The sequence below is a fragment of the Gossypium hirsutum genome, chromosome A02 (genome assembly GCF_007990345.1).
Source record: "Gossypium hirsutum isolate 1008001.06 chromosome A02, Gossypium_hirsutum_v2.1, whole genome shotgun sequence".
Lineage (NCBI taxonomy): Eukaryota > Viridiplantae > Streptophyta > Magnoliopsida > Malvales > Malvaceae > Gossypium > Gossypium hirsutum.
This window is the reverse complement of record NC_053425.1, coordinates 4,132,428-4,187,772: the sequence shown is the minus strand read 5'-3', so window position 1 is coordinate 4,187,772 and position 55,345 is coordinate 4,132,428. Positions and strand designations below refer to the sequence as shown.

At 35.9% G+C, this 55,345-nt stretch overlaps 6 protein-coding genes across 7 annotated transcripts; 3 read left to right on the top strand and 3 right to left on the bottom strand.

The window, feature by feature from the left end:
- The first annotated feature begins 15,175 nt into the window (after positions 1 to 15,175).
- LOC107941609 (meiotic recombination protein DMC1 homolog) lies at positions 15,176 to 19,304 on the top strand. Its single transcript, XM_041089100.1, has 15 exons — positions 15,176 to 15,327; positions 15,420 to 15,502; positions 16,059 to 16,150; positions 16,242 to 16,313; positions 16,403 to 16,441; positions 16,550 to 16,607; positions 16,711 to 16,756; positions 16,873 to 16,918; positions 17,116 to 17,177; positions 17,935 to 18,001; positions 18,085 to 18,177; positions 18,259 to 18,327; positions 18,417 to 18,495; positions 18,599 to 18,765; positions 19,053 to 19,304. The coding sequence occupies exons 1-15, from the start codon at positions 15,311 to 15,313 to the stop codon at positions 19,095 to 19,097; spliced, it is 1,035 nt and encodes a 344-aa protein (XP_040945034.1). The 5' UTR covers positions 15,176 to 15,310; the 3' UTR covers positions 19,098 to 19,304.
- Positions 19,305 to 25,240: 5,936 nt separating this feature from the next.
- Positions 25,241 to 26,254, top strand: LOC107941608 (perakine reductase). Its single transcript, XM_041091913.1, has 4 exons — positions 25,241 to 25,300; positions 25,470 to 25,640; positions 25,741 to 25,953; positions 26,036 to 26,254. The coding sequence occupies exons 1-4, from the start codon at positions 25,241 to 25,243 to the stop codon at positions 26,252 to 26,254; spliced, it is 663 nt and encodes a 220-aa protein (XP_040947847.1).
- A 5,835-nt stretch (positions 26,255 to 32,089) lies between these two features.
- Positions 32,090 to 36,334, top strand: LOC107941617 (perakine reductase). The gene is made up of 7 exons (XM_016875186.2): positions 32,090 to 33,374; positions 33,860 to 34,030; positions 34,112 to 34,324; positions 35,339 to 35,511; positions 35,585 to 35,681; positions 35,781 to 35,934; positions 36,012 to 36,334. The coding sequence occupies exons 1-7, from the start codon at positions 33,315 to 33,317 to the stop codon at positions 36,185 to 36,187; spliced, it is 1,044 nt and encodes a 347-aa protein (XP_016730675.1). The 5' UTR covers positions 32,090 to 33,314; the 3' UTR covers positions 36,188 to 36,334.
- Positions 36,335 to 36,772: 438 nt separating this feature from the next.
- Positions 36,773 to 39,471, bottom strand: LOC107941618 (1,2-dihydroxy-3-keto-5-methylthiopentene dioxygenase 2). Its single transcript, XM_016875187.2, has 7 exons — positions 39,199 to 39,471; positions 38,336 to 38,441; positions 38,163 to 38,257; positions 37,877 to 37,991; positions 37,662 to 37,786; positions 37,236 to 37,306; positions 36,773 to 37,126 (listed from the first exon to the last, which is right to left on the bottom strand). The coding sequence occupies exons 1-7, from the start codon at positions 39,220 to 39,222 to the stop codon at positions 37,060 to 37,062; spliced, it is 603 nt and encodes a 200-aa protein (XP_016730676.1). The 5' UTR covers positions 39,223 to 39,471; the 3' UTR covers positions 36,773 to 37,059.
- A 1,170-nt stretch (positions 39,472 to 40,641) lies between these two features.
- Positions 40,642 to 43,537, bottom strand: LOC107941606 (DNA-directed RNA polymerase III subunit RPC9). 2 transcript variants are annotated; one of them, XM_016875170.2, is made up of 5 exons: positions 43,328 to 43,537; positions 43,136 to 43,219; positions 42,940 to 43,057; positions 42,694 to 42,846; positions 40,642 to 41,198 (listed from the first exon to the last, which is right to left on the bottom strand). In XM_016875170.2, the coding sequence occupies exons 2-5, from the start codon at positions 43,141 to 43,143 to the stop codon at positions 40,956 to 40,958; spliced, it is 522 nt and encodes a 173-aa protein (XP_016730659.1). In that variant the 5' UTR covers positions 43,144 to 43,219; positions 43,328 to 43,537; the 3' UTR covers positions 40,642 to 40,955. The 2 variants fall into 2 exon arrangements, with proteins under 2 accessions (XP_016730659.1, XP_016730660.1); XM_016875171.2 differs by having other exon boundaries at positions 43,311 to 43,476.
- Positions 43,538 to 51,239: 7,702 nt separating this feature from the next.
- Positions 51,240 to 54,650, bottom strand: LOC107941610 (VAN3-binding protein). The gene is made up of 7 exons (XM_016875175.2): positions 54,197 to 54,650; positions 53,965 to 54,063; positions 52,827 to 53,268; positions 52,520 to 52,741; positions 52,386 to 52,435; positions 52,183 to 52,240; positions 51,240 to 52,015 (listed from the first exon to the last, which is right to left on the bottom strand). Exons 1-7 carry the CDS (start codon positions 54,539 to 54,541, stop codon positions 51,801 to 51,803), a joined length of 1,431 nt encoding a protein of 476 aa, XP_016730664.1. The 5' UTR covers positions 54,542 to 54,650; the 3' UTR covers positions 51,240 to 51,800.
- Positions 54,651 to 55,345: the final 695 nt, after the last annotated feature.

The following is a 55,345-nucleotide window of genomic DNA, read 5'->3' as shown; positions in this document are numbered from 1 at the left end:
ATTAAAAGGCTAACTCACCTCCTCGCAATATGAGTCATTTAAAACATACAATAAAAATCTTCTCGCAATATGAGTGAACTTCTTTTTAAAAACATTTAACAATACTCATTTCTCGCAAATGAATTTTGAAAACAAAAATTAAAAGGCTTAACTCACCTCTCGCACATGAGTCAATTTAAAAAAACTAAATACTCGGCGTGCCCGAGGCTCAACTCACTTCTCGCAATATGAGTTGATTTTTTTAAAAAATTTAAAATACTCAACGTGTCTTGAGGCTCAACTCATTTCTCGCAATATGAGTTGATTTTGAAAACAAAAATTAAAAGGCTTAACTCACCTCTCGCAATATGAGTCAATTTAAACAAAACTAAATACTCGGCGTGCCCCGAGGCTCAACTCACTTCTCGCAATATGAGTTTGATTTTTTTAAAATTTAAATACCTCAACGTGTCTTGAGGCTCAACTCATTCTCGCATAGGTTGATTTTGAAAACAAAATTAAAAGGCTTAACTCACCTCTCGCAATATGAGTCAATTTAAAACATAACTAAAATACCTCGGCGTGCCCCGAGGCTCAACTCACTTCTCGCAATATGAGTTGATTTTTTTTAAAAAATTTAAAAATACCTCAACGTGTCTTGAGGCTCAACTCATTTCTCGCAATATGAGTTGATTTTCCTTGGAAAGCATGAATATAAACATCAAAATACCAAACCAGTCCTTTGGTAGAACTCGGGTATCTTTTCCTTTGATTCAGTGCGACTCTCATTCAAGATTTCTTGCTTTACTGGATTACCTGTATATGCATGCATGATGTCATCATGATATGCACATGTTTGTCTTAAATGCCTTTATGCCTACATGATTATGCAGTGCTCCTTAAGCATATTGGTCGTATGTCATTTTCGCCATGATTGTTGAGGATCTGCGTTCATTGCTTTGATTCTCGACCTTCTCTTCAGGCCTCATACCTGTCTTCGAGCTTTACGAGTAATCGACGTTTCTCAGATATCACCCTTTTTGCCCTTGGTTAAACTTTGTTCTTGCTTTGAAGATCTTGCACTTATCAAATTCTTATCCGGGTAATGCTTGACATTTCTTTTGTTTAGGTATGTCATTTCACTATTTATCATTAAATAAACACATAATGAGATGCATGAAAATGGTCAGGTAGGACACAAAGGATATCTCATATTCCTTTATTTCAAGTGTGGCAAACAAAGAAAGTTAACCAATGAGAGTAAAAATGTCAAAAGAAAGAAAAGTCGTATTCAACGGATACAAATGCTCTAGATATTCAACACATGAACTCTTCCACGTTCCTCAATCAATAATCTTTTCGAGCATGGCTTCTTGCATAGAAAATTTGAGCTTTCAGAAGTGCTTCAAATACTGTAGTCTCACTACTTGACCTATCGTTCGACCGCCAGGTTTGTTTCATTAGGACGCCCTCTCGGGTTTTCATCCTAATCTTTTTGTACTAATCAAGACGCCCTTTTCGGGTTTTCGCCCTTTTTTTTAGATGCCCTTTTCGGGTTTTCATCTTAAGCATAATATTTCTTCACCGCATCCGAATTCACCGGATTCGGTAACTCCTTCCCATCCATCTCGGTAAGGATTAAAGCTCCTCCTGAGAATGCCTTTTTTACAACGTATGGTCCTTCCCAATTTGGTACCATTTTCCTCGCAGGTCTTTTGTATTGAGAATCTTTCTCAGAACGAGTTCTCCTTATGGAACTCTCTTGGTCGTACCTTCTTGTCATGGGCTGCGATCATTCTCTTTTGGTACATTTGCCCATGACAAATTGCCCTTAGACGTTTTTCTTCAATGAGGTTCAACTGATCATATCGAGCTCGAACCCATTCTGCTTCTTCTAACTTTATTCCATCAATACTTGCAGAGAGGGGATCTCAACCTCGATAGGTAGCACAGCTTCCATTCCATAGACTAGAGAGAAAGGAGTTGCTCCCGTAGATGTTCGCACAGATGTGCGATATGCAAACAAAGCAAATGGAAGTTTCTCGTGCCAATCTTTATATGTCTCAGTCATTTTCCCAATGATCCTCTTAATGTTCTTGTTAGCTGCTTCAACAGCCCCGTTCATCTTTGGGAGATAGGGCGAGGAATTATGATGCTTTATTTGGAACTGCTCGCACACTTCTTTCATCATCTTATTGTTCAGATTCGTGGCATTATCTGAGATGATTCTTTCAGGCAAACCATATCGGCAAATGATTTCCTTTTTCAAAACTTGCACACTGCATCTTCGTCACATTGGCAAACGAAGCGGCTTCAATCCATTTTGTGAAGTAATCGATAACCACAAAAATGAATCGATGTCCATTTGAAGCTTTTGGAGAAATTGGCCCTATGACATCCATGCCCCACATAGAAAAAGGCCACGGAGAAGTCATGACATGAAGGGGTGAAGGGGCTACATGAATTTTATCGCCGTAGATTTGACATTTGTGGCATTTTCTGGCAAAATTGATGCAGTCACTTTCCATTGTCAGCCAATAATAACCGAGTCTCATGATCTTTCTGGCCATATTGAAACCATTGGCATGCGTTCCGCAAATTCCCTCATGGACATTTTCAAGTATTTTTCTGGTTTCAACATCATCCACACATCTCAAAAGCATCTGATCCTTTCCTCTTTTATACAGGATATCCCCATCAAGAACAAATCCCGCTGCCATTCTTCTAATTGTTCTTTTATCGTTCTCATTCGCTTGTTCGGGATACCTTTGATTCTTGATATATTCTAAGATATCATAGAACCAAGGCCGTCCGTCTACTTCTTTCTCAATGCTACAACAGTGTGCCGGGACCTCGTATATGCTCATTTTGAGGGGCATTATTTCTGCTTCTCTACTTGCTTTGAACATTGAAGCCAAAGTGGCTAGGGCATCAGCCAGTTGGTTCTCTTCTCGTGGGAAGTAATGAAAAGTTATTTCTTTGAATTCCTTGATCAATCCAGCCACTAAATCGCTGTACTTAATCAATTTTGAGTCCATCACTTCCCATTCTCCACGGATTTGGTAAATCACTAGGGCTGAGTCCCCGTACACCTCCAAGATCTCGATGTTTCGTTCGATAGCTGCACGAAGCCCCATGATACAGGCCTCATATTCTGCGATATTATGGTACAGAAGAAGTTCAGTCTTGCAGTGAACGGATAATGATTCCCGTCTGGTGATACCAGGATTGCTCCAATTCCATGCCCTAAAGCATTTGACGCACCATCAAAGCACATCTTCCATGACTTCTCTTTTGATGACTCGGATTCTATTTCTGTGATGTACATTAAGTCTTCGTCTGGGAAATCGAATCTTAAAGGCTCATATTCCTCTGTCATTCGAGTTGCTAAGAAGTCAGCTATTGCGCTCCATTTTATTGACTTCTGATTTACATAGGCAATGTCATATTCCGAAGGAGGAGTTGCCATCGTGCCATTCTTCCTGATAGTGCCGGCGATTCCATCATGTATTTTATTGGGTCCAGCTTTGAAATTAGCCATGTCGTGTGATACAACATATATTGTCTGAGTCTCCGAGCTACCCAAACCAGAGCGCAACAATATTTCTCAACGGACGAATATTTTGCCTCATATTCAGTGAACTTTTTGCTGAGGTAGTAGATCGCCTTTTCTTTCTTTCCTGACTCGTCATGTTGTCCCAGTACGCAACCCATTGAACTTTCGAACACTGTCAGATACAAAATTAATGGTCTTCCCGGAGTTGGCGGTACTAGCACTGGAGGACTGGACAAATATTGTTTTATCTTATCAAAGGTCACTTGGCATTCCTCGTTCCATTCTCCCGGGTTATGTTTTCGAAGAAGCCGAAAGATTGGGTCGCATTGGTTGGTAAGTTGAGCGATAAATCGGGCGATGTAATTTAATCTCCCTAAAAATCCTCTAACTTCCTTTTGCGTGCGCGGAGGTGGTAATTCTTGGATGGCTTTTATTTTATCTGGATCAACTTCGATACCTCTTTCACTGACAATGAAGCCTAGCAACTTTCCCGAGGTAGCCCCGAATGTACATTTGGCTGGATTAAGCTTTAGCTGAAACTTTCTCAGCCTTTCGAACAATTTCTTGAGGTTCATTACATGCTCTTCTTCTCCTCGAGATTTAGCAATCATATCATCGACGTAGACCTCTATTTCTTTATGCATCATGTCATGGAATAACGTCACCATAGCCCTCTGATATGTTGCCTCAGCATTCTTTAACCCGAATGGCATCACCTTGTAGCAGAACGTTCCCCACATTGTTATGAAGGTAGTTTTCTCCATATCCTCAGAAGCCATCTTGATCTGATTATACCCCGAGAATCCATCCATGAAAGAAAACAATGAATGTTTTGCTGTGTTGTCCACCAACGTGTCAATATGTGGTAAGGGAAAATTATCTTTTGGGCTTGCTCGATTCAGGTCACGATAATCCACGCACATTCGTACTTTTCCATCTTTCTTTGGTACCGGGACTATGTTAGCCACCCATTCTGGATATTTGGAGGCTTGTAGGAAGCCAGCGTCAAATTGCTTCTTGACTTCCTCTTTTATTTTCAACAGCATTTCGGGCCTCATCCGTCTTAATTTTTGCTGGATGGGCTTACATTCTGGCCTTAATGGGAGCTTATGGACTACTAAATCTTCATCTAGCCCTGGCATGTCCTGGTATGACCACGCAAAAACATCTTTGTATTCGCGGAGTAAAGTGATCAAACTACGCCTGGTACTTTCTGAAATAGAAGTCCCAATCTTCACTTCTTGTTTCCTCTCTTCAGTGCTCAAATTCATTGTTTCTACAGATTCTTCATGAGGCAGAACCTGTTTATCCTCTTGTTCCACCATTCTTAACAATTCAGGAGACGAGACATAATCTTCAGCATTTTCTTCAGCTTCAAATTCTCCTAAGCAAACAGCCTTCTCAACATCAATTTCAAGATTCGTAACGGGCTTATTCATGTCGTCAATATCTGAGCACCTGAAAGTTGAATGGAAAAGGAAGCTATCGGGGGACATCCAAGTATTGGAAACAACAAACAAAATGTTATGTCATGGCAATGAGGCAAATGTAAGGATAGGCTATGAAATGAGAAAATGATTATGAAATTAGTGATAATGCGAAAAATCATGACAAAATACATCTTCATTGAAATTCATTTAAATGATAAAGAGCGAATGCAAACTCTTACAAAAGAACTCTATTATATCTAAGGACACAATAGAAGGTTGATGTTTGGTATTACTCTGAAGGCTTATAGACTACAAGAAGCTCCTCAGCAATCCAATTGTTCAACATGAAACCAGGAGGGCAAGGGCGTATCCTCGAGACATCTTTACTTGCACCAGCTTCTTTGTCAATGACATTTATACTAGCATTTTGAAAATCCTTTTCAATTAATCCCAGCATGTTTCGTGGATCCTCTTGTCCAGGGTACATCATTCCCGCAGATGTAAATGTTTTTGACAAAGGAGGGTACTCTATTGGTTCCCATTCTGGTTCTCGGCCCAAAGTTCTTGCAATTCTTCTCTCTTGATCCTTCTTCCACTGTCTTCTTCTTTGGCGCATGTCAGGCTGGAACCCCAAACCGTATCGGGCCTTGTGGTGCACTGGCTTTAAAGCCCTCACTATTCCTTGCAGATGTCTCCCTAAACCTCTTCTCGCACGAGCTCCCCTTCCTACGGTCAACTTGACACCCATTCTGGTATTTCTCGATAGTTTTGGCATCGGAATTCTATTTCCTTCAGCGACGAAAGTGGCATTGATGAATTCAACGGATCGAAAGGAACATTCCACTACATCCTTGCTTACTTCCAGGTATGGCGCATCAGTAGAGATAGATGCGATGATGTCTTCTTCGCCCTCGACTGTGACCAAACAGCCATCCATGATAAATTTCACTTTTTGATGGAGGGATGATGGGACTGCTCCAGCAGAATGAATCCAAGGTCTTCCCAAAAGGCAGTTATAAGAGGGTGTAATGTCTATGACCTGGAATTTGACCTCATAGATGTAGGGGCCCACTTCCAAAAGGATTTCGATCTTTCCCATGACTTCACGCCTCGTCCCGTCGAATGCCCTTACCGTGGAATGACAGGGCTTTAAGTAGGACAAATCTATCGGTATTCTGGAAAGTGTAGCCAATGGCATAACATTTAATGCTGACCCATTATCGATGAGTACGTTCGGTATTATGTAGCCCTTGCAGTAGGTTGTGATATGCAGCGCTTTCACCGAACCTCTACCATTTAGCGGTATCTCATCATCACTAAAAGAGATGAAGTTGTCCGCATTCAGATTGTTTACCCACCTATCAAGCTTTTCGACAAATATGTTGTTGGCCACGTAAGCTTGATTTAACACCTTCAATGAAGCGTTCCGGTGTGGCTCTGAATTTAACAGTAGAGATAGAACTGAGATTCGTGCTGGCTGCTTGCTCAGTTGTTCCACCACACTATATTCGCTGTGCTTAATAAATTTCAAGAATTCTTGAGCTTCTTCCTCATTCACAAGCTTTTTAGTTTCTTGCACGGGTGGAATTTCTTGCTCGACTTCGACCTCGTGCATCACTGCTTTCCCTTTTTGCTTCGAGTCGCTACTTTTCTTTACCGGTTCAACTTCTTTAGAATAGCATCGTCCACTTCGAGTAAAATGACCTACCTCCCCAACATCTTCAATTATGGCTTTGGACTTTTCAACTTCCGGTGTAACGATATTAACATCATATCTCCACGGTACTGTTTTGTTGTCCTTATACGGGAAAGGAGATGGTACTTCAATTACCATCTGTGGTTTCAATGGCTCTCTCATCGCGTCGTAATAAATTACCAACGGTCGATCAGCACTATAAGGGGCCCTGATGATTGGCTATCAGAGACGCATACTTCTCTTTCGTTGGCATCTTCACTCTTGTTAAGGACCTTGATCTCCTTATTATTCATCCGGTCTTGAAGTAACCTTTTAAAGTCCTCGCACGACTGAATGTCGTGCCCAACAATCCCATGAAAATTGCAAAAACTTTGACCTTCTTCTCCAAAAACTCTATCAGAGTGACAGAGCAATCCTTTCTTAACTAATACCTCCCAGATTTTCTGCAGAGGCGTCCTTATTTCTGCCACACATCTTCTGACCTTCCATTCATCCTCTTTCCCCACTGTGCTCACATTCCCTTCGGTATGGTTAGGGAACGGGTTCTCCGTGGCGTTACTAGCACTATCGAATCGTAGGATACCCGCGTCAATGAGTCCTTGAACTCTCCTTTTGAAAGCGAGACAGTTCTCAGTAGAGTGCCCTTGATTCCCTGCGTGATATGCACAACTAGCGTTTGGATCGTACCACTTTGGGTATGGAGGTTTAAGGGGTGCCATGTAATGGGGAGAAATTAGCTGTTTTTCTAAAAGTTTTGGGTACAATTCGCCATACGACACAGGGATGGGGGTAAATTGTGATCTCTCGGGATTATGCCTTGATGGTCTTGGTTCGTTTCTGGGTTGGCTTTGGGCAGGTACCGTATTTTGTGGGAAAGTGGTGACGGGTTTTTGGTTGTTCGTGGCGTATACGGGGCAGGACGGATGTGGTGCTTGGTAGTAAGGGGTTTGAGGGGGATAATGGAAATTCGAGGGTGGATAATCTCCAGGTCGGGGTTGATTAGGATACGAATTGGGAATGTAACGACTCCCAGTTCCCACCATGAGGGCTTCTGGCTCTTTCTTCCTTAAGGGTGCTGCTTTTCTTGAGCCTTCTGATCCTTCCATTCTACCGCTCTTGACGGCATTCTCTATGAGTTCACCGGATATTACAATATCCGCGAAATATTTCGTGGCACTTCCCACTAATTTGTCATAAAACGGTGCCTTTAAAGTATTGATAAAGAGAACGGTTATCTCCGTTTTTATTAGTGGGGGTTCCACTTGAGTTGAGACGTCTCTCCATCTCTGCGCATACTGTCTAAAGGTCTCTGATGGCTTTTTCTCCATCATTTGCAAGGTCATACGGTCTGGCACCATATCCGATACATGCTTGTACTGCTCGCAAAATGCTGACGCCAAGTCCTTCCAGGATCGAATCTTTTCTCTACTAAGTTGATTGTACCACCGAAGAGCTGACCCTATTAGACTATCTTGAAAGCAATGTATGAGTAGTTTATCTCCATTCACATAACCGATCATCTTTCGACAGAACATAATGAGATGTGCTTTTGGGCACCTTGTCCCATCATACTTCTCAAAGTCAGGCACTTTCAACTTCGGAGGCAAAATTAGATCAGGTACCAAACTGAGTTCCTTGGCACCTAGTGCGGAGAAGACTTCAGTGCCTTCTATTGCTTTGAGTCTTTCCTCTAGACTCCTATATTTTGCGTCATGGTTATCCAATTTCAACTTGGCTACCTCTGCTGGGTCATCCAGATTTGGAACTAGTGGATTAGCAGGACTAGCCCTGGGTTCGACGCTAACATTCCTTGCCCCAAATTAGTGGGTGGAGCAGGTGGCATAGGTCGATGTTCCAAGCCAGTGGGTTCCTCTTGAGTATACCCCCTTTGTATTGTATATGCGGGCGGTGGAGTGAATCCCGGGGGATAGAATGGATCCTGATCATGGTGAATTCTTGACCGAGGTTCCATAACATCGGAGTTCTGCATGGGTCCCTTTCCTTTGACCAAAGTTGTCATCATCTCCATCATTTTAGCCATCTGATCTCTTTGCTCGAGCGATTCCTCTCGAGATCTCACCATTAGGTCTCTCGTCTCTTGTTGCGATTTGGCCAGTTGCTCTTGTAATTCCTTTTGAGCCCTTTCCGTCCTTTCAATTCTCTCATTGAATTCATTCTCCATTACTCTAGCTTGTCGGCGCATTTTATACGGATGACGTGGTTCCAGTCTTGAAGTCTGGCAACTGCGAATTGTACGTTTTAATCTCAGCGAACGAGTATGGGATATGCAATGAATGAATTGATGCATGAATGAATGCATGAATGTAAGTTATGAATGAAATGCAAGAAATTGGTGTTGATTTCAAGATAGCCCCATAATTAGGCATTTCATTTATCAACATAGTCTATTACACAAAGTTCTCATTTTTCCAACAGTTACACAAATTTCCTAGCCATATTGCCTTGTTTCTTCACTTGCTCTAAAAACTCTGATATGCTCGATCTTTGGCTCGGAGGGAATTGGCAACTGAGAACTTCGGCTTCATCTAATAATTGAACAACTTGCATAGCCGCTTTACGAATTTCATTGATCAAGAAGTCAAGTTGCATTTCTTTTTCTTTGAGAGTTCCTTCATACGCGTGAATGTCCCTATCGTACTGCTCACTCTTTTCTTCTAGAGCCTTCAAGAGGTTATCTAATTGTTGTTGACGAGATTGCAGCATATTTTCTAGATCTCGTGTTTTCCTTTTTAATTCTTGATGTTCAGACTGACTATTCGCCAATTTTGCAGTCACTATTTCATACTTGGCGTTCTTCCTTCTTAACTCTATCACAGCGCGCGCAGCCTTTTCCTCCTCTTTCTTTGCTTTTCCCTTCCAAAACTCCATTCCTCCCTTGATATTGCTAATTTCTTCCTTCCATTCTGCTGTCGACTTGCCCAACCCGCTATTCTTTATAGTGTTTCTTAATTTCTTGTTTTCCAAATGAAGGTCCCTTAAGTCGTTTCTCACAATCTCGGCTTCTCTTTGTACTTTTTCAGTCCTGGACCTTTCAATCTGAACTTCAATCTTCAGTTGATAGTTTTCTTCTTGAAGGGCACTAAGGTCCCGAGACATCTTGGCCTTTTCTCGTTCGAATTCTTGTATTGTCATTTCTAGCTCAGACGGCGTTTCCTCTGAGAAAGGATTCTGGATGGTGTAGTTTGTTGATGAGATTTGCTGACTATTTACCCGTTGTTTCCTCCATATGTCGTAATCTTGGGTAAGGGTATCAACATACAAAGCTAATTCCATGAAATGAATTTCCTTCCAATACTTTGCAGTGTATCGGACTCTCTTCATATATCCTTCACCCGCGAAAGCGAACTCGAACTGTGCTAATCCTCCAGTTGCGAGGAGGAATTGTCGCGAAGAAAATTACCTTTGGACTAATAGCGGAGCATATCCAACTCCTTCCCATAACCCGAGTAAAGGTACCCAATCTTGGCTTCCACATTTGTATAGCAGAACTGAAGGACGGATCCAGGGTGCTCTCCATGTTATATTCTCGGCGCGAAGATTCTGAAAAACTGATACCCAATGTTGCTCGGTGACTTCCTTCGGCCATTATTTATTGAGGTAAGCTTCTAGCGGGGAGAATGTTTTAGAAAACATATGGAAGAGAGTGCGCTCTACCTTCCAGAAGTGACTCAAAATCCAAACATTGAGCAACTGCGCGTATCCGATAAATCGTCCCTCCCCTTTTCTTCGACAACTACTCAGGGACCTGAAGGTCTCGGCTAGGATGGTCGGGACAGGGTTGATTCCTTGTTTTAACCTTTCGAAGAAATCAATTACTGCAACTTCGAGATGTCCAAGAACTTTTGGGAAAATGACCAAACCGTAAATGGCCAAAGCGAATAGATTTACCCTTTTCAGCATGTTGGGATGGTTCAGAGCCAAATCTCGTAGGGAGGACCATGGAATGCAAATGGTTTCATTCTTCTTCTTTATCTGTTTTTCGGCCCATGCATCAGTCATGTCTGTCAGTCTCACTAACTTTTTCTTGAAGGTCATCGGCTTAGGCTCCTTCACATATATTTTGCCAAATTGTACATTGTCGATGCGGAGTAAAGCAGTATACTCTTCTATGGTTGGAGTCATGTCTTCTTGATTGAAGGTGAAACACTGATAAGCTGGGTCCCAGAACCGAACCATGGCTTGAATCAACTGTTCGTCTACACGGATGGTGATCAGGTGAGCTATATCTCCATACCTCTCAATGAAAATGTCTCTAGTGTCTGAATCCCACTGATTCCAAATTCGAACCAAATCCTCAAAGTTATTTTGGCGAACATTTACAGTTATATGTTCGGGCAAATTAGCGACACACCCTTCCACTAGACTATCCCCCTTTTCTCTCTGAATTTTTAGAGACCAGTCCCGAACCACGGGATTCTTCTCGGTTATTTGTGTAATTGACTCCTCCATCAGAAACCCGTTTTTTTGGCAACCAACTTTTAATCAACACCTTCCTAATATGATGCCTATGATGCATGATGAAAATAAAAGTAAAAACAAACAAACTTGGTTAGTAAACACAACAAATATAATTTGAAAAACAAATTAAACTACCCAATCCAATTATTTTGCATAAACAGTGTAAATGAAAGGCAAAAGGCATTTTCCCCGTGTACTTATTTTGATGACTATAAGCGGACAGAGGTTCGGCATGGCTCTAATTGGATAGCTCGTATGGTTCACTATATGCGGTTTTGGTTCTAGGTGGGTACTCGAATCGTCTGCACTGTCATCTACTAAGATTAGTACAGAGCCTCGGTCATGGCCCATCATAGGCTTACGAGATCAATTCGAGGGATTACATTTACTTATGCCTATGCGGAAGGACAAGTTAACTCACGAAAGCATAAGTCATATGTAACCCGAAAGTATTCACTAGCCTGTGCGGAGGAACGAGTTAACTCACGAAGGTGTAACGTTTACTTTCTCTTAACAGGGACGGAGCCCGGGTATAGAGCTCATGTTATGCAACATAAATGCACGTGCACGGTGTGTGGGGAGAAACTTGTAAACCTTTACGTTTTATTTAGAAAAACTAAACCAAAACTAAAACCGCAAAAATTTAAAGCTGAAAAATAACCTGATAAAACAAGTTAGAATATATACAACACGATGCAAATGCATGATTTTTTTTGAAAATAAAAAATTTAAGAATCACGACTAAATGTTAATTTGAACAAGAAATTTTGAAAATTTTGACAACACGCGTTTAACATTAGACTCGACTCTCGAAAAAAGGTCCCCAGCGGAGTCGCCAGCTGTAGCGACCTAAAAATTGGGCGCTAGTCGAAGTAATTATTGAAAATTTGAAAACTGAATCTCGATTTTATTTGAAAAAGGAGTCGCCACCGATCTTTTTTTTTTCTTGGTGTGATCGGACACCTAATAAATTCTCTTTTTAGAAGAAAATTTTATTTTTAAATTTTCTAAAAAAGAGGTAATTTTAGGTCTACGTAAGAATCCAGAGAAAATTCGAGTTCGGGAGTCGGTTACGCGCGAGGAAGGTATTAGCATCCTCGCGACGCCCAAAATTGGTATCTTGTTAAACGCGTGTTATCTTAATTTTCAAAAATACGAGTTCAATTTAATATTTAATCGTGATCCGATTGAAACACGAGAATTTCTTGTTTTGAAAACATGAGAATTTTAAGACATAATATTTTTTTTAAAACCAAAATTTATGAAACACAAGATTTTTTTTTGAAAACACGAAAATTTTCAAAACACCGAAATTTTTGAAAACAAGAGGATTTTTGAAATACGAAAAATTTTGAAAACACGAAAATTTTTGAAACACGGAAATTTTTGAAAACGAAAATTTTTGAAACAAAAAAATTTTTAGAAGACACTAAAAATTTTGGAAAATGGATTTTTTTTTTGAAAACACTGGATTTTTTTACACAAAATTTTTGATTTTTTATTAAACACGTATCGTATTTAACACGAATCGGTGATATTCACTCAACATAGCAATGAAATCAACGAATTAGTGTCAAATCGATTCATTGTCTTATTTTTAAAAACACGAATATATATTTTTGAAACACGAGAAAAATTTTTGAAGGCACGAAAAGTTTTGAAAAATAGAATTTTTTTTTTTGTAAATATGAGACTTTTTTTTAATATTTTTTATTTTAAAAAGGGCGTATCGATTTTAACGCGAATCGGTGATATTCACCCAACGTAGCGATGAAATCAACGATTTTATGTTAAATCGATTCGTTGCCTTATTTATTAAAATTATCTAAAATAAAATAAAATTAAAATTGAATTAAAAATATAAATACCAAAATATAAAATATAAAGATGCATAAAATGTTAATAATATTATAAGGAAACAACATAAAAATACGATGGTTAAATTTAAAATAAAATAAACGAAATTACTGAAAAACTCCCGAAACGCGAGCTTCGTCGAACAGGTTACACGAATTGAAACTCTTTTTTTTTTCTTTTTTTCTTCTTTCTTTTTTTCTTTTTTCTTTCTCTCTTTTTTTCCTGGCCTGCTTCAGATTGGGCTGGGACTGCTGGGCCTGCTGGGATTGGGCCGCGCGGGCTGCTGATGCTGGTGGGCTGCTGTGGCCTGCTTCTTTTTTCTGGGCTGTTTTTTTCTTCTTCTTTTTTTGGGCCTTTTCTTTTTGGGCTACTTTTTTTTTGCTTTGGTTTTTTTTGGGCTGATTTGTTTTTTTTTGTGTTGTTTTTTTTAATTATTTTTTTTTGGGCTGTTGGGTTTGGGTTTGGGTTGCTGCTGGGTCTTCTTGGGTCACTGGTCGGGTCGGTTTGACCTGATTGTTAAATTTTTTTTCTTTTTTTTTCTTTCTTCTTCTTTCTTCTTCTTCTTCTTCTTCTCCTCCTACACGAACCCTAGCCGCCACCATCGCTTGCGCCGCCGCTACCTCCTCCGACGCCGGTACTCTTTCTTTTCTTCTCCTCTTTCTCTTTTCTTCTCTTTTCTTCTTTTTCCTTCGAAAAAATCTCTCTTTTTGCAAGTTTTTTTATTTTTTTCGTGGGTGTGGGGGTTTGATTTTGGGGTTTTAAACCCATTTTATAGTTGATATTTGCTTCCTTTTTGCAGGTGGTAGGTGAAGAAGGAGCAGCCACCCATGTTTGTGGCCTGAAAATCTGGGAAGTGGGTGCCCCAAATCACGTAACCTGTCTGAAGGACTAAATCACAAATGCAGCAAAACTTCTGGGGCTAAATGTAATTTTTAGAAAATTTAGAATTAAAATGAAATTTAATGAAAGTTTAGGGGTCTAAGTGAAATTTAAAGAAAGTTTAAGGGTCAAAATGAAATTTAGGAAAAGTTTAGGGGTCAAAATGTAATTTTTATTTTAATTTTTTTTTTGAAATTTTAAAAATTAAACACAAATTCTAGTCGGACAAAAATTTAGTGCTTACATAAAGCAATGTTAATTTATTAAATATTAATAAAACAACAATTTTTTAATAAGGTTTACTTAAAGTAATTTAAATGTACACTTATTTTATATATAAAATTATCTTAAATATTTTTAAACTATATATTTATCATTACTTTTAAGCTAACATGATATTAATAAAATTAAAGTAAATTAAGAAAAAAGATTTTATTTTTAAAGAAAATATTTCGTGCATTGTTATTGGAGTTTTTGAACTCCACAAGCATGATTAGGGGATTAACAAGTATTTCTAAGGATATAATAAATGATTACATGTCAATATTTTAAAGCAGTTTATAAAAAAAAATACGCAGTTTATAAAAAAATACATTACCAGTGTATTAAATATTCACTATTATTTTTACAACATTACTTGAATGTCTTATTATATGAAGTATTTAAACATTGTAATTTCATTGTAGTTAAATTATTTTTTAAATATTAATATTTTTAATATTATAGAAAATTACATTTAGAAATAATTGTAAATATTGTAATTATAGTTAGATCTAGTCATGAGTCGAGCTATCTGTCCAAGCCTAAAGGGTCGTCCAAAAAGTGAAAGAGTTTAGAATAAAATATAAGCCCGAAAATAAACTTAGGCAAAAAAAAAACATATTTTCTAAACGGATCAGACATTGGATAAGAGTTTTTTGACCTAGCTCGAATCTACCTAAATTTCTCTGATACTGTTTTGTTGGCATTTTACTATTATATTACTATTATTTTGTTATTATTGTTTAGATATTTTCTAAACATTTTTTATTTGAGTTGGACTTGAATAAAATTTTAGACTATTTTTTAGACCAAGCTCGAGCCTAAAAAATAGATTTAAAATTTTAGTTCTAATTATAGTAAATATTAATCATATTAAACAAAATGAACTCTCTTCCTCTCAAGTGGACCCCATTTACTATGCTGACCTGGCAACATTATACCCGCTTCATTTATCTACCGTATTGATTAAACTTCCCTACTCTCTTGAGCACTCTCCTACACGTCCAAACGCGGATCTCAAGCGTCGTTTAACGGAATTTAACAGTCTTACTCTTCTCGCTCCCTCTTCCCGCCCTATTATAAAATTCTCAGGTTCTTCGTTAATTCACATCCCCATTTCAAATCTCACGCCAAAAAAGAAAAAACGAACAGATATTCTCTACCGCAACGAAGATGATCGGTACTCTAAAGTAAGTTCAATTTCAACATTTCCTTTTCCAAATTCTAGTTCTTACATTTTCCTTTCTTTTAAATCGTATGTTGAAATTTGCACGTAAAGCAGAGCCGAAGAAGCGAGTCAGCTGCAGCTGGTGGAGCGAGAAGATATCGACGATGAAGAGGATTTGTTTGAAGCCATTGACAAATGTAAACTATTTTTGAATCTCCAGATTGTCTCTTTGTTTCTGTTTTAAGTTTGTGATTCCATCTTGATCTGCTATTCCTATTTGAAATTAGCATTTAATTTGTTGTGAAATTTTTTGAATAATTTCTGCTGTTTATGCTTTCTCGATCTTCTCGTATCAGCTTGTACGCTTTCTTAAATCTTCATTATAGTCTTATGCTTGCGATTTGAACGACTACGTAGATCGCTTGTTGCTCTTTTTCGAGATTTTTAAGTTGTCAATGTCTAGATTTTTAGATTTTAAGTGAACTAGCTTGATCTAGTATGCTATTCTAGAAGTTTTATTTTCATTGTTTTGAGATTCAGATCTGCGGTATTCTCTGTTTCAACTCGGTTGTAAATTGCAATATATAAGCATTTGTTCGTTGATGTCGTTTGCAAATCGTTCGCTGGAAATATATGAATTAGAACATTTCTCTTTGTTCCGTCATCAGATATTTCATTTTCTAACGGGGAAAATAGTTTTTTAGTAATTTTATGTACATTAGATTTGAATTGCAATAAATTTTTTTGGTGCAGTGATAACTGCAGGAATCAATGCCGGAGACGTGAAAAAGCTTCAAGATGCAGGGATCTACACTTGTAACGGATTGATGATGCATACTAAGAAGGTAAATTCAAATTTAATTAACACATTTGGACTTTTTAGTATTATGGCGGGAACTATTTTTTTTAATTGTTGTATTCATTTTCTTTTTCCAGAACTTGACTGGAATCAAAGGTTTATCTGAAGCTAAGGTCGATAAGATCTGTGAAGCAGCAGAGAAGATAGTGGTTAGTTGAATTCATCTCATTGATTTGGTCCTTTTTTCCTTTCGTCAATTTTCTGATTTCCTTTTATTGTTCATGTTTTATTTACTCAGAACTTTGGTTATATCACTGGAAGCGATGCTCTACTAAAAGTAAGTTCAAATTTCATGTTTTAATTTTATTTTCTCATTTCACGTTTTTAGTTCATGTTTATGTTAAAACTCAACGCTTTTTGGGCATTCTTGTTTTTGGTTTTGTAGAGAAAATCTGTGATTCGCATCACAACTGGAAGCCAAGCCCTTGATGAACTGTTAGGCGGTAAGTGCTTTTATTCTTACGGGAGACAAGTTATATATTAATACATGTACATATATTTTGATTAAAGTTCTCTTTAAATGATTTTAATAACTAACTTTTAAAGGAGGGATAGAAACTTCAGCTATTACAGAAGCTTTTGGAGAATTTAGGTAAGAACAATAGCATATAGTTTGTCATTTTCTTCTTTATAGATATCATTTACCTGCTGGTTCATCCCTACCCTAAGCATGATTAACTTGTATGCTAATCTACAATGTTGATTTAGGTCCGGCAAAACTCAGCTAGCACATACTCTATGCGTTTCCACACAGGTTTTTAATCTCACCTTTGTGATCCATGATTTAATGTGAGTCTTTATTAATTCTTAGAAACTGGGGATAAAAGAAAGAAAATAGGTAATAGAGCTAACCTGCTTTTAATATAATCGAAGCGTCTTTTATTAATGGGTTTGATTTGAAGGGGTTTTAATTTGTTCAAATTGGCTCTTGGAATATTATTGCCTTTACAGCTTCCTACAAACATGCGTGGAGGGAGTGGAAAAGTTGCTTACATTGATACTGAAGGAACTTTGTATCCTTTTTGTTCTTATTTAGGACAATGCTAAATGCGCATATATACGAATAATTGGTTTGTTCTGCGGCGACATTTTTGAAAAATCAAGGAATAAGATGATTTCTTTTATATATTTTTTTCCCATTTTAGTTTCTCTTCTTTGAGAAGTGGCTAAGAATAGGATATTATCAAAGTATTTCCAACTAGATTCACTTTAGATAAACTAAACTATAGCTATTGTCACTATAAAATAGTCTTTGTTCTATTTTGGTTACTTTAAAATATTTTTTTTAAGTTAGCCACTTTAAATAAAATACTTGTTTGAATTAGTCATTTCTGTTAAAATTTTTATTTTTTTAAATAGATTACTGATGTGACACATTAGCCCGTTGAGTGATTGACATGTGGTATTTTTTTTGTTGATTTTTAACTAAAGTTTAGGACTTTCTAAAAAGTTTGTGGGGAAAAAGTTTTGGATTAATTATAGGGAGGTCCCTAAACTTTAGTCAAAAGTTAACAAAAAATAACACGTGTCAGTCACTCAATGTACTAACGCGTTGTATTAGTAATTCGTTAAAAGAAAACAAAAAATTTAACATAGTGACTACTTCGCACAATTATTTTATTTAGAGTGATTAAATTAAAAAAATATTTTAGAGTCACCAAAATAGAACAAATCCTATTTTAGAGTCATCATTAACTAGTTTACTCTATTTTTTTTAGTATCCAACTAAATTCACTTTATTTGTTCTCTTTTAACTGCGTACACTTGTAGCCGGCCGGATCGAGTTATACCAATAGCAGAAAGATTTGGGATGGATCCAGGAGCTGTTCTTGACAATGTAGGCTTCAATATCCATATATAATCAATTGAATTTATAAATAGATTTTTAAGCATATTCCTTGTTTTCTATTTATGTCAAAGATCGTTTATGCTCGAGCCTACACATATGAGCATCAGTACAATCTGCTTCTGGGTTTGGCAGCAAAAATGTCTGAAGAACCATTCAGACTTCTGGTGAGCTTTGTCGACATCATTCAATAATACTTGATTCCATGGAATCTGTTTAATGATGTTCTTTTACGCTCGTATTTTCAGATTGTGGATTCTGTTATTGCTCTTTTTCGAGTAGATTTCACCGGGAGAGGAGAACTTGCCGAGCGCCAGGTATTATCTTGAAAAAACCTTATTACAACTTAAATATGTATGTTTGAGATTACACCCTCTTTAATCAAATGAACCTTTTTCATTCGCAGCAAAAATTGGCTCAGATGCTTTCTCGATTGACAAAAATAGCTGAAGAATTCAATGTTGCGGTTTACATGACCAACCAAGGTACGTACTCGAATCAGTCTCGTTAACCTATTTACTTATATTTTCCATTGGCAGAATTACAACTGCGGAACAAGGGATCTTTAAGACAGCGAATTTGTTGCAGTTATTGCCGACCCTGGGGGTGGAGTGTTTATATCAGACCCAAAGAAACCAGCCGGAGGGCATGTGCTAGCACATGCAGCCACGATAAGGTTGATGTTCAGAAAAGGCAAAGGTGAACAGCGCGTGTGCAAGGTGTTTGATGCTCCAAATTTGCCAGAAGCTGAAGCAATATCCTTTCATTGTCACTATTTTTATTTTTATTTTAGAATTTTTTGATTGCCTCAAATCACTTAATCCCCGGTCGTCAGATCATGATAGCAGGGATTTAAATAGTGGCAGCAATTTGATGTTGCAGCCATTATTTTACAATTTGGGTTGTTTCAGTTTTCATATTAGCATTCGTTATGTCCTCCATTACAATAAAAAAATGCATTTAGGATCGCGATTTAAATCCTCGTGTCAGAGTACAACAGCTTTTGTCGCTTTTGTTTCAGTTATCACCTTGACAAAAGTACGTCTTTCAGATAACACCAGGAGGAATTGCAGATGCAAAGGACTAGTAGCTCAGGGGTGAGAGACCAAGATTGGCAGCTACACCAGACAGGTCAAAGTAATATACCAACATTTTTTCTATAACTATGGAACAACATGCAGTCTTTTTTTTTTTTAATTGATTGTTTATATTACTTCCCCTTAGAACTTAAGTTGCAGGAAAAGGATTTGCCTTCCCTTTGTATATTTTCTTACCTATAAGATAAGTTCTTTTATATGGGCAGACAAGATACGTAATTAGCACTCAAAGACTAAGAAAGATTTATGACACCGGGAGTCATTAAACGAAAGGCATTATCTAATTAAGCTCAGTTGTTTGAGGACCGGTTTGCAGCATTTCCAACTTTTTTACATTCAAATTAATTCAGATTGAAGAAAATATTAGATAATCGGCAATGAAGCTTACATAAGAGGATTTGAAAGAAATTTGCAATACAATGTCTATTGATGATGTAAACAGGTTTTAGAAACGAATCGAGTCGTCAACATGATATTTTTTTAACTATGCTCAGCTTGACTCAATCAGATATATTATTACTACTTTCATTATTATTAGGATTTAACCTTCACCCAATTCAAGGTATGAAGATATCTAATCAGTAATTGAAAAACGTACCTTTTAATGTCTTATCACAATGAAGGATGATATTATGGCCAAGCGTTCACAAAAAAAGGGAAATGATCTTGGTTGTCCTATATACAAATTAAATGGAAACGAATCCTGCAGCATCATCTGCATCAAGACGGTGTGGACCATGCTGATAGTTTAAAATGAATAAAAAAAAGAGAGTTGGTGGAGGAATTTTTATAGTATTTATTTTTCCCTCAATTGCAGGAGACTAAACTTATACAATACCTCAAACATCTTTATATAAATTGTGCCAATCCCCTTTGACTTGGCATGTGTGGTGATCTCCCATTAGCGCTAAACTGGTACAATTTTCATTCGTTGAAAATAAATCCTTATAGGTGTTACTGTGAAATGTAGCGGTTGTATCAAGAATCTACCTGTCACCGGTGCAAGAGTCAAATACTGTCAAAACGAACTCAACATCATTTGAAGTTTTTGCGTTAATCACATTTGCACGATCATTTTACTATTCTTGCGGTTCTACTTTATTCCTCCTCCTCTGGACAATATTTTTGTGCCCAAACTTCTTACAGCAATAACACTGTATTCTTTTCGTGGACTGCATTTTAAAATGAGTTTTGCTTGAATGTCCTTTTCTTAACTTGGATCTCCATTACAGTAACCAAATCTTCACTTTGATTGTTTTACTTGCCTTACCAGTGAATTTTACTTAAAGGCACTTTTTACTTCCTGAAGAGAAACATCATTATGACTGATGTCCATTAAATTAACTAATTAATTAATTAAGACAAGTATACCTATTAACCAATAGTATAACAATGGTGAGTACAGATATTGTTTCCTTGAGTACTACAATTACTAATAATTATCGCATTTCTATTATTTAATCTAATAGTTCAAGAGATTGATTAAAATTAAAATTAACTATCAGAATTAACTAATGAATACACTAAAGAATGAAACACACACACAAAAAAAATTAAGTATCAACCAATTGACTAAACAATACCTAGGTAAGAATCCACTTAGATTTCATCTATAGTTTTCAATCTAATTTATACAATTTCTTTTCTTAGCTCTTTGATCCATACAAATTCCTAATTTATATCAATATCTCTTTCAAGCATAAGAACAATTAACTCTAGATTGATTAATTGGAATTTCTTTCTAATTAAAACCCTATTATTACATTAATTTGCTCTACGGATCCCCCTATTAGATTTAACTTTAATCCGGTAGATTTATATCGTCTTATTTCTAGGATTGTATGAAACTCCATTTAATTATGCAAGATCTAATCACAAGAAGAGTCCATTCAACCTCAAACTTATGCACATCAAACATGGATCAATGCTCTAGAATTATTAACCTAAGAACAATTAAGCATTCATAATTGAAAACTAAAAAACTAAAATTTTATTGCATAAAATATAGAAATCAAACATTAGAATCCATACTTAGATTCATCTCTCCTAGGTATTAAGAGAATTAATTCATACTTGCAAGAATAAACACAAAAAATACAATATAACCACTAAAATAACAGAAATTCATGATAACTCCCTTGGAAATCAGCTTGAACTCGTGAACCTTGATGGAAAATTGCTTGGAAATTAGCTTCAATGGTGTTCTTTGAGTAGTTTTCGTGCTATCCTATGATGATCGATATCCTCTTATTTTATTTCCTCATTTATACCTTTTTAAAGTGCAAAAAAAAAACCCCTTAAAAATCGCAACTTTTAGCTATCAACACACACGGCTTGTGAATCCATATGCCCGTGTGGGTTACATGGTCTTGTGGTCTACCCGTGTGAAATTCTGCTGCATGTGTTTTGTTTCCAGACTGCTCTAATGTTCTAATTTCCACCCATTTTTCATTCCTATTGCTCCAAAGTGCTCTATTAAGCATCAAAACATGAATATAAAGGATGAGAAGTATATAATTCACAAGTAACACCACATAATCATCAAAAAATGCACTTAAAATGAAACTAAAATATGTTACTTTTGACACTTATCAATGACCGTATGACATAGAGTCAATGAAGTTTTTGTATGGGCGAGAGAAAGAACACAAAACAATCAATGCTTGATCCTCATCGTCAATTTTAATATCAATATTATTGAGATCTATAGTAATAGAATTGAAAGTGTCAAGGTGTTGTGAAATAGGTGTATATTCCTCCATCTTCAAGGTGTAACGTTGATGCTTGAGGTAGAGCAAGTTCGTTAATGACTTCATCATGTACTGGATCTCTAACCTACAAACCGGACACCATGGTCTTTTCGGCTACCTCTCGTCATACTTCATCACCTAGACATAGTAGAATAGCATTGATGCTTTCTTCGGTATCTTGTCCTTTTGCTCTTCCGAAAGCATGTTTGGTAATTGCCTTTGCTAGAGAATACCTTAAAGCGATCCTTGTTGAATCAAACATCGCTCACATCTTGATGCGCCATAGGCTGAAACTATTTTTCTTAGATGAATTTCTCGACTTTGTATTTAGTCGACGATACACTTGCAGCCATATCAACCTTTTAAGTGACAACAAAAGCAACAAAAAAATCATTAGCACAACCATTTTGCAAATATTGAAAAAGTAGTGAAAACAGAGTTTTGATACCAGTTTGTTGAAGACGTATAGATTAAAATACATCAGTATGACCACAAATAAATTTATTGAGAATACATAAGACACACAACAAAAAAATAATGTGCGAAAAGGAATAAATAAAGAGACATAAAGATTTACGTGGTTTAGCTTGAAAACCTCTTACTCGAGCAGAGACGACAAGAAATTTCACTATAACAAAAAGATACTCAAATTAACTACTCACACCTAAAAAACTTACAACTCACACCGAGAAATATCCAAAAACTTTTATACAATTACTCTCAAATTAGCTACTCACTAACTAATTCACTCTCGAAATTGGTGTATCTTATGATTTAGAACTAAAGCCTATTTATACTCGTTTGCATGTCATTTAAGTCAATAACCACATTTAATATGGCTTGACAATTAGAAGAGTAAATTTTCCATGTAGCTTTTAGTGCCCATCATTGCCAACAAAACTTGACATTATGATTCTATTGGCTTTTAAATTCAAGCCGTCTGACAAACTTTGAAATTTGGTTTTTATGGCTTGAATACAAGCCACGCATGACAAAGTGTAGTAAGCATTCAAGCCGTCTGACTCATTTTGGTGTAGTAAAATCGGAATCCGAGGGACGCCGTTGGTATGATGTCAAGGGTACCGCAGAGCACGTTTGAGCTTGCTGCAAAGCAAATCTCGAGGGGCTTGGTGTGGACTACATTGATCTGTACTTTCAACAGTGTGTTGATACATCAGTGCCAATAGAAGAGACAGTAAGCATCAATAGATCATTTCATTTAATTTCTTTTTCAGTTAGCTTAACTGCAACGAAACATATGGCTTTGGTGATTGCTTTGCTTTTGCTTCTTGCAAAGATGGGAGAGCTGAAGAAGCTGGTGGAAGAAGGGAAGATGAAATACATTGGGTTATCAGAAGCTAGTGTTGATACATAAAGAGAGCACATAAAGTTCATCCCATTACTTCCTTATAAATGGAGACTGGCGAAATCGAAGACGAAACCATTCCGCTTTACCGGTATGCTTTACGACACAAGTTTACTAGATATCTCTATTGCTTTAAATCATTTATTGCATGAATTCCTACAGAAAACTTTGCATTGGGATAGTAGCTTATAGTCCTCTTGGTAAGGGCTATAAGCCAATTGGTAATGGGACAAACAACAAATTCTCAGTCCTTTTTGCAGTGAATATATATGTAGAATGTTAGATTACAAAAATGGGTTATGTCCTGGAACATGCATACCAACCAAGATTCATAGGGGAGAATCTAGAGAAGAACAAAGTTCTATATAACCCAGTTTCAAACTTGGCTATAAAGCATGGTTGCACGGTTCCTCAACTTGCTTTGGCATGGCTTCTACATCAAGGAGACGATATTATCCCAATCCCTGGTATGTTTGAATGAAATTCCTTGAGTGAGGCTGTCGTTAGATAAAGTGAGTGGCGAAACAGATTTGGGCACCTTCTCTAAATACTCCATTAAAGTGAAAAAAACAATTTATAGAAAGAAAAAACAAAAACAAATCAGGGTAGAAGGATTTCCGATCCATCTAAAGAAATTTGTCTTTTCCCCCTCTTTTTTAACAGTTTTATTAATCAGTTGTTGTATTGTTGACTTATTAGTGTATTCAATCTCTAGGTAAAATCTTGCAAATGTAGGTGTGTTCATCAAACTTCATACAGAATCCTTGGTGTATTTATGCATCCGGTTTTTTAACTGTTGTTCCTCGGTGTTACACAAATTGATCTAACAGTCACGAAAGCAATTTGTGTAATTATAACACACATACCCAAACATTCTCGGTGTAAGAAACTATCATCAAATGTAATCGGTGTGATCTTGTGTTTGATTGAGTACACATGATATCTTTAAAAGAAAGCAGTTTAGTCTTAATACTCTTTTCGTTGGATGGACATATTAAAAATAGACTTGTTCATGAGTTGGACTATCTATCTAGGCTCAAAGGCATGTTTGAAATTTAGGAGGGTTTAAATAAAAATGTTAAACTAGAAAAATGGGTTTAGGCAAAAAATTAAGCCCGTTTAAAAAGTGGATTAGGCTTGGGCTTAAATATTTAAGGTTCAGATCCAGCTTGGTTCGGCTCATTTAAGTTTATAATACTTTATGTTATGTTATTTTTATACATAATATAATTTAGAACATATTTAAAAAATAAACCTAAAGTAAATATATAATACTACTCTAATATAAGCATTAAAATAATGTTAAGATGATTATATAAAAATTTCAATAAACAAAAAATGTATAAAATTATTAAATATTAAAATAATATAATATAAATATTTTTAAAAAAATAATATGGGCGAGCTTAAAATAGGTTTGGGTTAATCTTTTACATATATAAGTAGTTTGGATAAAATTTTAGGCCCATATTTCGGGCCGAGTCGTGCTTGGACAAGCATAAAGAATGTTAATATCATACTTGGATCCAACCGACCTAACTCACGAGTACCTCTATTGAAAAGCCAACAACAGTTGGATTAAAAAAAGAATGAGTAAATTTTTATAATTAATTGGAAAATTGATATAATTTTATAAACAATTAACTTTTTATAATATATAGAAAACAGCTTATTTGGATAAATAAAATAAGTTATCCAAAAAAAAAATGATTGCGCATGGTGATGTTTGCATGGGGGTCCATGGCTACGCCTGCAATTGAAAATAGTTTAATCCCTTGTATGGTATCTTGCACCTTTCTTCATAATATATATATATTATTTACCAAGAAATAAAAATTAATACAAAAAATTGTTAGGCTCAGCTGATTAGTTTAAAATGAAAAACAAAAATAGGTTGGTGTGAGGAATCTTTTTAGTATTTGAAATAGGAAGGAGCTAAGCTTATTAAGACTTCAATCAAGTCTTCTCCTTTTCTCAGTAGCAAGTGATTTCAATCGAGTAGTAATTTCCTTCAAAAATGGAGCAAAATCCCCAAACTCAACCTTCAAGGGTGAAATTAGGCAGCCAAGGGTTGGAGGTAAAGACTTAATTTATTCTTTTCGAGTTTAGAAGTAGTTCTTAGGTGTGAGTGTCAGATATGGAAGTGTTTAATTTTTCCTAGAATTTTCAATATATTTAGAAGATACTTTAATGAAAATGAAGAATTGTGAGTAACATGATCTCGTAATATTCTTGTGCATCTGCAGGTTTCGAGATTAGGATTCGGGTGTGTGGGACTTTCAGGGGTATACAATGCTCCTTTATCCCATGAAGAAGGATGTTCAGTCATAAAAGAAGCGTATAATAGAGGTATAACCTTCTTTGATACAGCTGATGCTTATGGGGATAAACATGATAATGAGATCATGCTTGGCAAGGTAAGATTTATCATGTTCAGATTAACCCTTTTTATACACTTTTTAATTATGTACATATATATATACGATCTTAAAACATTCATTTTGTTTGTACTGTTAGGCACTAAAACATCTTCCTAGAGAAAAAATTCAAGTAGCAACTAAGTTCGGTGTTGTCAAATGGGAATCCGAGGGACATCGTTTGTATGCTGTCAAGGGTACTGCAGAGCACGTTCGAGCTTGCTGCGAAGCGAGTCTTAAGAGACTTGATGTGGACTACATCGATTTGTACTTTCAACATCGTGTTGATACATCAGTGCCAATAGAAGAGACAGTAAGTATAAACTTTTCGGATTCGCTTAACTACAGCACTAACACATGGATTTGATGCTCACTTTGCTTTGATTGTTGCAAAGGTGGGAGAGCTGAAGAAACTTGTGGAAGAAGGAAAGATAAAATACATTGGATTATCAGAAGCTAATGTTGATACAATAAAGAGAGCACATAAAGTTCATCCTATTACTGCCTTACAAATGGAGTATTCACTATGGACTCGTGAAATCGAAGACGAATTCATTCCGCTTTGTCGGTATGTTTTATGGACACAAGTCTACGAGATATCTTCATTGCTTTAAGTCATTTATTACATCTGTTTTCATACAGAGAGCTTGGGATTCGGATAGTGGCATATAGTCCTCTTGGTAGGGGCTTTTTTGGAGGAAAGGTTGTTGATGAAGCTATGCCAAATGGCAGCCTTTTGGTAATGGGACAAACAGCAAATTCTCAGTCTTTTTTTGCAGTAAAAATATGTATTAGATTACATAGCTATTCATTTTATGGAACAGGCAAACTATCCAAGGTTCAATGGAGAGAATCTAGAGAAGAACAAACTGTTGTATACTCGAGTTTCTAACTTGGCTGTAAAACATGGTTGCACAGTTCCTCAACTTGCATTGGCATGGCTTCTACATCAAGGAGATGATATTGTCCCTATCCCTGGTATGCTTTGCTTGACAGTGATAATTAAATTTTGCTGTGTGCTTATTTGCTTTTGATTTGAATTAATGAAGGGACAACTAAGGTTAAGAACATGATCAACAATGTTGGATGCTTGGGATTGAAACTTAGTGAAGATGATTTGAAAGAAATTGGTGATGCTGTGCCGGTTGATGAAGTAATTGGTGAAAGAGAATTAGGTGTTTTTGTTGAAAAGTCAAAAATGGTGGGAGGTGCAATTGGCACCGAAAGAAGAAAGTAAAAAGTGGTTGGCAAGTTGAGTTTAAAGTTGAATGGTATAATTGCAATTTTGGTCCCTAATTTTTTAGGCCATTTGCAAGTTAGTCCCTGAACCTCAACTATAAATAGGCCTAACCATTTCTCATTTCAACCATCCCAACTAATCTTTCTCTCTTAGTTTTCTCTCTTCTCCCATTTGAGAATTCTTAAGGAATTCTATTTGTTTGTAATATTTTGGAGATAGTAAAGTTATCATCTGGTGTTAGTGCCCGAGGACGTAGGTATAATTTACCGAATCTCGTTAAATCTCTTGTGTTCTTTCTTGTCCTATTTTTCTTTCAATATTTGAGGGTATAATAGTAGTATTTAATTGTGCTATTAAATTACTATAGAAGGGATATTCTGTCTAAGGAAAGACTTGGTATTTAAGAGATCCATGTGATCCACCTCTCTTCCCTGGGAATTGAACTTTGTGTGATTTTTTAGTACAATAATTTACACGCTTCCGACCCTATTGGAACAACAAGTGGTATCAGAGCCGAAGGTTAATCGTAGTATGCTCTGTGGTTGCAGTTTAAACTGATCTTCCACATCAGAAAAGATTTCCTTAGGTATATTGAAAGATTATGGAGAAAACGGTCGGTGTAGGAGCTTCAACATCGTCCATGTGGACAAGACCGACAATTGCAAATGCAAGATTGGCCGTGGAGATCTTTGATGGCACGGGCCATTTTGGTATGTGGCAAAGTGAGGTTCTAGATGCCCTTTTTTAGCAGGGTCTAGACATTGCCATTGATGAAGAGAAACCAGATGATGTACAGGAGAAAGATTGGAAGGCGATCAATCGGTTGGCATGTGGCACAATTCGATCATGCCTTTCTCGAGAGCAGAGGTATGCTTTTTCAAAGGAGACTTCTGCAAATAAGTTGTGGGTGGCACTTGAAGAAAATTTTTTGAAGAAAAACAGTCAAAATAAGCTCCACTTGAAGAAAAGACTGTTTCGCTTCACATACGTCCCAAGTACCACAATGAATGATCACATCACCAAATTTAATCAGTTAGTCACTGATTTGCTGAATATGGATGAGACATTCAAAGATGAAGATTTGGCTTTGATGCTGTTGGGGTCACTTCCTGAGGAGTTTGAGTTCCTAGAAACTACTCTACTTCATGGCAGGAGTGATATATCTCTGAGCGAAGTCTGTGCGGCCTTATACAGTTATGAACAGAGAAAGAAGGACAAACAGAAAAACTCAATCAGAGATACAGAAGCTTTAGTAGTCCGAGGTCGTTCATACACTCGGAAGAAAACTCAAAAGGGGAGATCAAAGTCAAAGTCCAGACTCGGGAAAGATGAATGTGCTTTTTGTCATGAGAAAGGCCACTGGAAGAAAAATTGTCCAAAGCTGAAGAATAAGGGAAAAGCTGCTGTAGATGCTTGTATTGCTAAGCATGATACTAGTGACTCTGAACTATCACTGGTTGCATCATCATCGTCGTTCCATTCAGATGAGTGGATATTGGATTCGGGTTGTACCTATCATATGTCCCCTAACCGGGAGTGGTTCTCTGATTTAGTAGAACTAAATGGATGAGTTGTTTATATGGGCAATGACAATGCCTGAAAACTGTTGGGATAGGTTCAATCCAATTAAAGAATCAAGATGGATCAACCAGAGTTCTGACTGATGTTCGGTACGTGCCCAGTTTGAAGAAAAATCTCATCTCATTGGGAGCCTTGGAATCCAATGGTTCAGTTGTTACTATGAGAGATGGGATTTTGAAAGTGACATCTGGCGCACTTGTGATATTGAAGGGCATCAGGAAAAATAACTTGTATTACTACCAAGGTAGTACAGTTATTGGAGCAGTCGCTGCAGCTTCCGGTAACAAAGACTTGGACTCAATGCAGTTGTGGCATATGAAGTTGGGACATGCCAGCGAAAAATCCTTGCAAATTCTGGCAAAGCAAGGATTGTTGAAAGGTGCAAAGGCTTGCAAATTAAAATTTTGTGAGCACTGTGTTCTGGGAAAGTAAAAGAGAGTGAAATTCGGTACTGCTATCCATAATACAAAAGGTATTTTGGAATATATTCACTCAGATGTGTGGGGGCCTTCCAAAACACCTTCGTTGGGAGGAAAACACTACTTTGTTACTTTTGTTGATGACTTTTCCAGAAGAGTTTGGGTGTATACCATGAAAACTAAAGATGAAGTGCTTGGAGTTTTTCTTAAATGGAAAACTATGATCGAAAACCAGACTGGCAAGAAAATCAAGCGGCTTAGGACGGACAATGGAGGGGAATATAAAAGTGATCCGTTCTTCGATGTGTGCCAAGAGTATGGTATTGTTCGACACTTTACAGTTAGGGATACACCACAGCAGAATGGATTGGCAGAGCGTATGAATCGAACATTGCTGGAGAAAGTTCGATGTATGTTGTCCAATGCTGGGTTGGGCAAGCAATTTTGGGCTGAGGCTGTGACATACGCTGGCCATCTTGTTAATCGTTTGCCATCATCTGCATTAGAAAGAAAAACTCCTATGGAGGTATGGTCTGGAAAACCGGCTACAGATTATGATTCCTTACATGTGTTTGGATCCACTGCATATTACCATGTGAAGGAGTCAAAGTTAGATCCGAGGGCAAAGAAAGCTCTCTTTATGGGAATCACTTCTGGAGTGAAGGGATTTCGTCTTTGGTGCTTAAGCACAAAGAAAATGATCTGTAGCAGAGATGTTATCTTTGATGAATCTGCCACATTGAAAAAGGTAGCAGATAAAGATATTCAGACGAGCAATACTCCACAGCAGGTGGAGTATACTCCAAAACAGGTGGAGTTTGAGCAGATGGGGATTTGCCCAGTTAATAAGTCTAATTCTCCAGCCACAATGGAGGAATTAGAGGTTGAAGAGGTTCTGACCCAAGAACCACTAAGTACACCAGAACCAGTTGCAGTTGCAAGGCCACGGAGAGAAATTCGTAAACCTGCTCGATTTACTGATATAGTGGCCTACGCCCTTCCCGTTGTTGATGATATTCCTATCACTTATCAAGAAGCAATGCAAAGCTTAGAAAGTGATAAATGGAAAAGCGCATTGGATGAAGAAATGCAGTCTCTCCGGAAGAACAATACTTGGGAGTTGGCGCAATTACCGAAAGATAAAAGGGCAATCGGATGCAAGTGGGTATTCGCAAAGAAAGATGGATCTCCTAGCAAGAAGGATATTCGCTACAAGGCAAGATTGGTAGCTAAAGGCTACGCTCAGAAGGAGGGAATTGACTACAATGATGTATTTTCCCCTGTTGTGAAGCATTCCTCCATTAGAATTTTGTTGGCCTTGGTAGCACAGTTGAATTTGGAGCTAGCTCAACTTGATGTTAAGACGGCTTTCTTGCATGGTGAGTTAGAAGAGGAGATCTATATAACTCAGCCCGAAGGATACACAGATGCTGGTGGTAGAAATTGGGTTTGTAAGCTGAACAAATCGCTATATGGATTGAAGCAATCCCCGAGGCAGTGGTACAAGCGATTTGATAGCTTTATGAGAAGGCAGAAGTACACAAGAAGCAAATATGACAATTGTGTATATTTGCAGAAGCTGCATGACGGATCTTTCATTTATCTACTCTTGTATGTTGATGATATGTTAATCGCTTCGAAGAGCCAAAATGAGATAGATAAGCTGAAGGCTCAGTTGAATCAAGAGTTCGAGATGAAAGATCTAGGTGAGGCCAAGAAGATTCTCGGCATGGAGATAAGTAGAGATAGACCGAGAGGCAAGCTCTGTTTAAATCAGAAGCAATATCTGAAAAAGGTATTACAATGTTTTGGTGTAAATGAAAACACAAAACATGTAAGTACCCCACTTGCTTCTCATTTGAAACTTAGTGCTCAATTATCTCCGAAGACTGAAGATGAAAGAGAATATATGGCGAAAGTCCCATATGCTAATGCAGTTGGGAGTTTGATGTATGCGATGGTGTGTACGAGGCCTGACATTTCACAAGCTGTTGGAGTTGTGAGCAGGTATATGCATGATCCTGGAAAAGGACATTGGCAAGCTGTGAAATGGATTCTACGGTATCTTCGAAAAACCGTAGATGTTGGTTTAATTTTTGAACAGGATGAAGCACTTGGTCAGTTTGTAGTTGGATATGTTGATTCCGACTTTGCTGGTGATTTAGATAAACGTCGTTCAACTACGGGGTATCTGTTTACTCTTGCGAAAGCCCCAGTGAGTTGGAAGTCTACCTTACAGTCTACAGTAGCTGTGTCTACTACAGAGGCAGAATATATGGCAGTTACAGAAGCTGTTAAGGAGGCTATTTGGCTTAATGGATTATTGAAAGACTTGGGAGTTGTTCAAAGTCACATTAGTCTATATTGTGACAGTCAGAGTGCTATTCATTTAGCGAAAAATCAAGTCTATCATTCAAGAACCAAGCATATCGACGTAAGATATCACTTTGTGCGGAAAGTCTTTGAAAAAGGAAAAATTCTACTTCAGAAGATTCCGACAGCAGATAATCCCGCAGATATGATGACCAAGGTGGTAACAACAATCAAGTTTAATCATTGTTTGAACTTGATTAACATCCTGAGAATTTGAGCACCTTTAGGTGTATGGCGCTCGAGAGCGCATTTGGAGGCACTACAAAAGATAGCTTTATCAAATTTGGGGAGTTGAAGGAAGTGTGTGAAGATGTGATTATCCTAATCAAATCTTCAAGGTGGAGATTGTTGAAAAGTCAAAAATGGTGGGAGGTGCAATTGGCACCGAAAGAAGAAAGTAAAAAGTGGTTGGCAAGTTGAGTTTAAAGTTGAATGGTATAATTGCAATTTTGGTCTCTAATTTTTTAGGCCATTTGCAAGTTAGTCCCTGAACCTCAACTATAAATAGGCCTAACCATTTCTCATTTCAACCATCCCAACCAATCTTTCTCTCTTAGTTTTCTCTCTTCTCCCATTTGAGAATTCTTAAGGAATTCTATTTGTTTGTAATATTTTGGAGATAGTAAAGTTATCATCTGGTGTTAGTGCCCGAGGACGTAGGTATAATTTACCGAACCTCGTTAAATCTCTTGTGTTCTTTCTTGTCCTATTTTTCTTTCAATATTTGAGGGTATAATAGTAGTATTTAATTGTGCTATTAAATTACTATAGAAGGGATATTCTGTCTAAGGAAAGACTTGGTATTTAAGAGATCCATGTGATCCACCTCTCTTCCCTGGGAATTGAACTTTGTGTGATTTTTTAGTACAATAATTTACACGCTTCCGACCCTATTGGAACAACAGTTTTCTCTAAATATGATTGGAAGTTTGCTAATACTCCATTGAAGTGAAAAAAAATGCACCATTGTTGAGAAGTATTGTCACTTTGCTGATGTGAATTTCACCCTCTTTGTGCTTAAGTTGTAGTGCCAAATAAAATGCATGACTGAAATGGTGATGTGTCAAATCTTATGGGCTTTGAAAGAAAATGTGAATTTTTTAAGGTATCATGTTTGATATTCGTATCGGGCACATATACGAATACGAATGACTTAACATATGGAAGCTAAAATCAAAATGTGATGCCTACATTTTGCAAAATTTATAAAAATTTTGTAAAAACTCAAATCATATACAAACTTACATATATTTGTTATTAGTTCAGAAAATTCGTATTCGTACTTATATTCAACACTTATTTACTCCTACAAACTCACATGTTTATAAAAGTTGCTTTTTCTTTTTTAAGAACTCTAGTGAAGCTTTTAAGGGTAAATATTATTATTTATATTAATATAAATATAATAAATCTTATTGCTATATAAATAATTAAAATTACAATTTAATTTTTTCAACACCTCAAAAATGGAATACAAGCCGTGTAACTCCAGCTTATATAGGAAGGCGACACGACTGTGTGATCAATTACACACGATATCAACCTAGTCATATAATATTGTGACTTCTGTTTTATCTTTTTACTTATTTTTTTGTAAAAATTCAAGAGCTTCGTAGCCTCAGATTTTGGTTGTAATTCATATTATACTTGAATTATGAAATGTTTTGTTGATTTATTGAATATTAATAGATTATCTCTTCCTAAGCTCATGATAGCGAGAGAATGGACAACTCTATTTCCCATCAACCTACATAGGAATGATACAGACTCGAAACAAAGCAGTAATGCCGTTATCACTTAAAACAAAAGTCTCTGGTGTCTGGGGGTAATTCCGGCAGGATCACTGTCAACATGTTGCTATTATCACGATCAAGGATTATAAATAAATGTAGGGAAATGCCCTTTGTTGTCCTATTATACGAATTGAATGGAAACAAGAAGTTGGCGTTTCATACAAGAAACCTTTGTTGTATTTAAAAGAGATCAAATCACCCTACATATTATATATTGCCCAACAGCAGCCACTACCCATCATCACCTTCAAGCTCTAGTTCCCTTCAAATGGACAAGGAACCCCAAATTCAACATTCAAGGGTGAAATTAGGCAGTCAAGGATTGGAGGTAACATCTACCCTTTTTTAGGTTAAATTTTGCTATTAGTCCTTGTACTTTGTAAAAGTTATGAATTTAGTCCCTGTACTATACATACAATTGTAGATTTAATCCATACTTTTCAATTGGATCATTCCAAGTCATGAATTTTGAAATTTTAGTCTTGACGCAAATGACAGTCATTAATCCATTAACTGAATTTTTAGTGAGTAATATGTTGAAATAACAAGCTGACATGGTGTTACACATATAATATATGTTTGGCACATTAGATTTTGGAAATAACAAAATTAACTTAATGAATTTAATAGTTATCATTTGATGAGGACTGAAATTTTAAATTTTAAAAAGTACAGGGACTAAAATTGATCAAATTAAAGTACAGGAACTAAATCTACAGAGATTAATAACATAATTTAACCTTTTTTTAATGCTCATCTTTATCAACATTAAGATCATCCCAATTTTTCGATTCAATACGATTAAACCTGCAGGTTTCGAGATTAGGATTTGGGTGCGTGGGACTTTCAGGAGTATACAATGCTCCTTTATCCCATGAAGAAGGATGTTCAATCATAAAAGAAGCTTTCAATTGGGGAATTACATTCTTTGATACTGCTGACATTTACGGGGAAAACCATGATAACGAGATCATGCTTGGCAAGGTAATATTATAGCACAAAGCAAACATTTTTTAATTAGATTGTGGGTTTCATCGGCAAATTTCATTTTGTTTGGATTGTTAGGCATTGAAGCAGCTTCCTCGAGAAAAAATTCAAGTAGCTACCAAATTTGGATTTGTGAAATCAGAATCAAAGGGGCGAACTTTGATTGAGGTGAAGGGTAGCCCTCAACATGTTCGAGCTTGCTGTGAATCTAGTCTTGAGAGGCTTGATGTGGACTACATTGATCTTTACTTTCAACATCGCGTGGATACTTCAGTGCCAATTGAAGATACTGTATGTATCAAACACATCATTTCTTTCCTTCTGGGTTTAGTTTAAATAAGTATATTGAACTTACAGCTCGAATTAGACCCATCAAAGATTATTCGAAATAATTGATGTTATGGTTCATCGACCGGCAAGGCACTACCACTTGTTTGAGATAAATATTGATATTTTTTTACTTTGAACTGACCACTTATGGTTTTGTCATCCTAAAGTGTGCCCCATGTTCAAGCTGAGAGCTCTCCCTATTGAAGCTCTTCTTGCAACTCTGATACCATTTGATCTAGGTGTACCTCAAGGTGACAAAACCTAAAGGGTCAATGGAAAACCGAAATGGACAATATCGAATTTTCTTTGAGGTTATAACTTAAACAATATATATACGATTTATGACTCCAATTAAATCTGTCAATTTTGATTTGGAATAAAGAAACATATATCATTATTCGTCGATCAACAAGATGCTACTTCCTTGAGTTAGATCATGCTAGCCTGGTGAGTAAAATATTAATATTTTTCTCTTCGGGCTGACCTCTCAAGATTTTGTCATCCTAAAGTGTGCCTCCCATGTTCAAGCTCAAAGCTTCCCTTATAGTTCTTCTTGCAACTCTAGTACAATTTTATTTAGCTACAACATACTTTAGGGTGAAAAAATCTTGAAATTTAGTGGATGCCCAAAAATGACAATGCCAATTTTAAACTCATGATGCAACCCCAAAAAGTGGTAGCACCTTGCCCATTGACGAGTCATGACAAAAATGTACAACTTAATTCATTTAAATTTGAGTCCAAACAATTTGATTTGACCATAAAAAAGTTAATAATTCGAATCCAAAACAATTCGAATATGTAGTAATTTGAACATCTGAATTTGTAAAGGTCAATTTAAAAACTCAAACCTAAAATGAGTAGAAGTCAAAATTAACACTAAACACTAAACTATCCAAATCTACCCGAATAAAAACCAACCCAATAGATAAGAGTAGCTCCAACGAGTGTTTTACTTGTTTGCTTCTTGTAAAGATGGGAGAGCTGAAGAAGCTGGTGGAAGAAGGAAAGATTAAATACATTGGACTATCAGAACCAAGCATTGATACAATAAAGAGAGCACATAAAGTCCATCCCATCACTGCCTTACAAATGGAATATTCACTCTGGACTCGTGAAATCGAAGATGAAATAATCCCACTTTGCCGGTAAGTTCATGGAACCTGATTACAAGATACTCATATATATACTTCAAATAATTTATTGCATGAACTCGCACAGAGAGCTTGAAATTGGGATAGTGGCATATAGTCCCCTTGGTAGGGGCTTTTTTGGAGGAAAGGGAGTTGAGGAAACTATGCCTAATGGGAGCCAATTGGTAATGGGACAAACAACAACAATTTCTCAATCATTTTTTTGCGGTGAATATATACGTAGAAAAGTTAGATTATAAAAAATGGGTTATTTCATGGAACAGGCAAACTATCCAAGGTTCAATGGAGAGAATCTAGAGAAGAACAAACTATTATATACTCGAGTTTCCAACTTGGCTATAAAGCATGGTTGCACTGTTCCTCAACTTGCTTTGGCATGGCTTCTACATCAAGGACATGATATCGTCCCTATCCCTGGTATGCTTTGCTTGATACTGATACTGTTAACTAAATTTTGGTCTGTATTTATTTGCTTTTGTTTTGAATCATTGAAGGGACAACTAAAGTAAAGAACATGATCAATAATGTTGGATCCTTGGGATTGAAGCTAAGTGAAGAGGATGTGAAGGAAATTTGTGATGCTGTGCCTGTTGATGAAGTGAGTGGCAGAAGGGAAATGAGACTCTTATCTGAATATACCTGGAAGTTTGCTAATACCCCATTAAAGTAAAAATTAAAAAAAAATTGCAGAAAAGAAAAAATAAAAATAAGGGGACTGAGTTAAAGCTTGCTGCCTTTACACATGAAAATGAAAGGTCTTATGTATAATAGCATATAAAACTAAATATTATATAAAAGTGGAATAGAATTCAAATAATTCATTTTGCACCATTTTTACTCCATTCCCATTTATTCACCAAGACAAATCAATCTGCACCCTTTTGCCAGACATTACCCATAACCCCTTGAACCCTTAAATCAGAAGAGCATTCAAACCTAAATTTTCCTGATTATTATAACAGTAAGGATACCAATTACACCAGCTAAAACGAAAATCATTGTTAATTTTCTAAAACTTAGTTGTAAAAATCGAATCAATATACAATCAAGAAATGATTGATTTAACCGAAAATCTGATGTATTGGGATGAACCAGTCCATCTATTTATCTCCCATTCTATTTTATATTATTCCGGCCGGTTCAATCAGGAATCGAAAGATTAACCAGTAACCGGTCTAATGTCCGGTTCAGTTTTTTTTCAACAAGAGAAGTAAACAAAGAATGAAATTTTTGAAGCAATAGCAGAAACCAAAGATAGAAATGTATATTATGTAAACTTTGATTATTAAGAGCCAATCTGGTAGTAAGCACATAAAATGTAGAAATACATAGCAAGTTTGCGAATTTTCGATATGGAATAGGCAATATATAGCAAGCAACAACCATAACGATCCATATCCACGCATCAAAAGCAGACAAGCCTAGACTTATTTATTACCACAAATCCGGGGTTTCATATTTTATAAGACACGATACCAGAGATGAATGCTGATTTTATGCGGCAGCATCAACGACTTGGCCACCACCAGATGAATGTTGATTTTATGCGGCAGCATCAACGGCTTGGCCACCACCTTCCTCCCGCAAAAAGTTCTTGATATACTCCTTCCTGCAACACAAAATAAAATGTTTGTCATCAAGCAGATCTCAAATGCTCTTTTACTAAAGATGTGAAGAGAAAGAAGAGATTTTCACCACATTCAAAGGAAGAAACATACCTTGCAGGAAGATGATCGTGCGGACGATTGTACGGAGTCCAAATTGGATCACCAACAAAGAGCCGCATTGCCTACATTGATAAATTTTCAAGGAAATGTCAAGGCCCAGAGAGAGAGAAATGCATACATTTAAAATTTTCTTAATATCACAAGCACTACTAAAGAAACTATAACAAGGTTATAGAGACGACACTAACTCCAGAGACAAAATAGAAAGAATATGTACACTTGATAATAAGGAGGCTACATGAAAGCAATCATCCTTTCAAATTAAAAACCACGTCCCACATCCATCCATTCATTTCAAACGTTATCGAGCTTTAATGCTCATTTATTAAATGAATGAGGGGAACCTCCTACAACAACGCGTCAGAAAAAAGTGCGCTTTTTGGAAGAATAAGACGAGGTAGATGGGTTGCTTAGTACCTTAATATAGTTGTCTGTATCCAGAGTAAAGCGATGATAAATTCCAGCAGGTAAAACTATCATGCCTCCTTTCTTCACCCACACACGAATCCATTTATCATTATGATCCCGTACATCAAAATAACCTTCACAAAGAAATAAACAATAAGACAGCTAGAAATTAGAAAGAAAATTTGTCTATCATTTTAAAAAAAAAGGTCATCAAGGGATCCTACCACTTCCTGCCACACAGTAACGGATCTCCTCATCAGTATGAATATGTTCTTCGAAGAAATTTTTTATCTTCTCCTCATAATTTGGAAGCTTCTCAGGGCAAACCTCGCAGAAGTCCTGAAGAAATAGAGTATCTTGTCAATAAAAGGGTGCAGTACAATCTGATTATAAGCACAAACAAGTGAAGAACAAACATTCTTTGATGGTTAGTAAACCCTACTTATAAGCACTTGTTTGCATCAGAATCAAATGTGAAAATTCTTTTTAAGAGAAAAAAAAGGTACACACCATGTAGGAGTAACCTCGTTCTTCACGAATTTTCTTCAACTCTTCATCATTTTCATAGTTATCAGCATCCAATCGCCAGCTGAGTACTCCAAGCTCTGCAAGGTAAACACGAGTACAATGTCGAAAATATTTGAATAACCTAATAACAATTGCTTCTTATCTAAGATGCTTACCAGCAAGTTTATCCAAGGATACATATTCCTTAGGTTCACGGTGATGAGGAAGCCTCTGATCTTCATCACTATCATCCATGTACCATGCCTGAATAACTTCCTCCCTCTACAAAACTCAAAAAGTTAGTGACACAACAAAAAACCTCATTTCCTTTTCCAATCATTCATCAACATATATAAAATATTGAACAAAGAAAAATGAATAGTCGCCAATAACTATCTTATGAACCAACTTGCTCCCCACAATGCCACGTCATAAGAAAGGATTGAAAGAGAGAAGAATAAATTGAATCAGAGGAGTTTAGCTGGTTCAATATTACATTTATTCCTACAATAATGCATTGTAAGTAATCATTAAGAGTACTTAAAACACAAGAGCACAAGTCTATCAATCAAATCCTCAATATGAGGAGCCAATTCTTTAAAAATGACCACAAAAAAAAATTGGAATTTTGACTTACAATCTTTGAAATATAAGATACAACCAATACATCAACTAAAATTTAAGAACAAAATATATTTAACCACCAAATCTGAATTGAGCCCACCCACCAAAAAGAACTAAAATCGCCATAGAGAATCCCAATAAAGCTTCAGTTTACCAAGTCATGCGAATAGCTGAAATTTTCAATTCCATGGCTGTAATTTAAAATTAAAAAAAAAATCTTTCAAATCACTAGCTTTAAAATAAATAATCTCAAATTCAGCAGCTTCTGAATAAGGAAAAACTAAAATAAAAAAATTGCAAACAATTAACACGACACTACATCTCCAAAGGAGGAAAAAAAAAACCGCTCATAGAAAAACTTTCTCCGGAAAATTAATGCTGTAAACAACTTTTACAATGAAACAAACAGATTTACCTTGTCTGCAGAACCCATGGTCATAGTTTTTTTTTTCCGTCAAATTAAAAAAAAATCTCCTTTCTTCTAAAAAAAAAAAGCTTCCAGGCAACGCTAATAAGTGGAGAATTTGGGGACGAGTTTTAAGAATTCGCTGGAATGTGAAAGTGAAAAGACAGATAAACCCTTCCTATTTATTTGGGCCGAAAATAACGAAATCCTTTAGAAACGTGATGGATGTGGAAAGGGCTTTATGGTCATTTAACATGAGATGGAGCTGACCGGCCGGTCCGCGTTCTTTTTTCTTCGGGGGTGGGAAGGTTAAATCAAACCTTTGCTTACGTGAGCTCTCATCTCATCATCCGAACATAGAAATCAAGCATTGTGTGAATTCAGGAATGGTCTACTTTCGATCTTGACTAAAAAAACAAACGTTTGAATTTGGATTTATAATTATGTGAGAGAAGAGCGGATTGAGTCTTAATTTAATTTATATAAATATTATTATTAATGTAAAAATATATAGTTTAAAAATATTTAATTTTAAGTATTATATTAAAAAGAACATATTAAAATATATAATGAGAAATAGTACAAGAATGTGTTGTATGGGTAACTCATTACCTTCTCAATGGTGGAATTGTCACCACATTGGCATTCTTCTTAGTAAAAATTATTGCATTAGAATAATGACCAGAATGATTTGAAAAGTATCGTAGCATTAAGCTTTTCAAAATTTAACTAAAGATTAGCTCAGGGCCTACTACTCGTTGTACTTGAATATTTACAACAATATACTTTTATATATAAATATAAATATTCTATTTTTTCACTTTTTAACTCTCTTTTTTCTCATAACTTTTCTCACTACCTTAGTTTATAGTGCCACCAGATCAATTAAAAACTGTTCTCAAAGAGTATTATTGTGATAGATCATAGTGCTGGTGATAGATCAAGACGAGGAGGAGGAAGATAGGCCATCTAACACTCGATCTTTTGTTTATCATTAATATACTGAGTCTCTTGTGGCTTTTGACAATTTTTTCTTGATTAATTGGTATTCATCATCAAGTTGATTTAATGATGGCGAGGCTAAGATACAAATTTCAACGACTTAATCAAATTGATACATCTCTGGTTTGTTTACCATTACTGTCAATTTGTTCTTCTCTTTTCTTTTCTCTTTTTGAGATTATTGTGGAGACATTTATGCATTAATTTGTAGTAGTTTACTTATCACTTGTACTATATACCGTGTCTTTGTATTTTTATTGATCATGGTTCCTGTTAATAATAATATTTTCTTCAAAAAGCACTTGTTATTATCCCAGACTTATGATAAGTCTTATAATCATTGCCCAGTTCTTGTATCAACAAGAGAGACAGAGAATAGTAAAGGTACAAGACTGGCTAAATGTCCATTCCAATTTGAAGCAAATCATGAGGAAAGTGTTGAGCCAGAAATCCATCGAATTTGGGCTTCCGAAGGAGCCGCAGTTTTAGAATAAGAAAAAAAAATGCAGCAGTTGGTGTCGGCTGTTAAAAGAGACCTTTAGAGGAAACTTATGTGTCGTACAAAAATTATTGTGAAAGTTATAGCTAAAGGGCATGATATAGCAAAATAGAGTTTCAACTTTACATATCATCTGCTTCAAGAAAAAAAGAACTAGGATAATTCCACTGGTTATAGAGGTTCCTAATGCATGAACTTCAGTTCATAATATATAAGCAAAACCAGGAGCACCATTGTCATGGGAATTATCAGGCATGGAGGGGCATTAACTAACCACAATTTGCTCACCATCTTCATTTGGCTCTGTTTGATCCTTGTCGATCTGTTCACCTGTTTCAGTTTCCATTTTATCCTCATCCATGTTTTTTCCATCCACGGTGTCTTCTTTAACCTCATTGCTTTCTGGTTCAGGAAGTTTTTGTGTAGGAGGCTCTGGCAACACCTCTACCACCAAATTAACAAGCTCTTCTAGTTGTTCCCCAAATCGTTTCTCAGATTCCTCTATTATCTGGAGAGAGAAAAGGCCAAATTAAGTAAAGCAACTGCCAATTACCAAAGAAGGCAAAGAAGGGGTTGCAGATGTTGGAATTTGAACTCTTAACCCATGACTGCATGAACCAACCAGACAAAGTTTTGGCTTCAAAGAAGATGGTTCTTTGACAAATCAAATATAGCTATGTAATAAACTCATTCCTCTTCTGCAAAACAATTATATTATGCTCCAATGTTTGCCATACTATTTGGCAAGAAGAAGTGACTCGAGTATGTACCATGAGATGTCGTACTGTTGGCATAAGAGTTGACAAAAAAAAAAAATCATACATCCTTGTAAATGCAGCCTACCTATAAAAACCTTATTCAACCATGGATGACATGAATAAGATACTGGTGCTCGAGCAATATCACAGGAATCGGAACATGTAAAAGATAAGCTTTACCAGATCGATTTCAACTAATGCAGCTTAGCTTTAGAACATGATCCTACCATGGATGATATGAATAATTGACTGGTGCTCAAGCAATATATCAATAGAAACATGTAAAAAGAAAAGTATTTCTGGGTCAATTTAAACCAATGCAGCTTAGCTATATAAAAAACATGATTTGACCATAGATGACACGAATAAGATAATGTGGTCAAGCAATACATCACTAGAATAGAAACATGTAAAAGAAAAGTGTTTCCGGGTCAATTTCAACTAATGCAGCTTAGCTATAGAAAAACATGATTCAATTATGGATGATACGAATAAAGAAAATGGTGTTCAAGCAATATATCACTAGAATAGAAACATATAAAAGAAAAGTTTTGTCGGGTTGATTGCAATTAATGCAGCTTAGCTTTAAAAACATGACTAAACCATGGATGATACGAATAAGATAATGGCTCTCAAGCAATCTATCACTAGAATACAAACATGAAAAAGAAAAGTTTTTCCAGATAGATTTCAACTAACGCAGCTTAGATATAAAAAAACACGATTTGATCATGGATGACACGAATAAGTTAATGGTGGTCAAGCAATATATCACTAGAATAGAAACATGTAAAAGAAAAGTTTTTTTCGGGACTCAACCATGGATGATATGAATAAGATAATGGTGCTCAAGCAATATACACTAGAATAGAAACATGTAAAAGAAATTTTTTTCCGGGTTGATTTCAACTAATGCAGCTTATCGTTAAAAACAATATTCAACCATGGATGATACAAATAAGAAAATGGTGCTCAAGCAATATATCACTAGAATAGAAACATGTAAAAGAAAAGTTCTTCAGGGTTGATTTCAACTAATGCAGCTTAGTGTCATTCGACCGTGGCTGATACGAATAAGTGAATGGTGCTCAAGCAATATATCACTAGAATAGAAACATGTAAAAGAAAAGTTTTTCCGGGTTGATTTCAACTAATGCAGCTTAGCTTTAAAAACATGATTGAACCATGGATGATACCTTGAGCAATATATCACAAGAATAGAAACATGTAAAAGAAAAGGTTTACCGGGTCAATTTCAACTAATGCAGATGGTCTGAGGTTGATGATGTTGAGCACCTCAGCTTTTGCAAGTTTATAACTTTTACACCTTTCCAAGAACTCCTTGACATGTTCTTTCGTTTGATTGCAAGCGGCACTCTCTACCAAGTAATCATAAACCTAGAACATAATAAGAAAAACTCAGTAAGAGATACCGTTTTCACTCTTCTAATAAGTATAGATAAGAAAGCAAATTTGCTACAAAAATTCAACCTTGAACTCAGATGGTGCTATTGGAACAATAACTCTTGTCGGATCCTTCGATGCCCCTCGAGATCGTAGAAAATCGAGTACTTCGAAATTGGTAAGTGCGCCGGCATTAGCTTCTTTTCTGCAACAAAATGACTGAAAAACGCTAAGAAACAAACTTAAAGCGACAAATTAAAGAGAAAGAAGGGACCGAACATACATCTTCATCCTCAAGGGGTAGAGGAGATGATAAATTGCAAGGGCAAAACACAAGCGCAAGGAGTGTCAGCTACAAGGCTATACTCTACAAATGTGATAGCAAAGAAATAAATATATATATAACAATATAAATCGATAAATGAATAAATCACAAAACAGAAAATGCTAGGACTCGCCAGAACGGCGGCCACACCCGTGGATATGTGTCTAATCCTCCCGACACTGCTATTGGCTTTTGAAGAAGAAGTCGTGATGGCCGATAGGGAGAAAAGCACCGTAAAAGATGGAAAAAAATAAAGAAAGAGAAGAAGGAGCCAGTGGCGCCGGCGGGAAAGAAAAGAAGGCACAATTGTATGGGCTGAGGGTTTATGGGCTTTAGTCTGGGCTTTTTAACCTAATGTTTGGATTTTAATTAGATGATAAAGACATTATTAGCCTAAATAAATTCCAATATGTTTAATAAAAGGTTAAAATATGCTATCAGTCCCCGTACTTTTATAGAATTTGATATTTAGTCTCTACACTTTAAAAGTTAAGAATTTAATTCTCTTGTTTTTTTCCAATTTGAAAATCCTAGTGCAATTATTATCGTTTTTGGTAGTTTCTATTAGAATTCGTCAACTTAATATATTTATTTTTTGTCAATCATATATAACACTCTAAAATAAAAAGACAACTTAATTAATAAGCCAAATGGAATCTTTTTTGACAGAAAAATTAAAAACGCTAAAAATTGTGAATATATTTTTAATTTGAATCAGTATTACAAATTATAAAAAAAATTGTCATGAATTAAGACACGAAGCAAATACAACATGAAAACATAACCATTTCTTAAAATAGAATAACTATACTAAATTATATAAAATATATGTGATAAACTAGTACATAATGAAAGACTGAAAATACCAAGAGGGGTGATTTGGGATTTTGAAAATTTATTAAAAACTATTTTAAAATAAAAGAACAAGAGAGAACAACTTGGACACTTCAATTTATAGTGGTTCGACCCCAGATGCCTACCTCCACTATCATGGTATACATCTACCAAGGATTTTCATATTACGATCCGATCATGTAATATCGCTTAGTATTAGTGAAACTTTAGATAATCAATGAGTCAATATTTGTTTCTATTTTGTTTAGCATACAAAAACTGTTAAGGACAATAAATAAAGAATATTAAGGTAAACAATGGATATTTTACTAAACCAAATTATTTGAAAAAGTATACAAAACGAATATACTATACTTAGGACACTAGATTCAACACAAAATGCGGAAAGAATATTCATGGGCGTGAAGGACATGCATTGTGGAACCTATTTTGTTACGAATTTAATCAGTATGAGGTTATTACACCTAAATTGCCCCTTAATGTATTAAGAGTGCATTCACATTTGAGGAGTGTCCACACCTAAAAGTGAGTGCCTTAGAAGCAGGTGATTATCTCATTAATAAGGAGTGGAAGGACTCGCTAGGAATGTTTGCTAGCAAATGGTCTTGGTAAAGGAAGGATGTCGTTCCTCTAGTCTAGTTGGGTGGTCAACTAGGGCACCACGTTAAGTTGAGTCAAAAGAGAAATCAACACCTTCTATCTTACTGACATGTGTCTAAAGTAATAAAGGGATATAACAATTATACTTGAATTGTTACCTTTCAATGAAAATATATAACATTTACAATCTCTATTTTTTCACAAGGCTAAGATAGAATATTTCTCCTAGTTTTAATGGCTTAACTAGAATCCTTCGTAGTTTTTAAGGCTCAACTAAAATCCTCTTTAATCCTTTTAAGGCTTTTTATCTCAAAAACCTTAAGTATACTCTTTGCAACCAAGAGAAATGAGGTAAGTAATGAGGACCTCTCAAAAGTGTGTGTTTACAAGTGTTGGCTCTCTCAAAGAATGGAAATGAGAATGATAAACCTAACAATAAGTTCTTAGAGATACGTACAAGAGAAAATGAAAAATAATAAAGGATTTGAGGCTTTTCTCTTGACTTTGATGTTTGGATGTTCAACTCTTGAATCCTGAAGACTATTTATACCAAGGAACAAGTTTGTATACGTTTATGACCATTGGGGATGAAATCAAGTCGTTGCAAGTATTAAATTCGAGCTTAAAAATTGTCCTTGCAATGTATGTCTCGAGATTTGCCAAAATGTCTCGAGACTTGACTGAAAAATAGTTGTTATATAGCTATTGGAGGTTATGTCTCAAAACATACAATAAATCACATGTGATTTACTGTTTTGAACTTCCTGATCGCGCCCCAGCATGGCATGCGTCGAGGCTATGGAATCAACACAAATACAATAAGAAATATACTTGTTATTTGCAAGTGTGATAAGTCAATTATAGTATTTTTTTGTTACAACAGAACATAACACAGAGTATTTCGAAGATCGAACCCAAAAGAGTTCGGGTGATAAGGTGATCAACAATGAAAATGCATGCAAATAAGAAGTCTAGCTAGCTACTCACTAAGTATTATATTACAACAAATCATTGTCAAGGATATACACTATCTACTACCTAAAAGGACTAAATTGCAAAATAATCCAAAGTGTGCAAAAATTAATTCAAAGAGTTAAAGTGGTTGGTTGACTTCCATGTTGCTAATTAGTTCTTGGATTAGAGATATAAATGGTTCAAACTCCTAATTGGTTCAATTTTACCTCTCGCTCACCATTTTACTAAACTAGATGGTTTAGTCTCATTTGTCTCTTGACCTCACCAAGCTAAATCGAGACAATCAAGTTAGTTTCAATAGGCTTTCCTCTCGGTCTCACATATCTAAATGTTCACATAAAGACGTCAATTCTAGGTTTTGAAGTTTATTTGATTTAGTCCCTAACCTAAAAACTAAATATGCAACATTTCCATCAGCCAACCACCATAAAGTTTAGTTACTAGCCATCATTAACACAACAATATTAGTCAAATACATGCTCAGATGATTCATTGAAGAAAACATAAAAGCAAAGTTAAAGAAATCTTAGGGGCTTTTGATAGGTTCTTTGGAAAAGATGATAACAACAACAATGGAGAAGAAAATACAACTAAAGTTAGGAGTTTTACACTTTTAAAGTTCAACAAAGCTTAAATATATTAAAGGACTTGAAGAGAAATCAAAAAACAAAGAAAAGCTTGAGTATCTAATTATAAAAAGAAGAAAAGCTACATTAAAAAATTGATAAAACTACCACTAAAACAACTAAGCTCGGAAAAGTAAAGAACTAAAACCTAAAAATGGAGAAGAAACCAACAACTAAGTTAAAAAGATGATAGAAAATGTGACTCCTTTAAGTTGACAGCCAAAACATCTTTAATACAAATAAAATTTCAACCCTAACATTGACAAAATTTCCTTGAGGCACTAGTAGAAGTGTTGCGTGTAGAGATCAAGAAGCTCAAACAAAATATAGATTTAAAATTATAAATAATATGAAAAATAACAAAAAAAAACAATAAGAATATATAATTAGTTAGACCTCTTTAAATAATGTGAGTCAATCTCATGAAATAAATAATTTAAATAATATATATCAATCCAAGAGTGATTGTCTACAAGAACTAAGCCTTTGTGTAGCACCCCAAACCCAGCCCAGTCGTTAAGGTCGAATCTGACGTGCCACTTTGAAGTCAAAAACCCGTGTTCCCTTTTTGATGTTTTAAAAAGCCGACTTTTGTCAAACTAACCAAGTGAATGGAAGCTGGGCACCAGGTAGGTATCCATAACAGAGGAGGTGAGCCATGAAGGCTGCTTAAGTACCAAGCTCTCCGATTGGATCCAATCCTAGACATGCCCACATCCATTGCCACACTTGGTTATAACAAGTTGAAATTTCTTTGAGTGATTATCTTTGGTAAATCGAATATTCGTGACGTCGTGTTATTTAAAAAAAAACAAGTATCGTTTTGAAATCACGCCCTAAGTCTAGCCCATTTGAATTAGTATCCATCAATTTAAAGTTGTTTTTAATAATATAATCTCAGAAAAATCAAAGAAGAAAATAAAGTTAAAATGGCCTTATTACAACCCAAAAATTAAATAGCAGTTAAAAATAACTTAAGAAAACCAGTCTCTTTTTCAAACCCAAAAGTATTCACCATGGCCACTCTGAATCCCCTCTGGCTCCAAGTCACCCACATCAAGGCTCACCTGCAAGGTTAAAGAAGGGGTGAGTTTGGGGAAGCTCAGTGTGTAAGGAAAACCCATTCAAAGCCCAAGTCAGCTCAAGCCTATTGGGCCTAAGCCCATTCAGGTAACAGTGGTACTGGAGCAGAGCCCTTTTCAGATTACAATAAACTGGGCCTTAGCACCTTATTCAGATAACAGTATGGCTCATAGGCCCATTTCAAAATACATGCAACATCAGTAAACATATGCAAGCCCATTTGGGGAGACTACTCAACCCACCAACCACTAAACTCCACCCGTACCAGCCATACACTCCATGTGGGGAATAGCTCAACCCACCCAGCCCAACACTCCACAGTTGCAGCCTTGCTGCTCAGTTAACAGTAAATTGAGGCAAAGCCTCCAGTACGTGGACAAGCCACTTTCAGTACTTCCTCCGTCAATATCGCAGTCCCATGCATCAGATAATAACAACATGGCATGCAGTAAATAACAACAGTCAAACATGCATTTAGGTCAATTTAACCCTAGGGGTATTTCGGTAATTTATCTCCTAGGGGTAAAACTGTAAATTTTCCACTTTTAAAGGTATTTCAGTAATTTATCTATTTTAGGGTTTTTCATGCATATTCCTACCTTTCACGTACTAACAGAATCACGTACCGAGGGTTCTTACCGAATTGGGCCCGTTGGCCCATCATTCCAATTTTGGCCCATTAAGCCCAAAAATATCGAGGGCACAGAAATCATGCACTTTGCAGTCCAAACATTGCAGCTTACCTAAAACATTAATCGATTTACCTCACAAGCATTCGCACACTCGCAAATCTACAAAATACCGGTTTTCAGCATTTCGGCTTTTCGACTTTTGCCGATCTAGACTAAGAAAGAGGGTGTTAGTTACACACCTGTTTGCGACGATATGCTGACGAGATCCACGCACGAACCGCCTACAATTGGATTACTAACACATTAATCTAACTATTCAAATACGAACTACGTATTAACCCCTTACAATATTCGACCAACCACACTTACAGATCATAGTAAGCTTATAAGAAATCAATAAGCAACTCATTAACAAATTTTTGTCAATGTTTACCACATAATCATAATTTCACTGCAAGCTGTCTTCCTGAGCAATAGTCACTAAATTATTTATAACTGGAGCTATGAAACTCCAAATCAAGTTCCGTTAATTTTACCTGAAAATAGACTCATATATCTTCTATCCATAAAATTTTCAGAATTTTTGGTATGGCCAATCAATACCAGATTTTTCTTAAAGTTTCCCATGTTTCACTGTTTGACTAATTGACCACTCTGCATTACGAATCAAATTTCTCATTGTACAGAATTCAAAATATGTTTTCATTTATTCCATTTGAAACTAGACTCATTAAGCTTTAATTACATAATTTATGCAGCTTCTAACTCATCTCCCACAATTTATGGTGATTTTCCAAATTCACGTTACTGCTGCTGTCCCAAGTAGATTTATTACCAAATCACTCTTTCACACCTAACTTGCATGCTTGTTATTTAAACATGTATATCACCAATCAATCATCACATATCTATGATTTTACTTAAGTATAATCTCCATTTCATCATTTTAAAGCACAACATGTTAGTCGATTTTTTTCCCTTAGCATCTAAGGCACATGCATGCTCATTTGTTTGGCTCAACTTCACCTATCTTCCATTTTTCATCAAAAGAACATGAAACAACAACCATTTCCTTCATTTTAATTGATGACCAAATGCTCACAACACAACCAAAAACCAAAATATTCTTCAAGAGTTAAGGTAGAATCAAGAAGAACTCATGAACATCAAGATAGAAGCAAACTACCATGAACTTACCTTCAATTTTCTTCCCCAAGTGACCGAACATTCAAGAGCTTTCTCCTCTCCTTTCTCTTCTCTAACTTTAGGCTATGATAAACAAATATGGACAAAACTTTGTTCTTTTCACCCTTTTTTCTTTTAATAAAATTTCATATTTCATCCATTTAATTCTTTAATACAAAAGACATGAAATGCCCATCATGGAACATTTACCTAAATCATTATCATGGAACATTTACCTAACCCATTATCATGGAATATTTACCTAATCCATTATCATAGAACATTTACCTAACCCATTATCAATTTGTACTATGAATTATGGATATCAAGTGCTCATATTGTCTACAACAACATGATGGCTGGCCACTTCATGTAAAATGGGAGGTTTGTCATGCAAATCCTCCTATTTTGCACTCCTATTTATTTGGCCACTTCAATTTAGCCTATAGCATTTTCAAACATTTTCACATAGGTTCTATTTCATAATTTCACCCCTTTTTTCTTATGGAACAAAAATTAACTAAAATTGTCGGGTTCTATCTTAAGTTTAGGCTTTCTAAAGGCCCACTAACATAATTAAACCTATGCCAACATTCACAGGATTCTCGAAAATTGGGGCGTTACACTTTGAGGCACTAGTAGAAGTATTGTGTGTAGAGATCAAGAAGCTCAATAGTGAAATCTCGATTTATATGAAAACCATGGGTGGTGGTATACCGAGATGGTCGAGGGACATAAAAGAGATAAACAACTTTTTATGGGCTTAAAGTAGTACTTTCAAGCTGTGGGTCAAAGAGTGATACTTCTAAGTTATGGGTATTTATTAGAAAAATGCTTATAGTTAAGAAATAAAATAAACTCTGAGGCGGGAGACACTTTTTTAAAGCTTTATTATGCCTCCAAGATACAACAAAATCTTAAAATATCCAAAGCAAAATAGTAAAAAGGGCTAATCGTAAATTTTTTTATATAGACAAAAGTAAAACTACTTCTAACACGCACTTAATTATTGTCACAAATTGTGTTCTCACACAACATAATTTTTTGTTAAATGTTAGTTTTGCATAACCATTATTGGCATAAATAGTATCCTTACAAATAACCATAAAGTACATTTGTTAATAAATGGTTCAAATAGAGAAATACCATCTTGTATGCATAATTTCATTTGTGTGAAAGGCAAATCAATTACTAACATTCCAAACTAGTGGGAGATTGTTAGTAGTTTGCAGTGTTAGTAATTCCATATTGATAAATTCTTATGAGTTGTATAAATTCTTTCGACACTCGGGCTTGAATTTGGTTGTGTAATAATTTTTTGTAATTATTATTTTATTTTTATCAAAAGTTGTTTATGAATTAATAGTTCTGAAATAACATATTTTTTCCTAAAAAGTTTCAAACTGAAGAAACGTAGTTTTCTATAAAAAAGTGTTATTGAAAAATATACCTTGTGCCAAAACGTTTGTACCAAGGAACACATATTTTGATGTATAACTATTCAGTGCCTATACAAAAACTTAGATTATGCCATTTTCATTAACTCTACTTTTGTTGTTTAATGACTTGTTGTATCCTAAAGGCGAAATAAAACTTCAAGGAAAGTGATTCATGCCTCAAGTCTCATTTTTTATTTCACCTAATTTTGTTTCTTGCATTACAAGTTCTTCTAAGAAGCCTAGAAGAAGACCTTTTGTGTGGATCAAGTAAGACAGAAATCTAGGGTTTTTTTTTTTGAGTTTTAGAGCCACAAGAGGAAAGCAAGGTTGTTATGAAATTCTTGGGTTAGCAATAGCATCCTTTAACATTTGGACAACATCAACCTTTTTCATTTCAATAGCATGAGCTCATCACCCCAAAAATAAACAATCTGCCATAAACAAAGCAAACCCATTATACAATTTCAATTAAAATATTGCATGATAGCATGGATCCATCTCAGTGTTGATCCAAGTCTGAAAAAGGCATTATTTGGAACAGTTTCTTAGGGATTGTTATAATTTCAAACATTCACAACTAGAATCTATGTCCTTGTCTACTCCATTATCTTATATAAAAAAAATATCATAATCCAAAAACAAATAAAAATTCCTTGTACATTCTAACTAATAAAAGGTAATATATTCTTATCAAAGTCCTTGATTCACCAAGTCCAAGCCATTACAATCATAGTCCCACCATAAACAACACCACCTAAATCCTAGAGCTAAAGGGGTAATTTATAAAAAAAAAACAAAAGAAAAAGAAAAAAACTTTAGTTCACATGAAAATATATATAATAAAGAACGCATATATATATATATTCCTTCATCAAGATGGGATCCCTTTCTTCTCCTTTTTGACCATCCCCCTAGTCCAAGATACCCCAAATTTTGTGTTTCCTCAATAGTGAAAGAACAAAGCAACTTGGATCACATGCATTTGGGTACTTTCATTCAAAACAGCTTTACCCTTTTTTTTTTTAAGTTCAAAAATTAAAAAATTGCCCACAAATCCATTAGGATAACTTTTTTTTTCCCCTTTAATTTCCAACTTTATACAATATTAAACAACCCCAAATATCAAATATGTTCCAAGAAAGCATTTGAGATCCTAAATGGCTAAAATTTCCCCAAATATGTATACCCTTCCTGTCAAATTTCACTCCCTGAATGTGAACCCAAAGCTTCAAATCCTATTTCTATTGTTCTTCTCAGCAGCAATGGATAGCAGCCTTGATACACCTTGAGTCCAAATATCATACTCTCTTTGGCTCTTGCACTCGAACTCTACGACCCCGCGCATAACCGTCTTTAACCCGAAGTATCTCCGGTTTTCCCCGCCTTCGAGCAAGTGGCGGCCGGGCCATGCTGGCATATCTTTAATCACCTCCAAGACAACATCTGCAGAAAAAAAATTGAAGAATGTTAAAGACAATCCCTTTTGATTTTTCTTTTTTACTTTTAGCTTTCTCAAATCCCCAAATGGAACAAAGAAAGCACCACATCCATTTCTGAATTTATTTTATTTTTCACATTATTAGAGAAAGACAAAGCTAATAATCACTTACTCTTTTTCTTTTTTGTGATGGTCCCAGCAACATGTCTACTCTTCATCTTTAACATAACCTTGTAACAAAAAGAAGTTTCAAAAGAATGTTAAACAAAAGAAGCAAATAAGACTGATTCCCCAATAATAGAACATAATCGAACTCAAGACTTGATCACAAATCCTTTTCCGCTCGACAATAATTGAGCAATTTGGTATGGGTACCTGGTTCATTCTGTTGATATAAACAGAGACAATTTTCCAGTGAAGATCACCTGCAATATTCACAACAATGGTAAACATCGTGTCAAAATGGCCTTGTTCGATGATACCCGGACTCGGGCGAGTGTTGTGTTTACCTTTTCTCGTGCGCTTGAGAAGCTCACAGCCTCTAGCAAGCAATTCTCTGCTGCAGATTCCCAAGAAATTCTCTTCAGGGAGAAGCTCACCACTAAAGCTGCCATTGGAGCTCCCATTGCTGCCATTGCCACCATTTTTATTATTTTCAACAGGGATTACAGCTGCTATGTTCCATACCTCTTTCAATGCCCTTGCCTTCAATGTGGCTGCCCCTCGTAATGCTGCCATTGATAACAATTTCCCACCATTAATTCAACCATTTCAATTTCAAATTATATGTATGTATGTATGTATGTATATGTATACCTGTTGCTGCACCAGCAGTTAAGGTCATGATATCTCCGGCAGACCGGACATTGACGGCGGAGCTGATGACGGAGGTCAAATGATCACGCTCGGCTCCCATGGCTTCAGCTGTCTCCACGCATTGTGCAGCAACAAGAGTGGCAGCCGATGCCACAGCCATGTCCGTCTTTGCCCTCTGCTCATCTTTCCCAGCACTCGAGGAAGCAGCAGTGGCTGCCGCGTAAGCTGCCACGGCTGCCGCTACCCCGGCAACAGAAATGGCTGCATGTAGCTGAGCGTTCTGAGCCCGCGTTTCTTCCTTCTTCTTCTCTCTTCTATCCTTCAACCATCGGCCCACTGTCTTCCCACCACCCGTCACGGCAGTTGTCGCAGGAGTAGCCGCCCCTATCCCCGTGTTTGTACGGTACTGCATGTTGAGGGAATTACTAGCGCGGCAAAATTGCTGCAAAATTGAAATCATCCACAGCCATTAATTTTTAAAAAAAAAACAGAAAAGAAACTTAATATCATAACAAACAACCACCGCCATTAAAGAAAGCTTCCAATTTTATGAAAGGTAAAACAAATCGTTATAGGGACCAACGCGCCCCGCGTACTGACTCATACCAAAAGAACGTAACAAAATTTTCAGACAGAAACTAAAAAACAGACAAGGGCAATATTGATAATTCAAAAAAAAAACTCAGTACTAAGCTGTAAGTGTAACCTCCATTGAAATAATGAAAGGAAACAGCTTTTTTTTTTTGTTTAAAAAGACCATCATTTATCATTTAAAAAAAATTATTTACATTGAATAAAGTGAAGCAAAAACACAGGAGCCCATTCTCACTTTCTTCTCCATCTGTCTCTGAGAAAGCCTGAGATTTATGTTACTGAGTCAGTGACTCAGAAACTACCTAAAACTGTGGTAAAAAAACAAGCACTTATCCACAAAATTTCAATTCCTTTAAAGATAAAACCAAATAATTCTCCCAATTTTTTTTCCTTTTTTTTTGGTTTTTTATACTTCGTATTTAACAAATTATCGTTGAATGTGTCCATTTTTGAAAAAACAAAGAGCTCGTTGTTGTTTCGAATTCGAATATTATGATAAAAAAAACAGCAAAATATAGACATGGGTTCAAATATAAAAACAAACCTTAACATCATCAATCTCAGAAGGTGAAACAGGGGGGCTATCTGTTAATGGTCCACTACTATGAGATAACCTGCCGGATGTTCTTGGAGATACTTCTTGCTGTTAAAAGACAAAATAGAAAACCTTTGAAACAATAGAATTTTTGTTTTACAAGGGAAACAATAAAACCAAAAAAATAAAAAGATGTTCCTTTTGTCTTGACATAGGTTTTTTTTTTTTTTGCTAAACTTACCGATTGTGACATGATTCTTTCAAGGACCATCTGGGAAGTTTCAGATGAAGCGAAAGAGAAAGGGTTGCCTGAAACTATCCCGTTTTCTTCAAGTTCACCGGCTATGTCTTCTTGTATAACGACATTTCCACTTGAAGAAGAACCTTTCAAGCACATTTGATGGGACGATGAGGAAGGATGAGGCTGAGAAGGAGCTAAAGCCCTTGAAACTTCCAAAGCTGAAACACTCCATGAACGTGACAAGAACTCCATTGGTTCCAAAGGCGTCTCCGGTGGCCTAAACGGTGCCGGAACCGGCACCGGTATCAGCTCCGGTCTCCATGGTTGCACAACGGGTTTCTCCATTTTTTTTTCTTTTGGGGAAGGAAAGGTTTTTCTTTTTTTGTGAGAGAAGGAAATGTGATGAGTTTTATAGAGTGTGACAGTGTTTACAGGGAATGAAATGATCAGCACTCCTTTTTTTTTTTTTTTTTTAATTCAGGATGATAAAGTAGTAATTTCGAGAAAGTAGACGAGGATAAAATTGGAAATATGGCTTTTTTTTGGTGTCACCGTCACGCGCTTGATGATCAGGTAAAGTGTGGTAATTAAATCCGACGGCAGGGATTAATCATTGAAGTAAGAATCAGTACATCTCGGGTTATGTTTGCCACTTTTAGTATTCTCGAAGTCAGAAATATTGCTTAATGAATTAAGTGGGAACAAATACTATCTATTTTTTTTAAATAATGTTTCACAATTTTTAGACAAATATTCTTTTTCCATCTCTATTGAATAAAATATATTACCGTAAAATAATTTATAATGCCAATCGAATTAAGACTTAATCGGTCAAGTTTAATTTTTGAATAATCCTTATTATCATCTTCTAAATATATCTAATTTTTTTTAGAGTTTATCAAGTACCCTTATTAGCTAACAATTTCTTAGTTCAGTGGCAAACGTAAAGCTAGAAATTTTTTTAGAGAGTCGAAATTAAATTATAATTTTTATGATAGTAAAAATATAATTTCACCATTTTAATAAACTATATCTTTATAATTTTTAAAGGATTAAATTAAATTTTTATCATTTTTAATTAGGTCAAAGTGCAATTTTATCTTTATTAATTTTAAATTTTAAAATTTTTAAAGAATCTAAATTAAAATT

Excerpts from the sequence above, each read along its gene's own strand:
- LOC107941609 (XM_041089100.1), top strand. Across the intron at positions 16,314-16,402 it reads AAGCAGCAGAGAAGATAGTG|AACTTTGGTTATATCACTGG; the intron begins GTTAGTTGAATT and ends TTATTTACTCAG. Across the intron at positions 16,608-16,710 it reads CCTTGATGAACTGTTAGGCG|GAGGGATAGAAACTTCAGCT; the intron begins GTAAGTGCTTTT and ends TAACTTTTAAAG.
- LOC107941608 (XM_041091913.1), top strand. The coding sequence starts at position 25,241 with ATGGAGCAAAATCCCCAAACTCAACCTTCAAGGGTGAAATTAGGCAGC. Across the intron at positions 25,301-25,469 it reads TAGGCAGCCAAGGGTTGGAG|GTTTCGAGATTAGGATTCGG; the intron begins GTAAAGACTTAA and ends GTGCATCTGCAG. Across the intron at positions 25,641-25,740 it reads ATGAGATCATGCTTGGCAAG|GCACTAAAACATCTTCCTAG; the intron begins GTAAGATTTATC and ends TTGTACTGTTAG.
- LOC107941617 (XM_016875186.2), top strand. The coding sequence starts at position 33,315 with ATGGACAAGGAACCCCAAATTCAACATTCAAGGGTGAAATTAGGCAGT. Across the intron at positions 34,031-34,111 it reads ACGAGATCATGCTTGGCAAG|GCATTGAAGCAGCTTCCTCG; the intron begins GTAATATTATAG and ends TTGGATTGTTAG. Across the intron at positions 35,512-35,584 it reads GAAATAATCCCACTTTGCCG|AGAGCTTGAAATTGGGATAG; the intron begins GTAAGTTCATGG and ends GAACTCGCACAG.
- LOC107941618 (XM_016875187.2), bottom strand. The coding sequence starts at position 39,222 with ATGACCATGGGTTCTGCAGACAAG. Across the intron at positions 38,442-39,198 it reads CCATGGGTTCTGCAGACAAG|AGGGAGGAAGTTATTCAGGC; the intron begins GTAAATCTGTTT and ends TGAGTTTTGTAG. Across the intron at positions 38,258-38,335 it reads ATCCTTGGATAAACTTGCTG|AGCTTGGAGTACTCAGCTGG; the intron begins GTAAGCATCTTA and ends TTTACCTTGCAG.
- LOC107941606 (XM_016875170.2), bottom strand. Across the intron at positions 42,847-42,939 it reads TAGCACCATCTGAGTTCAAG|GTTTATGATTACTTGGTAGA; the intron begins GTTGAATTTTTG and ends ATTATGTTCTAG. Across the intron at positions 41,199-42,693 it reads CATTAGTTGAAATTGACCCG|ATAATAGAGGAATCTGAGAA; the intron begins GTAAACCTTTTC and ends TTCTCTCTCCAG.
- LOC107941610 (XM_016875175.2), bottom strand. The coding sequence starts at position 54,541 with ATGGAGAAACCCGTTGTGCAACCATGGAGACCGGAGCTGATACCGGTG. Across the intron at positions 53,269-53,964 it reads CTGAGATTGATGATGTTAAG|CAATTTTGCCGCGCTAGTAA; the intron begins GTTTGTTTTTAT and ends TCAATTTTGCAG. Across the intron at positions 52,241-52,385 it reads ATATCAACAGAATGAACCAG|GTTATGTTAAAGATGAAGAG; the intron begins GTACCCATACCA and ends TTTTGTTACAAG.